This window comes from Vigna angularis, chromosome 2, assembly GCF_016808095.1.
Source record: "Vigna angularis cultivar LongXiaoDou No.4 chromosome 2, ASM1680809v1, whole genome shotgun sequence".
Lineage (NCBI taxonomy): Eukaryota > Viridiplantae > Streptophyta > Magnoliopsida > Fabales > Fabaceae > Vigna > Vigna angularis.
The window spans coordinates 48,618,042-48,687,449 of record NC_068971.1 but is presented as its reverse complement, the minus strand read 5'-3'; the positions used below and the strand labels follow the sequence as shown (position 1 = coordinate 48,687,449).

The 69,408-nt window shown below is 30.9% G+C and overlaps 7 protein-coding genes across 7 annotated transcripts; 3 read left to right on the top strand and 4 right to left on the bottom strand.

Annotated features, from left to right (window-relative positions):
• Positions 1-4,855: 4,855 nt before the first annotated feature.
• Positions 4,856-10,064, bottom strand: LOC108327998 (probable WRKY transcription factor 47). The gene is made up of 6 exons (XM_017561764.2): positions 9,691-10,064; positions 9,522-9,593; positions 9,259-9,399; positions 7,985-8,359; positions 5,843-5,956; positions 4,856-5,718 (listed from the first exon to the last, which is right to left on the bottom strand). The coding sequence occupies exons 1-6, from the start codon at positions 9,934-9,936 to the stop codon at positions 5,131-5,133; spliced, it is 1,536 nt and encodes a 511-aa protein (XP_017417253.1). The 5' UTR covers positions 9,937-10,064; the 3' UTR covers positions 4,856-5,130.
• A 12,272-nt stretch (positions 10,065-22,336) lies between these two features.
• On the top strand, positions 22,337-23,481 carry LOC108328424 (chitinase 10). Its single transcript, XM_017562290.2, has 2 exons — positions 22,337-22,870; positions 22,955-23,481. Exons 1-2 carry the CDS (start codon positions 22,398-22,400, stop codon positions 23,319-23,321), a joined length of 840 nt encoding a protein of 279 aa, XP_017417779.1. The 5' UTR covers positions 22,337-22,397; the 3' UTR covers positions 23,322-23,481.
• A 1,088-nt stretch (positions 23,482-24,569) lies between these two features.
• On the top strand, positions 24,570-26,336 carry LOC108327621 (cytochrome P450 705A5-like). The gene is made up of 4 exons (XM_052872658.1): positions 24,570-24,812; positions 24,904-25,118; positions 25,159-25,346; positions 26,188-26,336. Exons 1-4 carry the CDS (start codon positions 24,570-24,572, stop codon positions 26,334-26,336), a joined length of 795 nt encoding a protein of 264 aa, XP_052728618.1.
• Positions 26,337-32,155: 5,819 nt separating this feature from the next.
• On the bottom strand, positions 32,156-33,438 carry LOC108328634 (auxin-responsive protein IAA20). The gene is made up of 4 exons (XM_017562525.2): positions 33,150-33,438; positions 32,855-33,057; positions 32,595-32,694; positions 32,156-32,499 (listed from the first exon to the last, which is right to left on the bottom strand). Exons 1-4 carry the CDS (start codon positions 33,311-33,313, stop codon positions 32,439-32,441), a joined length of 528 nt encoding a protein of 175 aa, XP_017418014.1. The 5' UTR covers positions 33,314-33,438; the 3' UTR covers positions 32,156-32,438.
• Positions 33,439-45,230: 11,792 nt separating this feature from the next.
• On the top strand, positions 45,231-48,111 carry LOC108327124 (transcription factor PHYTOCHROME INTERACTING FACTOR-LIKE 15). The gene is made up of 6 exons (XM_017560861.2): positions 45,231-45,693; positions 45,794-46,655; positions 46,751-46,846; positions 47,003-47,068; positions 47,351-47,416; positions 47,527-48,111. Exons 1-6 carry the CDS (start codon positions 45,635-45,637, stop codon positions 47,956-47,958), a joined length of 1,581 nt encoding a protein of 526 aa, XP_017416350.1. The 5' UTR covers positions 45,231-45,634; the 3' UTR covers positions 47,959-48,111.
• A 3,853-nt stretch (positions 48,112-51,964) lies between these two features.
• Positions 51,965-55,667, bottom strand: LOC108326790 (uncharacterized). Its single transcript, XM_017560352.2, has 8 exons — positions 55,287-55,667; positions 55,145-55,204; positions 54,871-55,035; positions 54,070-54,252; positions 53,674-53,804; positions 52,866-53,034; positions 52,627-52,756; positions 51,965-52,427 (listed from the first exon to the last, which is right to left on the bottom strand). Exons 1-8 carry the CDS (start codon positions 55,494-55,496, stop codon positions 52,156-52,158), a joined length of 1,320 nt encoding a protein of 439 aa, XP_017415841.1. The 5' UTR covers positions 55,497-55,667; the 3' UTR covers positions 51,965-52,155.
• Positions 55,668-65,441: 9,774 nt separating this feature from the next.
• LOC128195378 (uncharacterized) lies at positions 65,442-68,422 on the bottom strand. The gene is made up of 5 exons (XM_052872657.1): positions 68,177-68,422; positions 67,420-67,698; positions 66,053-66,157; positions 65,876-65,966; positions 65,442-65,788 (listed from the first exon to the last, which is right to left on the bottom strand). The coding sequence occupies exons 1-5, from the start codon at positions 68,420-68,422 to the stop codon at positions 65,442-65,444; spliced, it is 1,068 nt and encodes a 355-aa protein (XP_052728617.1).
• Positions 68,423-69,408: the final 986 nt, after the last annotated feature.

Below are 69,408 nucleotides of genomic sequence, written 5' to 3'. Positions count from 1 at the left end.
ATCACATATTTCTTCAAAATCATCATATATCATTCCACCGTGTACATCCATCATAGATAAACTAGTCACACAATATGATTTCTCTTACAACATGAACAATAAAATATACCATAATATAAAAAAATGATAGAAAAAAATATCTCTAATTGACACAATATATTGTCAATATCTTCTTGAACTTTATATAACTTTTGACTATTATTAAATATGAGTCTTATTAAATTATGACAAACCATATGACTATGCTCATCAAACATTTTAGATACTAAATCTTTAGTGAGTGAGTAAGCTATAACGATTTCAGTCCTTGTATGTTTTATTTAAATTAGTTTATCCCGAACTCTTAGCAAACAAAAACGTAATGTTAGTGAATTTTAACTTAGTTGTACTTTTATTGTTGTTGAAAGTAATTAATTACTATTCGTTGTAATGAGAATAAGAGTTTGGGTATATCAAAATTCTTAGACTTTTATAAGTGGGTATGTATTCTGTTGTCTTATTTAATTACCATATCATGCATTTATTAACTTTCAATAGTATTGCTCAAGTTATAATTGAAATATTGTTTGAAATTAAATTTGTCTCCTTTAGTTATTTGGTATCTCTTACGTTATTATCTTTATATGGGACCGTATATAGTTATCTTGTGACAACCTTAGAATACTGTAAAAGTCATCTCTTAGTCTCATATAAGTAATCAACATTTGTGTTAAGAAACATATATTGTCAACATATAATATCATTAATATAGTTACATCTTCTTCAACCAAATTGGCTCATCCTAATGAGATCTTTATTTAATTAGAATTTGGGGTTCGAGGATAAGAGTGAAGAAAAAGTATATTTTTTTTTTGTTAGAAATCATAAAAATGTCTCAATCAATCATTAATTCTTTTAACCGTGTTAGTTTTATTTATTTAAATGTTGGTTTGAATTTAAATCCTTCTTCATTAATAAGTCTTTGTATTAATGAAGTCAATATATTTTTTTTTTAACATATTAGCTATGAATATTAGTATATGAGAAATGTCTTTTATTTTTAACCAATTTCCTTGTTATTTTCTTCAAACTTAAATAAATATTAGTGCATTTTTTCATTTGGCACATCTGAAAACAAGGACAAAGAAAAAGAACAATTTGATTGACGTGACACGGTTAAAAAAATTTACTTCCAAACATTTACCTTCAAATTCTCTCAAATCCCCTCAATCACCTCTCTCCCAAATCCATTTAAGTGAACAAAGCGTAAGGAAGATGTGTTGTCTTGACATCGTTCATAAAAAATAATTTTTTAATAAAACAAGATATATATTACATTATTCATTTGTTGTCAAAATATTAGATATTAAATTCAAAAAATCAAATTAATATCCTTGAAATAATTATTTAGTAATTTAATATGTCTTTAATTATTTCACGCGTTACTCGTGGGGTACATGGCAGCTAAAAAAGTGGCCACCAAATCCTTTTCTTTTTGGCTCTTTCTCATTCACGCTGCCTCTATCCTTCAACACACCTATTAATAGAAATTATTTACTTTGCTTCTATGTATATAATTTTTCTTGCTCCAAATTCCAAACACTTTTCTTTGTTCCTCATTTTAAAAAATAGAACTATAATCTCAATGGGCCTCGACTCTTTCCAGTTTTCGGGCTAGAGCTATTTACTTTCAGTTCTGACTATTTACACTCCCCTTTTCCTTCTTACACTCCCCATGTTTCCTTCTTACGCTACTCATCGCATACTACACTAACCCCTTTACTCTCTCTCAATTTTGTGACATGTTTCTGGTATCATAAAGATTCAATTAAAGTATTTTGTTTGTCGTCAATTAAATTAAATCATCTTCAATCATTTAATTTTACTACTTATTTTTCTCAAGCATTTGATTTGAAATACCTCTTTGGAAAATAAAAATAAAAATAGAGATAAATGGTAAGAGTCTTTTGTTCCATCTAATTGGTCTCTAAGGCTCAAATGCTGTCGTACCTCTTATTCTGTATCTCTTGAAGAACAACAAATATTGAAAAAGAAAAGAAAAGAAATAATGTATTGGGTCCCGTAATTTGTAGAATCAGTACAAACCAGCATATTATTTTGTTCTTGTACTTGCTTCTTTTTGTGTTCAAAATAACTTATTTTTTCATATACGTTTTTATAATGTTGTTTCATTCAGACATTTATAAAAGAATGTTTGACGATGAAAAAATGTTTTGCTAAAATTTTCTATAGTGATTAATTATATAAAAATGGGTAACCATTGTATACAGTAGTGGCTTTTGACCAATCACATGAAAGATCAAAATAATATACTCAAATTTAAATATAATTTTAATGTTTAACTTTTATATAAACTTACTAAAATTCATTTTCTATCAATTCTAAAGTAGCGTGACTGAACTTTTACTTTTCTTATACATATATTACTTACCTTATACGTAAATAAATAATATGAACAACTATATTCACACTAGCTTTCAGACTTTATTTCCAAAGAAAAAACTTTAAAAACAGTATATCCGACAAGATAGAAAGGTGAGACTACCCTTAAAGGCTCCATCTTTTATTTTACATAAATTAATGAAAAGACAAAAACTCTCATATTAGAAGATAAATAAATAAAATAAGTGCATATTAATGTGAAATAATTAATGTTTCTTTTGATAAGATTGAAAAAATCTTAGGTTAACATTCAAACATTGATAAAATTTGGACTTGACTTTTGATTGTAAATAAGAAGTGACAATCCACTCCAATAAAAAAGTAAACCAGTCAAAAAAAGTAGGACGCATCAAAGGTTGACTCAATTTTGTTTAGATAGATTAAAATCAACTGAAAACATTTTATGATTAATACATGCATCCATCCTAAAAATATATGTATATTAGATCAGTTCTTAAACCGTTCTTAAGCAAATATTATAAATATTAGATAGATTTTGTAATAATTTATTTAATATTTAAAAAAACATTTTCAAAATAGTGATAATTACTAACAATTTTTAAATTTTTATTGTCCTTGTCTTTGATCTTAAATTTCAAATACACTTTATATTTGTCAAAAGAAAGAATGTGCAAAGAATAATAAAGTCATTTTGGGAAAGCAATTATGCACATTTGTCAAGAAAGAAAAAAAAAATCACAGATTGAAAGCGGAAGAGATAAAAGAGGTTTTTGGTTGTGATTGTTTAGAAAAAGTGAAGTTAGATATGATATCTTCATCCATGCAACTTGGTAACCAGTGGGTGGAGGAATTTGAACAATAGAAGAAGAAGAGATAAAAACGGTGATAAAACATGATGATTAAGAAAAGCTTCTTATCCAAAACCCTTATAACGAGACAGTGATGACGAAAACTACGATTTTCAAGAAGGAAGGAAAAAGAAAAAACAAGGTCGTGAAAGAGAAAAAGAACAATGAAAAATATGAATAAAGAAAAACACGAAATTTTCATGAAATGATATTAGATCGGTTATAACCAATCTAATACACTTTCTTTATCTATAAAACTATCACAATATTTTGTATTTTATTGGTTTCGCTACAATCAATTTAATATTATGGTCTAATTGATCTATTTTACGTTAATGACATATATAAACTAAAACTAAATAATAAAAGTAAATTAAATAGAAAGAACAAAATATTTATAATGAGTCAAACTAAAATACGTTATTCTATAAAAAGAACAAATTATCTCAAATATTTTTAAACCATGAAATATTGATATTATGATGTTATCCTCGCCAAGCTTAATCATCACTTTACTTATTCGCTTAAAGATAAAGAGGATATGTACCTTTTTATTTATTTTTTCCATGAATGTTGAACATTTTATAAGGATATTTCGATCTCAACAAATAGAAGTAGGTCATACGAAAAATTCAATGGTCAATATTCCAAGTAAGACCAATTTAACTATTTGCATAAAGTGAGCGTGACAAATTTTAATATCGTTCCAAAATATGATTTAATATTTGATATTTTTCGTTGGCCTTTTTTATTTTTGACAATGAATTTCAATGAAAGATACTTTAAGAGAATAAATGTAAATTAAGTAAGTTAGTTAAATTCTTTTAAATGGCACAGAAATTAGTTAAATTTATTTATTCTTTAATCTGACTGTGAAGAGTAAGGATGAATAAAAACAATAATTTGAAACTAAAACGAGTGTTTTGGAATAAGAATGAGATGGTAATGGCAGCAGCATTTACGAGTATGGTGGGAAAGGTAGCTAGGATATCTAATTGCTGTCTCCAGATCCAATATCTCTGATTTCTATACATATTTTTAATACTTGTACGTGCCATGCTACTCATAGCTGTTTCTTCCCATTTGCCTTTCTCGTTGACTATTGTAACAAAGTTTTGTAATGTTATCAGACCCACGCATGAATGCAGGATATATGCTTTCGGGATCTTCAACATGTTCACACTTCTATCAATTAATGGACGTGCATGTTTCCTATGTTTCCAGAGCCACACAATAATAATAATAAAAAATGTATGGTAGTTTTATCAAATTATTATCAACTCTAAATAAAGACACATAAAAGAAAAAGGCATTAAAACATGTTTTAAAAGAAGTACATTGAATGAATAGTCTTGAATTAAACACATTAACTTAATAGTCTATGCACTTTACTTAAACATATTCTTCTAAAACAAGTGTGTTTTGAAGTAAACTAATTTTAAGAAATCACTTTAAAAAACTAAGAACAAAAGGATTTCGTATATGTGAAAACTAATTTAAAAAATCACACAGAAGTAAAATTAAAAATGTCAGGTTTATCAAATAAATCATATCCGGAAAATTAATAATTTCCACCTCTTGCATGGTATCGAAAAGATCAACTCCTGTAAGTCCAAGTGAGGTTCAAACTATTTGTTGATAGAGTCATGCTTTTAGAACCAGAAGTGACTGTTGAACTCTTTCTCGTATAAAATAAATAAAAACAACCACGTGCTAATCTTCTCTTTTTTTCTGTATATACATATACTCTATTCAAATCGCAAAGAAAATTTATTTGGTTTATGTAATTTTTTTTTTCCTTCTTCTAAGAAATACTTAAAAGAAAAGTTCATCTAAATAAAGAAAATATATAGTTTTTCAAAACTAAGAGACGAGGAAGCTAGTTGGTGGAGAAAGTAGTGCATGACTGAGGAAGCTGCGGTGACCCAATGGCACCAGTAGTTCCGTTGTTGTTACTAGGTATTCCAATGATTGAGGAGATTGCTGCTGCCAAAGCTGAAGTGAAGTTTGGATCGGAAGCAATGGCTGCACTAACCGTTTCGACCATAGATGAAGTTTGTCGAGCATGAAGTAGGGGCGATGCTGCAGGTGGAAGCTTCTGTGAGAAGAACAAGGGGTGGCCTAGAAGTTGGTGACCACCGGAAGCATGCAGTGGGAGAGGGAACGTAGTAGCATGGGGTGGTACGCGGTGGAGGTGCATGGCGTTGGGGTTTTGGGTCAAGTCGAGAGTAATGGTCGGGAATGGTGCTGAAGCGGATAGGGTTGCCATTGAAGCGTAGGGAAGTGAAGAGTAATATCCTGCAGAGTTTGTGAGTGCTTCTTTGCTGGCTGTTGAACCTGACAAGAGCATGGCGGCGGCTGCTGATGTGGTACTTGCCATGGCAGTGGCAGCTGGTGGCAGAGGGTGATTGTGATTGCCTTCGTAGGTTGTTATCAACACGGTCTTGTCTTCTACGCATCTCTGCACCTGGGCAATACATAAATATATGATAAATATTTTCAACAGTAGAGAATAACATGCTTGATATGAAAGAGAGAAAAATCAATAAAACTAAGAAAAAAGAAATTTTGAGGAAGATGCAATGATTTACCTGTTTGCGCACTGGGCATCCTACAGCCATAGTACAGCGATAGTAAGCACGAGGGCAAGGGTTACCCTTTGCCATTTTCTGTCCATATTTCCTCCACTGACAACCATCACTGATCTGAAAATGCAACATTAATTTCTATGTTTAGTGAAACTAAGTAAATTATGCTATACTGTTCAAATATAAATCTACATTCAGTGAAGTCAAATTTAAACAAATTTCAATTTTATTTAATGTGAATATGTTGCAAATACTTTTACAATGAAATATGAATAACATCTTCAATAAGTATAATTAATTTAAGAAAGATTTAGAAATATTTGAAGGTGGAGGAATATGTTCAATGCCTTCAAATCATTAATGAGAAATTTTAAATTTCATTACTTAATAAATGAATTGTTAATATATACAACTTTTATAATATATGCTAATAATAATTGTGATGTTGTGCATACTACTTTATAACCAATTTACCTTTTATAATTAATATACTTTACGAATTCTATTAATGATAAAGCTTAATTACTCACTTCAATCTCTTGATGGAAAAGTTTTAATTACATTATAATATTTTAAAATGTTACTCAATTAAATATTTTTATATAAATGAATACTAGTGACGGTAATAACATATCACATGTCAATTTCGCATTCTTTTTTTATTTTATTAAATTTTAGTTACCACACATGGCATGTTACATGATAATGTCACGTATCAATGTCAGTGTTATTATTCTAATTTTGATTTAGTCCTATCTTTTATTCAATTTAATATAATTCTTTTTTCAAAATTGGATAACATTGTTCTCTTCAAATTGACACTAAATTTATTTATATAAATATTATATTGATATTGTTATTAAAAATATTTTTTAACATATCACATTATTATATATGTTCAATTCAATGTTTTTTTTATAAGATCAAAACTATCTAAGTATAAATATTTTTACAAAAAGTAATAAGTATTTAAAATAAATATATTATTAATCATGTTTTTTTATAAGAATAAATTAACTAGTATCATTTATTCAAATAACAAAATTTTCAGGGTTTTCATCCAAATTTATTATTCGTATAAATATTATTAATATTTATATTAAAATTTAATGATAAAATTTATTATTAACAAAATATGAGTCAATATATGTTAAAAAGTCATTTTTTTTATTAAAAAAAGTATTATTATAACATTTATACAAATAATAAATATGGTCTTAATTTGGAGAGAGATAATATTGTTTTATTTTGAAAAAAAAAATTAAAACTAAATTGAATTAAATAGACCTATACAAAAACTAAATTAAAATAAAAATAATAAGATGATATTGTCCTATCACATTGTATTCACGTGTCACATCAAAGACTTGACACATGATAATATAAATTTTTATAAAAAATAATTAAAAGAAGTTTATAAAGAAATCACACATTAATATATAACATGACATTAAGTTTTGAAATATTTTTTCAAAAATTAAAATTATAATTACTTAATCTGCACCGCTCTTAGGCCTTGTTTACTTGAATGGATTTGGGACAGAGTGATTGAGGGGATTTGAAAGGATTTGAAGGTAATTTTTTTTGTTTTTTATTTGAGTGAATTTGGAGGTAAGTGAGAATGAATTTGGAACTAAAGTTTAGTGTAGGATTTGATTGACGTGAGAGATTAAAAAAATTTATTCTCATTTACCTCCAAATTCACTCAAATAAACAACAACAAAATCTACCTTCAAATCCTTTCAAATCCCCTCAATCACTCTCTCCCAAATCCATTCAAGTGAACAAAACCTTAATATATTTAAGAAGTCATTTGGCATCAAATGGTTTGAAAATACATATTATCTTATACTCCTATTAAAAAAAAAGACAATAATATGTTGATAACCCTATTTCAATTAATAAATATGTAACAACTTTATTAATTTATCAATTATTTATTCATATTAGTGTATTGTTATGTTATTATATTAAGTAGTTCTTTTGATGGACAACATATTATTTTTCCATAGTAAAAAAACAAGTGTTATTAAGTTAGTTTTAGTGGCATAAGGGATCTAAGTGCAATGGTCCCTTAATCTATAATGATTCTTAAAAAGACTAACTAAAAATTAAGTAGACAAAAAAAATTGGTAAACTAATTACCAGTGGAGCTTCTGATCTAGCTCGTACGGAAACCCTGGCTTTCCTGAGAGGAATCTGATCTGCAGAAACTTGTTCTGCAGTTTTGGGTTGTTCTTCTAACTTGGATGAGCCCCAGCTCTGTGAGGAGGACCGGTCAAGAACATCTTCTGCAGCATCGGGACAAGCCTGTTTTCCAAGGTTCAGTTTAATGAATTGAGGAGCCTCATCATCATCTGTCTTTGACAATACCTCAACGTTGTTTGAGCGACAAACCGATACCTCACCATCAGTCTTTTCATCACAAACCGATGCTTCATTTACCACCTCTAACTTCCTGCATACTCCAGCTGGGTCCACATTTTTTTGTTCCGACACCATCCCATTTGCCTCCGTATTCTGTTTCACGATGAATTTTAACTGTTGGTGTACAAATCCGTGTGTGTATGAATTTTGACAGTTATGTGTTAGTACTTTTGATTTTAACTGTCGGTGCAAGTACGTGTCACCACGTGTGTGTGTAGTGTGTGTAGTGTGTGTGAATTTCTTCAGTTATCGCTGGAGTGCATTATGTGCTGTGTTATCTGCAGCTAGATAAGACTTTTCCTTCATATGCGAGGGTCAAGTCAATTTTATCTGGAAGTACTTGTTGGTATTAATTGTCGTTTAGTTGAAATGGGAATTTCATATATAGTCTGAGCTCTGAACTGTGAAGGTCCTCTCACAGGGGCAAACAAATAATGAGATTTGTTAAGGGTTATATTCATGCCATTAATTAAATAGATATAAAAAGTATAAAGTATTTTAGAATAAATAAATTAATAAGAAAAAAAGATAAATGTTTAACATATTTGAAATAAATAATAACATTTAATTAAATATCATAAATACCTGGTAGCTGTCTGGAAAAACCCAAATAGTAATTAAACTGATATATCATAATTGTTTGAACGAATGGATATTTTTATATACGCCTAGTAGAAAGAGTTTGAAAAACGACAGTGAATGAAAATAACACGCTTTTCAAATTTAAGTGATGCACGCTACCCTGTTCCTTCACTGACTAAAGAACAGAGAAAAAAATAGCACACAGACACAACGAACAAACCATTTCGTTAGGGTTGAAATTTTAAAAAAAAAAAAACTAAAATTTAATCATCGGGCAACCCGTAAAAAAGGTGATCTGATGTAAGATGAGAATACCCTTTTCAATTTAGTTCTTGGTTTCGAAAGATAAAAGATGAATCAATCTAAGGTAGAAAATTTAAATGCAGAAAATTTATGAATAATAAATCCACCTGAGGAAGCTTTTGTTTCTGCAGAGTGATGAATAACTGAGCTTGTAGTTGGGTGTAGCTTCTAGTAATCTGGTCCAGCACCGTTCTCAACTTACGATTCTCTTCCTGTAGTCTCCGCAATTGACTTTCAATGGAACTCAGCTGAGAACAAAACAAATATTATTTCAAACAAAAAAATAAAAAAATAAAAACAAAAACCAACACATGATAAATAATCACACAGTTTGATTTATGGTTTGCATCCCTAAGGGTATCATACAAACCTCAGCTTCATGATTTTCACCATTTTCTTCTTTTGTGAGTCCAGTACTTGCACAAGTTAAATTCAGTCCGGTCTGAATATACAAACATGAAAAGAAGTTAATGGAAAAGTGAGTCGCATTAAGTACACAGTGATGCAGAATTGAAGAAATCCATGTAGGGAAAGCTCACGTTTACAGGGTGATGAGAGACGTGTGGTGGTGATCCTTGTCGATGAGTGTCATCTTGAAGTCCAACATGGTTGATATGATTGGTGTTGTTGGCTTTATGAGTAGCCGGAGATGAAGGTGATGATGAGAAGAAGTCCATTTCTTTGATGGGAGGATCGGTGTTGCGGGTTGTGTGATCGAAAGGGGGATTGAGGAAGTCGCCGCCGGAGCTTAAAAAGGTCAATTCACGGTGGTGTCGGTTCTCCATGTGTTTAATTAGTGAAATGCAGAGAGAGAGAGAAAGAAGAAAAGTTAGCGTTGGCAGTGAGATCAATGAAGGAAATGAGATTAAATGTGGCAATGCACCCCCTCCCTCCCTCCTTGGACCTTGAGGTAGGGGTCCCACAATAAATTTAATATGGAAAAAAGGTAATGTTGTAATGTAAGCAAGAGGTCTACCAAAAAGGTTCTAAGGGATTCACAACTCAGACGAGGGACCAGCCGTTTTTTCGCCACAATTGACGTCACCATAATTAACCCTCCTAGGGTAGGACCATAGGGGGTTTACTTATTAGCCAGGGTTTTCATATTAGTAAGTAACCACAGTAAAAAGATGTTCTATTTCTTCTTTCAACTTTATAACTACTGTTACACAAGAGAATTCAACCATGTTACTTCATTCTCTAGAGTTGTCAACTTCGAATTTGAATCTCATCAAACAAGCCATTTCAATCCTTAATTAAAAAATTAACTTCATAATCATATACGTATATGTAAACTAAATTATATTTAATATTGTTAAAAGTTAACGGTGGTAAAATATGGGAGCTAAGACGTAGAGGGTGTGGCAATGAAAAATGGAAAAGAAAAGAGATATTTTATAGGGATTTGAGAACGGCGTTAAGAATAACGGCGGTTAGGGTTGGGGGAATGGATCCACGTGGGGTAGTCCCATAAGGTCAACCCAGTTGACGGCACGGCTCTTTCTATCGTCGACGGTAGTTGGAATGAGTGGGACCCACAGGATTGGAAAACCTAATCCCACTGACTTTGAAGGCAACCACGACGTCATTGGGATCAACCATCTATCTCAATCGAGGTTTATTGAAAGACCCAACCTTTGTATTCCTTCCTATTTTTTTAGGACAACCTTCTATTTTCCTTTTATTTTTATCTATTCTTAATTACGATTACAATTTTATATTTGTCATTTGCATAATAAAGGTTTCTAGTAAAAGGTTCACACAATATATTGAGATAAACTTATAACAACATTAACAGGATGTAAGTTTGAAAGTCACAAAACCTTAAACTAAATTTGTTGCTAGTAATGTATGGAAGGTTAGAAATGACATTCAACTCGGTTAAATAAATTAATATATTGTTAAAATAAATACTTTAGTAATACGTATTTTCATAAAAAAAGGGTTAAATATGTTTTTAGTCCTTAAACTATTGGCCGTTTCTGGTTTTCGTCTCTTTTTCAAAGTAAGGTACAATTTGGTCCTCATTCTTTTCGAAACTTTGGTTTTAGTCCTCAAAAACTAACACCGTTAAAAATGTGCTGACGTGGCTAACGGGAGACTGACACACGACTTTTTTTTCAATGTTTCTCACCTTTTCTCCCCTTCTCTCTCTTGGATCCATCTTCCACCCAGAATATTGTATGGTTTCGGATTGGTTTTCTTTGGACTTCAGTTTTTAAAATACCAAAACATATTTCAGAAAATGACATTAGTATAATAAAAATATATATTTCATAATAAAAGAATATATATTTGTTTAGTTTAATAAAATCTTAAAAATATTGTTAAATCAAATATTGTAATTTTTTTAATTTTAAACTAACATAAACAAATGGCTTTGGCCAATATATATTTTAATTTAAGTAGTAATATATATATATATATATATATATATATGAATAAAGTTATAAAAATACTTATATTTATTTACTGCAAGAAAAAATTAATTAAAAGTTATAAAAAAAATTATCAAAACATTTTACCTTTGCCACTGTAAGCTACAAAGGTGTTATTACAAAGGTGTTATTACCACCATATTACCTTTGCCACTGGATATGTTGTGAAGTTGAGCTTAAAGGTGTTATTACCACCATACATGTTAAGCTTTCATTGCCTACTATCTCTGTGCCCTTTGGTGCTAAACGTGAATTTTGTTGTTTCTTCAGTGATCTGCAACTATTCTAACCGAAGCAACTGTTTTCAGGTGATTCAAATTCAATTGCTGAAAAGCCAAAGAAGAATGATGACAACAAGAAGCTTTTGCCACCACTTGTGCCTATGCCACCACTGGAAAATGTGGGCGGATATTGTGTAATTAAGGAAAGGAAGAGACGAGGGAGAGAGAGGAAGAAAAACTGATAAACTCTGACAAAAAAAAAATTGTGTCAGTCTCCCGTTAGCCACGTCAGCACATTTTTAACGGTGTTAGTTTTTGAGGACTAAAACCAAAGTTTCGAAAAGAATGAGGACCAAATTGTACCTTACTTTGAAAGAGGGACGAAAACCAGAAACGGCTAATAGTTTAGGGACTAAAAACATATTTAACCCTAAAAAAAATGCACAAATAACAAATCTACTTTTTCGGTAAAAAAAGTATTCTCCAAAGAAGTTATTAGATTCTTTTATAGAAAATTAAAAATGGTAACAAGATATGGCGTATTTTCATTTCTGAAAATGAAAAAAAAATTAATATAAGAGAGTGGAACAATAAACGATCGTGTAAAATATATTTTGACAGTTGTTTTTATATAAAGTAACTAAATTTTAACAAAAAAATATATTAAAAGTGTAGTACACTCCTATTTGAAAAAGAAAAGTGAAAGATATATTTTAAGGTATCTGGAATAAATACTCAAGGGAAAAGTGTTCAATTATGCGCCAAAAACAGATTAATAAACAATAATATTTTTTAACTAATTAAATAATCCTAAAAAATTTCATAAAACAGTATGTGAAAACATACTTGATCTTCCAACTGTAAAGTATTTTATGTTTTTATTTTAATTTTTTCTTTTGATGAGAATAAAGAGAAAGAATTTGAAATAAAACTTACTGTTTATAAAAGAGAATTATAATTTTTTTTATATAGCTTATGTTACTTACTTAATTAATTTTTAATATTAATATTTTCTGATATATACGCTTTTAATCTTAAATTAATTAAATGACTTTAATATTTAATTAATAAAATATAATAATTTTAACACATTTAATTTTATATATATATATATATATATATATATATATACCAAAATTGCTACAAGGAAATATTTTTTCTTTTGTAACAAGTCAATTTAAATTTGAATAAAGTTTCTATATCTGTTCTCAAAGTATTGTATAATTTCGTAAATTTACAAATTATATATGTAGTAATTTTTTTCAAAATTAAAACGGTAAAACCTTGCACTTAGCATGATTAATTTACCTTGTAATTTTTATTATCTTTATCCTTATTTCCTTTGTGAATTTGATGAGAAAAATATAAAGTTATTTAAATTTGACTCATTAACAAAATTTAAAGTTATTTAACAAAATGAAAAAGTAAATGGGTCATACAATTTTTTGTTCGACGTGTTGGAATTTAGTTTGAAGCAAGTTACGGGGAAGAAGACTCAATAAAATAAATCATTTTCGTGTGACAATATAGTTTTCCAAGCAACTTTTAATTCCTAAGTTTTTGTAAAATTGTATTGCGACCTATTTTCAAGAACTGTGTAGTTATGTTTATTCAGCTTCTATTTTATTCTCCCATTCTCAACATGCTTGCAAAGTTGCCGCTATAAACTTCTCAAAAGGTTGGTATCTTTTTTATTCCTCCGAAATTAAAAACTCCATTAATGTATCATAAGTTTAATTCTTGTGAATTTACATATATAAATTATATTTTACTGGTTAAAAAAATTAATATATATTCTTACTGCCTATATGATCATATTTTATAATATGGCAGATATTATTATTCAGAAATGGATCTTGATCCTGTTTTTGACTATTTTTTTTACACCCATATAATTTAAAAAGTAAAAAGTAGAACTTTCTTATTGGTTCTCTCATTTGAAGTCAGTCACGTCTTACACACAATCGATCTTAATGTAAAACCATTTATTGATCTTAATGCATATATTATATTTCATTCCATATAAGACAATTAATGTTTTGTTGGATTGATATAACCAGCATGCGTGCTACTGGAAGGGGATCACATAAAAAATAAATTGTGAGTTTAATTGGTCAATGACTTAATGGTTCTGAAATCTGGATTTGATATGAAAATCCATGTAGTTTTTCTTCTCCTCGTGGAGTAGTAAATAATCATATAGAAAACTCAAGTATGTTCAAAGATAGCAGAGAATGACCAATAATATATAAGAAATTAATGCCATATTTCTCTTTCCATGTGAATAAGATGTGTGCAAGCTTTAGGAATATCTTCAAGTCAATGCCAAGTTACACAAATTTCTTTTAAATTCCTCTCTCTCTTGTACATCACTTTGACAAACTTGCCTATCCAAATACTTTAAATTTACAACTCATTTTCATTGATCACGTCGTGCTTACCAACTAGCACCATATTCATTAATGTTTCTGAGCATTTAGCGTCACCTACAAGGTCGAACAGTGCCCTTTTTAATGTTTCTTCTCAAAGATTACTCCCTTTATTCCAAACTTCATAATTTCCATTTCTTTTACATATATTAATTTTTTAAAATTAACTTCAAAATATATATAAGGAAAAAGAGAGTCAATTAGTTACTGTCAAAATCGAGTATGCTCGAGAAGAAAAAGTAAAATTAAGATGCTTTTATTGATTCATCTTCTTTTTCTTCCGTCCTTTTTCTTTTTTTTTATTTTCTAAATTCAAAAAATTCAACACATTATAAACAAAAGGGATAATTCATCTTCAGTCCAACTATAATCAAAACTCTACTTTTATCCAACATAGAACCAGATTGAGGATTTTAATAAGAATGTATCAGGGACGGTAGTGGATGATTCTTCTTCCCAAGCAGCAGAGCTCTTGCAATAGTAATGTCTTTGTCATAGTGGTTGGTCAATCCAAAGATCACAGTTGTTTCACAATCACACAATCTGTGGTGGAGGTGAGACGACTCTTTGTCGCGATAGGTTGTCTCTTCTAGAGTCATGATGAGTCTGGATTTTCTCTAACATTGATGATTTTGAGTCGATATGGCTTCCATTGTGACTCGTAGGTAGTTTGCGGTTTTACACACATTCAATTGGTAATTTGTGATGCATTTGTGGTTCGTAATATATGATTGCTTATATAGAAGAGAGATGAAAAATTCATTGATAAATAAAATTTTAAACATTCATCTATAAAATTTTCAATAATTATAATTTTTCGATGACTTTTTTTTATTACTAAAACTCTGTCTATAATTTTAAGAATTTTTATAATGTTTAAAATGAAAATCATTAATTAATTATCTTAAAACAAGAAAATAACACAATTACCTTGAATATGTATATTAAAAACATTTCATGCATTGATCATTTCTTTCTTACAAAAGATTATCTTTCTTAATTATTTGACAGACCAGGCATTAAAAATTGATAACAAATTAAAAGTTTGATTGTTATTTTTTTGCTAGGAAGTTTGTGTATTCCCTCTTTTCTTGTCTCTTCCCAATTTATTATGATAAGGGATTGAGTGTGATGTTACAAGAAGCGTGGGAAACTCAGACCATACAACATGATAGTACTAATTGGGTCTACCAACGTGAGTAGAAACAAAAGTAAGCCATTCCAACATCCAAGGATGGAGATAAAATTATTATCCAAAAAGCAAAGGAAATGTAGTTAAATGCACCAGTACCAATTACATGATGGGTTGTTTCAGACTCTTTTCTAACATGAACAAATCGTTATATGGCTAAATAGTGGCTGGGTCAGAACGTTGGAAATGCATTGTGCATATCAATTTTTTTTAGTGATGCGTTTTTACATTTTTTTAATTAACAAAAAATTACATTTTATTTTCATATGGTGAAAATTAGTATGAAACATAATTAGATTTGTGAAAAAAATTCAAAATAATTAAAACCAATTCATAATAACTTTGAACCAAACCACATTAAATTCATTTCAAATTACTGATTTCCTATATATCTATTTTTTTAGATTATAATTCCAATTTATTTAATTAGATATATGAATTCAATATTTATTTCATGTACTTTTAGTTGAAGCATTTGTTTAACTGGGTTTTCATTAATCTACCTTTTTTTCGTACTAAAATAAATAATTTTTTTATATTTATTTGATGTGTTTCTTTTATAAGGGTTTATTAGTCTATGATATAATATATGACATTAAAGTGAAAAAAAAGCAAGTTCTTTATTCATCTCTCTCATACAGAAAAGCATACTAACAAATAATAATTGAAACCAAAACCATAAGGTAAGTGTCTATTTGTCCTTATTACCTAAACTCTCATTCCAAATTATCCGAAAAAAACACCCTCATTCGCGCATATCCATTCCCTTAACAGTTTATCCTTTAAAAAGAAAAATGTCTTTAAATCACTTGTTCTTAATTTAAGTAATATATAAAATAGATTTAAAGTAATTTAAGTCACTAAGTCTCATAACCCTTCAAATATATATAACTATAAAAAGTAATTTAATAGTATATTTGAAATTTTTAGTCCTTAATACCTTTAATACATAATAATTTTATATAAGACCTAGCCAATGTTGAACTAAGCATCCAACAACAATAATATATACATGGTTTCAAGTGACTCAACTTTAGTCGAAGTATAATAAAATTAAAACATGATTAAGTTAGTCTTAATTGAGATCTAATTAACTTGGTCTTGATTAAAAACATTGTAAGCCCATCCTTAAAAAGCTATTATCAATTTAACCTGGGTGCATCATTGACTCAATCTTAGTTGACACTTTTCTTACTTGGCCACAACCAAGGCATCTTCACTTTTAACTTTATTTAAAATATTAACTCATCTAATATAAAAACTAAGATAACAAACTGGTAGGGAATAGACCAAAATACTCCTTGAAATCATGCAATTGTCCATTCTTTTTTCTTTTTGGCAATTTTACATTTCTTTGGTTAATTACCATTGTACCCGTAAGTTTGTTTTGGTTGGAATATCTCGTTTATGCCCTTATTCCTTTTCTCAAACAAGGAATTAGATACGCTACCTTTTTTTATTTACTTTTTCCATTTTTATTATAAAAATTTCTAAAATTATTAGCGAAAATAAATTCATAAGTAAATTTTAATTATTAATGAATTTTATCGAAAATTTTTAAAATTTTAATCACCGACAATTTTAATATAATATGTAATTTAAAAATTTAATGGTAAATTTTAATCACATAATCATATTATTTTACTACACATCACTAATTAATTATAGTGTTAAATTAATTAATTTAAAACAAACAAATTCATAACCAAATATTATTTCTTAATTATATTATTATTATTATTTGTACTATGTTATTTTTTATATCAGTATTATTATTTTAATCTATTATTATTATTAGTTTTACATTTAATAAATTGATATTAAAATAATTTATTTAATTTTATTTATTTGTTATATAAAAAAGAAAAATACTCATAATTAATTAGTTATTTTTTCTCATATTATCCAACTTTTTATCAAAATTCTATATTTATAACTATATATAATTATAACACTCAATTATAATCATATAAATAATTATTTATTTAAATATAAGAATAATTAAATTAATTTTTGAATACAAGTTAAAAAACGGGTCTCATAGATCTTAGTTAATTTTTATGTGGCCTTAATTAAGACAAGCTTAGCTAACCTGAATCGAAACATCTTTTTATTTTTTTTATTTGAATTTTGTTGAAATATCTTTTTTTTCCTGTAAGTTGAGACATTTGCCAGTGAGTGATCATTGACTTGATCTCATTTGATTAGAACACATTCCATTCATATTTAATTAGAGTATCTTTTACACAACTTGGACTAAAATATATCTTCACTAAATTCCAAAGAATTCTTCATTTTGATATCCAATCTTCATCTAAGTCTAGTTCAACATTTCTTTGACTCAAATTTTTAAAACCTGTTTATAATTTAAATCTGTTTTTAAAATTATATATAGCTTTAAAGGAAATTTAAAATAAAACTCTAAAACACTATAAGTTGGTTTTGTATTAGTTTGAAATAAGCAGCAGTAGTTATTATATAAGAGATAAATGAATATGATTTTATAAGGCAGTCCATTCAATTGCATTTAGAATGCACATGGATTAATTTTGGAGTTATGATAAAGTGGAAAATGGTGGAGTGGTGAGGAATATTGAAGAGGGTGTTTTCTTGAGAAATTTAATGTCTTGGAATCAAATGTAGACAAATTGGAAAGACCTGCATTCCGTGAAACGTTGCAGTTGCTGCACGACTAGGGCTTTCAAAACCTCTATCTTGAAACTGATGCTCAAACATTAAATGCCACTTTCAGACCACAAATTTTTTTCCAAATTAGTCATACTTTTTAAGAATCTATTTTCATTTAAACTCTTTCTTCTGCTCTCAATTTCTTAAATAAAAGGACTTTATTTATAATTTCTATTCTTTTATTTATTATAATTTATGTTTAATTGTTTGTCTTTAAATTTAGTGGTTAATACCAATTTCGTCTTCTTAAAAAAAAACTTAATTTTATTTTTATTTTATATAATTACATCAATCAAATCCATTTCCTTATAATATAAGGATAAATTTTTATTGAATTAAACTTTTTTGACTTCTAATCAATTTTAATTCATAGAAAATATATTAGAAAAGGAGAAAAAAAGTTTTAGAAATTGTAGTCGGGACAGCGTCTGCAAGAACAAATGGGAAGACCTAGTCAAAGTAAACCGACGCGACACTTCAATATACACTGATAAAAACGTGTTTCAGAATTATTTTTTTTCAGTTTATTAAATCATAGCATTCTAATTAATTTTATTATTTTAATGATTTCTACAAATTTCCTTCTTTCTTAATCTTTGAATTTAGTCTTGTTTATTGTTATTTTAATATTTTTATTCATTACTATATTTCGGTTATTCAATATCAGTAGGATTTTGGCCGCACCTTCAATCTTAAAAGAATCAAAGTCCAACCCAAACTTCACGTGTATGTCAGTAGCTGCTACTTCGCTCCTTCTCAATTCACCCTTTCATAATAACAGTAATAATAATAATAATTAAATAATAATTATTATTATTATAGACTAATAGACTCTTAATCTCTTATTATGAGCATTAAGTTTATACTAGCTAGCACCACAAATAATTAAAGCGAGCGTTTTTTCTTGTACATTCAGAATTTTGCTCGTCTAAATTAGTAAGTAATTTTCCTGAGTCTCTGTAAATGTAAATTGACTGAAGTATTTTTAAAATGTTTTAAATAAATAAAAATTAATAAGTTTGATAAGTTTTGTCACTTTTCTGAGGCAAAGATGGATCGATGTATAGAAGATGATGTCAGCACACGCATGGCATACGTGCATCTCTGACCAAGTTAGAATGCGGGAGAGATAAAGGAGAAAAAAACTCAACTAATTCAAAACCATTTTTAACTTCTTTCATAACGAATATTTAGCTTTTATTAAAAAATACTTTTACTTTATTCACTATTTAAAAGTTTTTTTATTGATTATGTTTTTAAATAGCATGATATGATTCTTACCTTGGATTCTATTGATGTAATTCTTTGTGTATGAAAAATAAATAAAAAATTATCAAATTTTAAATATCTCATAAATTTAAATATTCTTAATTAATATTTTATTTAAAAACTTATTTTATTGAATATTTAAAATTTATATATTTTTTCAGCTAGTTCCAAATAACATCATGTTAGCTCTTATCAAGTTTGTATTGTTTTATTTTGAAGATAAATAAAATACGATTGTTTGATTTTGTAGTTTCAACCACAGCATCATAAATTTAGATAACAACAAAAATCAACTTCTATAACACTACTTCATAATAAAAAAAAAGTGACATTGTTACATTTTTTAAAATTAAATGCTAAACTAAAAATTGTTTTTTTTTAAAGTTAAATACTAAAATAAAAGTTAAACAAGTTAAAAACGTGTTTTAATGTTTGCACATATATAACCAAACATTGTTTTTTTTATAAAGATAATTAATTAAGGTTATAGAATTTCATTTTATATTATTGTCAAAGTTTTTATATTCTGTTTGAGATTACAAAATCAAAAAATTGATAATGAAAACTCAATTAAAAATATATAAATATTTTAGATAGTTAATACATCATAATTTTTTTTACAAGGACTTACTTAAAAATAGTCAACTTTATGAAAAAAAATTAAAATTTAACATCAATCTAACATAAAAGACCTAATTGAATCATTTTTAACAACTAAAGCACTAAATTGAACCAGAACCAAATAAAAATTAAGGATCTAATTGATTTATTTATAAGAATTAAAGGAAAAATAATAATTTAAACCTAAAATATAAGTTAAACGAATAATATTTTGTATCTTGCATGGGTCTATATAGCAATTAGGGTGGCGACTTTTGAACCTAAAAAGTCAGGGTTCGTGTTGGACCAACTTATTATAGGGAGGTCAGTCCATCTCAACAATTTCAAAAAACCTAGCAACTCCTTATGTTTCAACTCTCTACTCCATTTTTATTTCATCAAATGTCACTTTTCATTTCTATATATATATTTTTTAACAATTCACTATATACAAGAAAGCCAAATATTATATAAAGAAAACAAATTATAGAATTATTGCTTTGCAATTTTTTTATTAAAGATAATATTAATATTTCATATAAATTAGACTCATATTTTATTAGTGTTGGTGTTGTGTTTTGGAATGCTTTCATTTAAATGGCTGCAAAGGAAATATGAATAATTTCCGGTCAGATAAATGTAAAACATGAACGGCTAGTGGGACACTTTCTACGCTGAATGTCGGCCTCAAAGCCCACATGTGTTTTCAAATTCAATAAATTGGGCCTAAAATACGGAGTGTGGCCCATATTCTAATTCAGGGTAAGTTGGAGAAGTATAATTGGGGATTTAACTTCCAATTTTTCTTCTACACCCCACCCCACCCCAAATTTTACTTGTGATGCCAAATATGTCTCTGATGAATTTAGTATAGAAGGAGTTATATTTACGGATCCTCTTACTCCCATGTCACTTTTACTTTCATATAGAACTCTATCGGTATTTTTTCTCTTTTTCAACTTCAGTTTTATTCTTCTTTAAATCATGTTGCGTTTCTATAGTAATAACTAAAAACAATATTTAACAAATAATTAAATTTGAAGAGAGTGAATAAATAAAACAAGAATACACAAAATAAATGAAATTAAAAAATCTAACAAAACTATAAGCACTTAAAAATAAATTAAAATGATTGCATATATACTATATTTTGGTATTACTTATAACTAAAATGGCTCCTCAATTATTGCATATATAGATGGAGGGAGTCAAAGTCAACCCTGGTTCATTTGGTGGGAAGGGCACTGAGTCATTACCCAAAAAACCCTTTCTTTTAGAAAATGAAGTTTGTGCATATTCTCTTCTCTTGTCTTATTCACCTATTTTTTATGCAAATAAATATATTTAATTTTTTTTGGCAATTGTGGGCAAAGCCTGCAGGCTAATAATAATATCTAAATCCATGTTTTGAATGGCTTATTATGTCAGCACTCATTTCCACCTTAAGAAGTGCTCCCTTAACTGCCTAGAATTTTCTCCCATTTCCCACTCACACCTTTTCAAATAATCACCTTTTTCACTAATATCCTTAATTATACAACTTATATCTTAATAACATAACAATGCTTAAATGGTACAAATTTATTTCTAGAATAGATATATTTCTACAAATATATTTATCACAGTTCTCCATAAACCTAATTCCAAAATATTTAGAAATGATTTTATAAGTTTTCAAACAATTCAGAAACTTGGTGAGTATCTCAGTCAATCCATTGAACTTAATTTATTTTGTCAGCTATATTTCTTAATTAGTAGACATTGAAAACAAATATTTAAGGAGGCCTGTACCTCTAAAAGTGAAGTACAAGGAATTCCATTAAAATAACCTCAGGCCACCTAGTAGAGTTGACCTTTTCCATCTTCTATGTTAAAAATAAAAATAAGTTACACTTGAAAATGGTTGCATGTTAGAAGCAAATTGTTGTACGTAACTTTTTATAGAAAAATGATTTATTTTATACATCTAAACTTTTTTATATTTATTTGATATTACTTTTTTTAAAAATACAAAAATTCATACTTTTATAACCATTTTATCCTTATATTATATTTTAAATAAATATAAAAATTACTCTTTTATACTATTATATTGATGCTTTAAAAACGAAGGAATAATATTTAGTAATCTCTCTCTTAAGCATCCTTCTTACTTTATTCATATTACTTATTAAATTTAACTTTCAAAAGTTCATATAGTTTTATTTTTTTTTTCTAAAGAAAAGTTTTTCTAAACATATTCCAAATTAATTTAGGACAAATAGACCTATAATTATTCCATGTGATTGATATGCAGGGAAATTAGTCCTTTTGCAATCAAAATTTTGTTCTGAAAATTCCCTCCTCACATCTATAAAAAGCCTTGCTCCTTGCTGCTGCATTTCAAGAACTAAACCACACTGTGACCAAATGACATCTTCATTATTTTCCATTCTTCCTTCCACCGTATTATTTTTCTCTTTTGCTATTATCTTCTCTGCACCTTATGGAGCTGAAGCATGGTTGAAGCCCAAAATACCCATCTCTTCTCTCATCACAAAAACTCTTTTTGACTCATTTTTCCTACACAAAGATGACACTGCATGCCCTGCTAAAGACTTCTACAGCTACGACTCCTTCATTCTTGCATCAAAATCCTTCCCTGCATTTGGTACCACTGGTTGTTTAGCCACGCGCAAGCGTGAGATTGCTGCGTTTCTCGCTCAGATTTCCCATGAAACCACCGGTGGGTGGGCCACTGCACCCGATGGCCCATTTGCTTGGGGCTTGTGCTTCAAGGAAGAAATTAGTCCTCAGAGTAACTACTGTGATTCCACTAACTCTCAATGGCCATGCTTCCCTGCCAAAAGTTACAAGGGAAGAGGACCGATTCAACTTTCTTGGTAGAGACTCACTTACACATATTAATGTTTACTTTATGTATAAAGGAAGAAGAAGTTGAGTACTTTTAAACTATATATGTGCAGGAACTACAACTATGGACCAGCAGGGAAGGCGTTGGGATTTGATGGGTTGAAGAATCCGGAGATTGTGGCGAACAATTCCGTGATAGCCTTCAAAACTGGGCTCTGGTTTTGGATGACAGAGCAAAAGCCAAAACCTTCTTGCCACGACGTGATGGTTGGGAAATACGTGCCTACAGAAGCTGACATAGCGGCTAATCGAACAGCTGGTTATGGCTTGCTGACTAACATAATCAACGGTAAACTTGAATGTGGGATTCCTGGTGATGCAAGAGTCAATGATCGGATTGGTTTTTTCCAAAGATATACAAAGCTCTTCAACGTCGACACTGGACCTAACTTGGATTGTGCATATCAGCAACCCTTCTAATTAACTCTCACGTTATCTTTTCTTTTTCTTTTTGTATTGATTCGTTTCTCTTGCAAGAATTTAATAATGTATTGAAAGAAAGCATCTACAACCTCCTTCATGGAATTTTCCTAATGCGCTCTATCACAAGTTGACAAACAAAGTTTTATGTTCTTCTTCATCGTTTAGTGCCACACCGCCGGAGGAAATTTTAATATGTACAAGAGGAGAGAGAGAGTGTACAAAAAATAAATATAAATAATGAAGTAACTAACACAAAGAAACTGGGTTAAAATAAGAAATTGGAAGTGAAGGTGTCATTCTTCTTAATTTATTTTGCCACCACTTACTACTTTCTGTATTTTTTTTAATCTATAGTTTTTAATTTACAAATTTTATGTACATCTATTGTTAAATGTTGACTCTTATTTTCTAACTTCTGGGTGAGTGGGTTGTGACGTTCATGACTTATCTGCTAACTAAAAGAATTAGTAAATATAAGAATTCTCTAGAGTTGTAGAAATCCCAACTTTTCTTTCTCACTTTTATTTGAAGACACCACCATAATTGAGGATCAGCCATTGTGAAAGGATGTTTAGAAGTCAATTATCACCGTACATTTCTCTCATTTATTGTGTATGTTCAATTTATTCATGTGTCTCTTTCACTGGAAGTCTGTTAGTCACTCTTTATTTGTGTTCCTTGTACTTCGTGCGTCTTGACGATCACTCTCCATCCCCGGTTATTATGTTTAACTAAATCTGAATTAGTTAAATACAAATGAAACTATAAGATTAATTGTTGTCATTAAACCATTTTATAAGTTATTATTGAATTTGAGTAACCATATCTAATTTTATTTTAAAGCTTTTCGCTCAAATCAAAGAAAGACGATTGTCTCGGTCTGGGAAAAGTAGCCACACGCTTGCTAAATAACATTGTTTTATATGCTTTGTGATTTTATACTTCTTTTGAATAAAATTTTGTTCCTTTTTATATGTTATTTTAATAATTATAAGGTATTATTTAATTATACTTTTATTTTCTTTTTATTATATATTCAAAATCATTTTAATATCAAGTTTTTACTTTCAATTTACGAGAAATTCCTAAAAGACAAACCTTTCTGTTATGATTGTTTGGAATTGAATAACATGGTTCTATCAAACACTTTGTGTTGTGTTTTGGGACAATTTGTTTGGAGAAATACTAGGATGCAGAGAAGATCAGGCAGCTGGTAAAGGAATCCTTCGAGCTTGCTGCAAAGTTATGATCAGGCAGTTGAGTTTCTGGGTGTATGGGAAAAAGGCTTTGGACGTGAGCACAAGGTACGATGAGTTGTTGGAGAAAGTGCTGAAGGAGCATGAACAAAAAAGATCATCACGTGACAGTGAAGAACATCATAGTCATGCAGAAAACGAAAGGGATTTGATGGACATTCTGCTTGATGTTCACCACGATCCTCATGCAGAGTTCAAGATCACAAGAACTCATGTTAAAGCCTTCTTCTTGGTAACCCTCTTTCAATTTCACATTCAAAATTAAAATCTAAAAACATATTTAACCAAATCTGAAATGAATTTTTCTGTTGTGGGACGAGAAGGACCTCTACATTGCAGGGACAAACACCTCAGCAGAAGGCACGCAATGGGCGATGGCTGAGCTGCTGAACCACCCTGAAGCCTTTGAAATGGTGAGAAAGGAGATAGAGTTGGTGACCGACAATGGAAGGCTAGTTGAGGAGTCAGATGTTGGAAAAATGCCATATTTGCAAGCAGTTGTGAAGGAAACACTGAGACTCCATCCACCAGCACCAGTGTGATTTCTGGGACAATCCGAATGAGTTTCTCCCTGAAAGATTCTTCTTGCAAGAGGAGGATGAGGATTGGAGTGATGGTAAGAGAATGAAGTTCAATTTTGTTTCATTTGGAGGTGGAAGGAGAGGCTGTCCAGGAACAGAACTTGCTTTCATCTTCATAAACACTGCAGTGGCTGCTATGGTGCAGTCCTTTGATTGCAAGATTGGTGATGATGAGGTTGGATGTCGTACAACTAGAAATAAAGGCCAAATTATAATATATAAATAATGTGTAAAACTTACCTTACAAATCGATTTTGTAGGATTGAGTTAGGTTCATAAATCACTTTCTAATATAGTATCAAAGTCATGGATGAAGCCTATCCTAACGATATTTTTTCTATATGTCTATACCCACTTTCTAATAATGGAAAAGGATAAAAGGTTAATATGCAATCTGGCTTGTCTTTGAGCATGGCTCACCCCCTTCTCTGTGTTCCTGTACTACATTTTAATCCATATGATCCATAACTCTGTATAATGAACAAACTCCTTAGACAAACTTCTGTTATGCGGCTATCACTATATTTACTATGCCACGAGGCTAAATTTTCTATGTTATCTTCTTCTGCTAAGTATTAAAAATACATAAATATTGATATATTAGAATTTTTTCAATATATTTTAAAACATTAAAATTAGTGTCCATCTATATATTTTGAAGACACAACAGAAAAACAGTACAGAAAAATTTAACAAAAAAATCCAAATTTCATATAAATTGTTTAAGGGTGAAAGCAGATGTAATAATAAATCATAAAAGTAAGCTATGTACTGTAATTATAAGAATCAAAAAGAATTACACCTTTAAATATAGAAATAAAATTACTAATTAAACTTAAATTCTATTATGAAAAACTCATTTTAGAATACATTCCATTTGTTTCAAAAAGATTGTTTTGAAAATCAACTTCTAAGAATTCTGTTTTCGAAAAACTTATTTTGAAATATTTCGAAAAGTAATTCCGAAATTGGAGGGCTGCAACCTGTGAATATTAAAAGATAATGATTTCAACTTGAAAGTTTCAGCTAAAATCTTAAACACACAGAGGATGGAGCATTCCTCAGTTAAGATTGCAATGTCAGGTTCTGATATGCAGGAATTGGGAAAAATTATAGCAGTGTCTCAAGCTGTAATGAACAAAAAGCCAAAAGATTTCAGAATTGCTCAATTGTAGTTTTTCTTAAGCAGAAAACTGCACTTACCAATGGTGATTCAAATATATATAGATTACCTTAGAGAAAAGAGTATTTAGGCAGTGGACTTTCTTTCTCTCTTCCACAAATGCATAATATTGTGTAATACCTTTCAGAGTTAGCTCATCCTAAGGTTAATAACGTATGACTTACGTAGATACATATCTTTCAAGTCCTTTCAGAGTTAGCTCATCCATAAGATTAATAACCTATGGCTTACGTAGATATCTATCTTTGAAGTCCTTTACAGTAACAGGAAATTTAGCAGAAACCATCAGAATTTGACGGGTTCCAGGAAGAAATTGAATTAGCTGTTCTATTGAAGGTTGGAACTCTGGGAAGAGAAGCTTATCAACCTTAGAAAATTATACAAAATCTCGTTATTGTTTATTTTCTTTTTTGGCTTGACAAACAAACAATACATTATTGGTGCAGAAGTTACAGGTACAAAGAGGAAACAAAGAAACCTAAGAACAAGAAACATGACATATACCATGTCAATCTCTTTGTACATCACCATCCAGTAAACATTCTAATATTTTATTCCAACTAAATTCATCAAGTAAATGAATATCAGAAGAATTAATGTTGAAAGTTCCAGAGAATGAATATGTAAAGGAAAAGGTCATTGGCTCAATACTTAAAACATGAATCAGAGTCACAATAAACACAGCCATTGCTTCTGCTAACACCATCCAATCATTTCTTAACCTTATCTTCAATCCCTTTTGTAATGCTATAAACAGTATAAATTAGCTAATGTATCTCTATCATTTAGTAAATTTCAAGAGATATGTACTACCTCATCCAAACAAGCATAGAGCAATCTTTCAGATATAATAGACATTAAATAACTACAAATAACAAATAAATTAATCATGCATCAACAACGCAGCCAAAGAAATACTATTTTCAAACTTTGGCACCAAAATCTATTTGCGCATGGACAAGACAACAAAAAAATTGGCAGCCATATGTTCAACAATCAATATATACATACAAGGAGAAAATATAGGATATGCAAAAGGACTAGTATACATGATTTATACATTCATCAAATATTTCTTATCCAATAAAAAAAAGTTTGTTTAAAGAAATGTTCAAAACCTATAGTTAAAATTAAGAGAAATTACTCTAAAAATATTCTCAAAGAATTAGGGGCTGACTGTTTAAGCTTTGAAAAATACTATCTCTGGCTTTGGAGGATAGCACTAAAACACTTAGTTTTAGATTGGGATATTCACATTTTTCTAACAACTTGTGAAAAATGTTGGACCTTTCTTGATCAGCAGTGTACCAAATCTGTGCCTTGACAAACTTGTGATCCATGAGTCAGAGTTCGTTTTTCACAAACCGATTCAAAAAGCTGAGACTTTTTACATCTCAGAATGCATATATAATTTTTTACCAATAATCCCGACAAGAGCATGAGCCTTCATTGAAATGATGGAATCTGTATTATCTCTAATAATAATCCCTCTCTCTGTAACTTTTGAAACAAGTTTTATAGCTTCATGACAATCACCACAAACACGAAGGTTTTTAACAACACGAATCACATCTTTGACACTGGTACTGATTAGTGCGAATGCAACTGCTAACTTCTCACTATGACAGCCAAGGAAGTATTCCTTCTCCTCCTCTTCTACATCAAAGAGCACAAACTCAGTGTTGGACTATAGCCAGCTTCTCTCAAGTCCTTAAATAAACTTTCAAGTTTTTCATATATCCTGTGTGTTAAAGGATGGGAAGTGTCCCCTACACGGAATTCGTGAACAACCCAATCAACTTCAACCCAGCTACACCCAGGTAATTTTTGCATCCCTTTCTCACTCAAACTTGACCTGATTTTTTCTGCTTCATCCCATCGACGGCTCGCTGAATATATATTCGATAAGAGAACATAATGTCCTGAATTCCACGGTTCTAACTCAATGAGCTGCATCAACACTTGTTCAGCCAATTGGGTATCCTTGTGTAACCTACATCCTCCCAACAGTGCTCCCCAAACAATAGCATTCGCCTTCATTGGCATACTCTTGATCAGATCCCGTGCCTCAGCCAACATTTTTGCATGAGCGAAAAGATCCACCATGCATCCATAATGCTCTATAGTAGGAGTCACATCAAAAACACAACTCATGTGACTAAAATATCGCCGACCATCATCAACCAAACCAGCATGAGTACACCCACAAAGCAAACCAACAAAAGTGTTCCCATCAGGCTGCATTCCAACCTTTCCCATTTGGCTAAACACCCCAAAGGCAGCCCCAGCATTTTCCCCGCTACTTTTTTAGTTCTTCTACTCTCAATTTTGTGAAGAATGAAGTCCCACATTGGTGGGAACTTCTAAAGTGGTATGGCAAGGTGGTTATAAAAGAAACCCCTTGCCCCCTTTGTAACACATCCCATTCTCTCATTTCTTCTCTCCTTTCTTAAATTCTCATAATTTTGAGAAGTTCCTTAGTGAAAGAGAGAGGTGCTGTAAATTTTTTTCAGTAGTATAAAATTTCCATTTTGTCTATCATCGGTATTTTTCTCTTCTCTATTTTAGTTGTGTGTGCTTGTGCTGTATGACTGATACCCAACAGTGGTATCAGAGCTATTGGTTAGTATTCCGCTGCTATTGTCATTAGAATAGTGTTGGTAAAATTCTGAGTATGCTCTGTGGTTGCGGTTTAATCCGATCTTCCACATCAGAAAAGAGTTATTACTGGAAACATTTGGTAGTGTGAAAGTGCTGTCTGGGAAAGTTCTGGCTAGGAAAGACTTGGTACTTAAGAGTGTCCGTTTGTGACCCACCTCTCTTTCCTGGGAACTTCTTGGTGCTTTACTTCACGGTCTACCTGTACTGTTCCAGTAGACAATACTATTCATAGTGAGAAGTGCATAAGTCGGTTCTTAAAAAACCATGACAACAAAATATGAGTTAGAGAGGTTCAACGGCAACAATTTCGCGTTGTGGAAATTGAAGATGAAGGCAATTTTGAGAAAGGACAATTGCATAGCTGCAATTGAAGGAAAACCCGCAGAAATGACGGAGCAGAAGTGGAAAGAAATTGACAATAATGCCATCGCGAATTTGCACCTATCAATGGCAGATTCAGTGTTATCCAGTGTGGCGGAAAAAGAAACAGCAAGGGAGATTTGGGATGCCCTCATAAAATTATATGAGGTGAAGTCTCTCCATACAAGAATATTCGTGAAGAGGAAACTCTACACTCTCCGGATGAGTGAGTCCACAACGGTGACGGACCACATCAACCATCTGAACACCTTGTTTGCCCAACTATCAGCGGCTGATTTCAACATAGTTGAAAATGAACGCGCGGAGCTTCTACTGCAGAGTTTACCCGACTCGTATGATCAACTCATCATGAATATTACGAATAATAATATTGAAGGTAGTCTACACTTTGAGGATGTTGCCGGAGCAATTCTTGAAGAAGAATCCAGGCGAAGGAACAAAGAAGACATGCTGGAAAGTTCAAAGCAAACACAAGCTTTGGTGATGATGAAAGGAAAATCAACGAAATATGGGTCTAGTGGGAGTCAGTCCCATGATATATCTCAAAGTAAGAAGCATCTCAAATGCTACAATTGTGGTAAGAGGGGGCATGTCAAGAAAGAATGTTGGCATGGGAAGAGTGGAAGAAAGAACTCTGAGGCATCAACCTCACAAGGTTGTATGGCAAATACCTCAGAGGATGAAAATATTCTGTGAGAAAGAAGGGAGGTCTGGTAAGTCATAAAAGCTCAGAAGATCATGGCATATGCTTATGGGAGATACGTTGCAAAAGGCTAATGCAATGGTTACATCGACAAGTCAAGAAGAAGCGGTGTTGACGTGACATCGTACTTGGACAAATGTCAGAGTGAAGTTTGCAAGGCAGAACGTAATCTGTACCCGGGCTTAAACATAGATTGAGGTTTACTAGTTTGACTACCAGAAAAGAAAACACAAGAAGACTTGGTTCATTCTGATGTAAGGGAATCACCGGAGTTATTCCTAGGAGAAGCAAAGTTTATTCCAGGAGTTTGAGTGTATTACATCAAGAGGAAGTCAAATGTGTTGTTACCAGTTCAAGGAAACTAAAGCACAAGCTTGAAACTGGGGGAAAGAATTAAGTGCTTGGATATGCTAACAATGTGAAGGGGTATTGCCTGTGAGTTTCACCGTTCACAAGGTTATTGTTAAGCAAGAATAAAATGATGCTCCAACCAGAAGGCTTTGAAGAACAAGAAAACTTGGTTTGTAGGTTGAACAATGGCTAGGGAGTTTGATATGAAAGACTTGGAACCGACAAACAAGATTTTAGGGATGCAAATTTACCGAGACAGAAAAAGATAGGAAGATTTGGCTTTCTCAGAAGTAAAACTTACTGAAAGTCTTGCGGCGCTTCAACATGCAAGAGTGCAAGTCAATTTTACCCCATCTCCTATCAATTATCCTCAAGTATGAGTCCTAGCAATGAAGCGGAAAGGATGTAGAAGTCTCGAGTACCGTATGCATCAGTGGTGGACAACCTTGTAATTGCTATGATGTGTACAAGACCTAGACATTGCACAAGCAGTGGGAGTGGTTAGTAGGTTCGTAGCAAGTTTTGGTGGAGAGCAGTGAAATATTGATCGGGTGTTGCATTGCGTTTCGGAGATTCGATTCTACTGAAAGTTAACGAGCAACATGAAGGCAAAAAAATGGTGTGAAGATTTGATTAGTTTCATCAAAATCTTCAAGTGGGAGATTGTGAAGAATGAAGTCCCACATTGGTGGGAACTTCTAAAGTGGTATGGCAAGGTGGTTATAAAAGAAACCCCTTGCCCCCTTTGTAACACATCCCATTCTCTCATTTCTTCTCTCCTTTCTTAAATTCTCATAATTTTGAGAAGTTCCTTAGTGAAAGAGAGAGGTGCTGTAAATTTTTTTCAGTAGTATAAAATTTCCATTTTGTCTATCATCGGTATTTTTCTCTTCTCTATTTTAGTTGTGTGTGCTTGTGCTGTATGACTGATACCCAACAAATTTTTCCGTTAACCATTTTTCTTTAAGTTGGGATGCATTGTAAGATGAATGAGTTTACATGAACTTTAGTGCAATAAGAAAAAGAGGGAATAGGAATATTTAGAAAGTGGAATTCTGCCTCATGGAGAATTCGAATTTTGCATAAGGATACCTACGATGAAAAAAATTGAGTAAAGGAGTGCGTAACATGCACATTTGTATTTTGTGTTGGAATATAATGAATATTCTCTTATCCTTGGTATTTTTCCTTCGTGTACAGTGATGATATTTCTAAAAGAGCTGAGAGTGTTGTCATTTGCTGAGTTAATATCTTGTAAAAATCTAAATCGAGACAACATTCATTTTGTAGTGTCTGTACTCACTAGGAGAATTTTGCTTACATTTCCAATAGTGTTTTTAGCTTTAAGGTCATTACAATTTTTATGCTCAGCATTTCATATTTTGTACCAGTAAAAAATTATGTTACAACTCATACTGCGTGCGTAAGAGGTGTTAGTATTCTATAATGAAACTATGTTACTTTTGGAATCCCATTCCCTCCTGCGTGAATCCTTTCCCATAACCAGAAAATTTTCTACACTTTTTTTTTCTTTTGTTTAGTTAAATCTGCTGTACAAAGTGTTGATAATAGTAAGTGTTCAATGCATTTGCAATCTCAAACTACTTTTCAGATCTGCCCGCAATGTAACATTACTCTGTTTGCAGTCAAAAACCAGAAAGACTCTGGCATAGAGCATAGTTTCATTTACCCAACATATTAATATTACTATTTTTCTTTCATTTGGCGTCTGTCTTGAAAATTGAGGGAAAATGCTAATGGTGAATTAGAAATTGAGTTGTAGAAAGGAAACAAAAGTAGTAGCCCGGAAGGGATTAGAATGTACAACACTATTCTTTTCCATTATCTTCCAAGAAAGAGCAGAGTGAGCTATGCATATACATCTATCTGTGCATGCTTCGCTAATTAAAGTAAGATTTTCTAAAGTTTCTGATCAGCCACCACAGTAAGTCTCACTCTAGAGGACAAAATTGGAAATCTCCGCTAGTGTCTGCACACTTAACACCCGAATGTGTCTACCCTTGTGATCTTCAATCTCTTTACTGTGGATAAGAACATCCTACACCATCGAAACAACAAGCACATCAATACACAGAATGGAACACATAGTGATGCATTTGTTTCTCAGAGACAAAAAGGAATCTATCAACTTACTCCCAAGGAACATCTCCAACCATGACCAAATCCCCTTCTTCATCTTCGTATGTTAGTACATGGCATCTCTCGGGTTGCACTCCATTCATCTCTGTCCCCCCTGTTAACACTCGACAATATTTCACTGTTATTTCATACACTCTTTTCAACACATTCTTATAATCTATAAGTTAAAGAGGAACATTTATAATTTCATAATCTATAACAAATTATGAACTAAAAGTAAAACAAATTGAATAGATTAAGGGCAGCAGACTCACAAAGAATGGTAGTGTCGAACATGTGTTCAAGACTCTTCACTAACTCATAATAGCTTCCATGAGCAAGTATATTGAGTTTCCTTCCTATTGGAATGCCTTCCATGTAGACCTTCACAAAGAAGCTGCTATAGTCGTTGCAATCATTAGCTTCAGCCGCTTGCGAAATGTTCACAAGAGGGTGCTGTGGTTGTTGCCAATGCCCCCTACATCATCAAATCAACACACGAAATAATTAGTCTTCAACTAATGAAAGTTTCAGGATTTCAGCATACATAAATAGTACCATAACACAAACCTTGAAATAGAAGAACCACCATGGTGAGCGGCGGAAATGCTGAGTCCAAGACTAAGATCAGTGGGAAGCTCTTGTGTGAGAGAGGATGCAGTGGAAATGAGAAGGTGGTGGTGGTTGCTGCTACTGCTGATGGAAGAGGAAGAAGAATTAGAGTGTTTTCCCATTGTGGTATTAAGGAAGTAGCAAGACTATGATGATGATGACATACCAAGCCGCCACCTTAACGGCTTAAATAAACGAAGAAGAAAGAGAGGATGGTCCTATTCGTAGAATCAAGACTTCCTCTGCAGCAGAGCCACTTCCCACCCCACTTTTTCTTTTTTCCATGTAATTGCTTGCTAGACCTCAAATGTTGTCATGGTAGCCGACAGCTACACGTGTCAATAACAAAACTCCAACTTGGCATCTTCCATTGAGGTGTGTTTATTCCCTTCAATTTTTCACTATATATTTAGCTTCAACCCTCTACAGTCATAACCTCAATTAGTAGTAGAAACTTTAACAGACATTGGAGTTCTTAACAATTTAAAAATATTAATGAGAAGGTTAAAAATGAATTTAATGATTGATTAGTAGTGATTTAAATTAAAATTGTGATAGGGAGGGAAGGATATGGTAATGGTGAGTGTTATGTTAGAGGGAGTGAATTGATGGGGTTGGACAAGAGAACATCGATATCTGAAACCTTGTACATACATGTAATATCCGGTAATCAATGTTCAATGGATATAATCATCGTGTTGCGCATGAGTGACCTTGATTGGAGAGACAAAATATATAAAGGCATTGGAAGTGGTGATGCTACATAAACTGCTGTGTGTTCAGAAACATATTGATGTAGGTTCCTTGAAAGGTTCTGTGAACAGCAGAAAAACCATCAACAACACCACAACATACTTATGAAGAGAAGTTGTGCGCATTTATTACCCCTAACTTACTACCAGACAACCTTCCTCTCTTTTCTTTTTCAACCATTCAACTACACAACAAACAACCTTATTGCTACTATCATTTTCTTTCATGCAAAAAAGTTTTATCATCTTTCTAAATAATTCAAAATATTTACCCTTTCTCTGTCTTCAAACCTAGACTATGTATTATTTCTGAGACAACAGTTATTTACACCAATATTATAATAATTAACTTCCCCCTATATATGTTAGATCTCTTTTTTTAAATTTACATGTCTATTTTCACAACTCTTTTTAAATTATTCATTCTACTAACTATTTCATATTATAATATTGATTTACTTCACAATATTTTATAGCCAGTAAATAATATACAAGATAAAATTAAAGAGGTAAATTCTTTATGAAAATTGAAATTTTTTTTGGCATAATTATTTAATTGGATAGAAACCAATAATTATATAAGAATGATATGATGGGTACTAGTAATTTAACCATAATATTGAAAGAGTAATACAAAATACTCTTTCCGTTTTAGTTTTAAAAATATTTAAATTGAATAATGCTTTCAGCTTGTAATAAAATACTGTTTATTTTATTCTTAATTTGGTTTCAAATAAATTTTAACTTGCAGTAGATATATATATATATATATATTTATATATATATAACATATTTATTAAAATGGTAAACTTTTTTTAGTGCAATTATTTCAACAAATAATAAATTCTGATGTTATTAGCTAAATTAACTAGTTTATATTATAATTTATAAAATATACAAAATAGACATGAACATTTATGTAGACCTTTTGAATTTGAAAGCATGTATTAATCAATGCAAACATAAATATCAAATAAAAATATGTTAAAAATAATCTTAATTTATAAAAATACTAATATAATTTTTTTAATCTTTTCCTGAATAAGCTTATAAAGAAACTCATCGAAGAAAGTTATAACTATACTTGTTTTTCTTCTCTCATTCTTTTATATCTAATAAAATTTATTATTAAGGTCGTCATTGAATGATTATTTGATCAGTTTCTTATTTTATTTTCTTAACTAACACAAGACATATATAAAATAGCAAAGTAGTTTTTTTTGCCTCTGAAAGTTTTCAAAAGTAACATGTAAAAAACAATTGCTTTTATATTCAAATTTATGTTCTAATATTATGTCAGTCTAAATGAATTAAACTGGAGCTATTAAGAAACACTTTTAACTTGAATATTGCCTGTAAAAAATGTAATTTAGCCATGGTTATGAACTCTTAAAATTGGTGTTCCAAATAAGGTTTATATTCAGCAAATTGAATTATCACCTGAACTATTTATACTCCTAATTATTAGATCTTTGTTGACAGTTTATGACATTGAGCATGACCCTGAAATTACAATTTTTCTTTGTTTCTTCGTTGATATTTATTGTGTTTTTAAAAGAAATTGTATCAGTGCGGTAGACATGACTATAAATTGAAGGAAGGAAGCAATGAAGAAGAGAGGGAGCACAGTGACATTGGGAAAAAAGATGTTATCAATGAGAGGGAGCAAACCATAACAAAAAAGAATCAGAATGGTGGAACATTGTGACAAGTGTGAATCTCCTAATCACTTTTTAAAACGCTCAAATCATAATGCACTCCGGTATCGGGGACACAAAATCAACCTTATTTTTCTTTTGTTTAACCAAACCACCTACTGTTTCATATTATTCTTAGTTTCACCTCCATTCAACACCTCGCTCCCACGTGTCCAATGTAGTTTTTCTTTTCCCTTTCACATGGTGTTGGTTCATAGTTTTTAATGTTTCTTGACAAAGATAAAGAGGGAACAGCAATTAAGAACCAAAAGTTAAAGAGGGAACAACAGCTTGTATGCTTCTATCTAAAGAAACGGCCAATGCTAGCTAATAAATATTCAAACAGAAAACCAGAAAAACCTATTATTCAGAATCTCTTTAACACATTTATTAAAATGAAAAGAATAGGTTTAACACAAGTAAAAAGAATGAGGAGGAAAAGGTAAAATGTTCCCCGCCACCCCAACCGTAACTCTTAAGGTTGCTTTCATTAGCCATCAATCTGTCATTTGGTCTCCAACACTGTATTTGTGTTCAACCTTAGAAAAAAAAAAAAGCAGAGTGTAACCTACATTCCCCTTTTGTTCAATAGAGTTAGTAAATGTCTCACTAACACATTGGCAAGATCTTTTTGTATTGAACCGCTGTTTTTCTTTTTAATTTCTTTATATGTCTTTCTCTTTTTTTAAATCACCCTTTAATCTATACAAATTGAGTTCTATTTTGTGATAATTCCGTAGAAAATTAAAAAAAAATCTGTGCACATTTAAATTTATAATTTTTTTCTTATTTTTTAAGCTTTTTATAGAAAAGTTATAAACAAACTCTACAAATATTTGAAAATGTAATATGTATAAAGAAATGTGAAACTTATAGGGGTAATGTTCTCGTACCAATCAATAAAAATACTGTAATATGTATAAAAATAAATTGATACGTTATAATTTAACCAATAATCAACTAGTAAAAAAATTCGATCATCTTAACTACAAGATATTGTTAGACTAAAACCATTCAAGTTCTTATTCTCACTTACTTTTTACTGCACAAATTATATGCATTGGTTACAAAGTAATAATTACAACAATGTGATTGGCCTTAGATCATATTTTTGTAAATTTTAATCACTTCTTGTCAGGTCATATGTTTGACAATTTTTAATTCTTTCAATTTGATTGAAATAATTTGTGGGAAAAAGATTCCAAAATTCAATGATTTTAAACTCTTAAGCTTTTTTTTTATGTTTATAATGATTTAATATAGTATTGGGTTTGAGTTATCTTATATGTTATTTTTCATTTTCTTTATATAGTAAAAAGTTTAATAATTGGTACTTTGCAATAAGAATTCACATGTCCCACCTTTCTGTCTTTTATTCTGAAGGAGGTGTACTAAGAAATGAAAATTAAATTATGCAATCATAGAAAAAAAATGGTATATCTGTCCATATTCTAATGTTGATTTATGATTAGTGATTTTACTTCTTCTAATGAATGGAAAGATTGTTTTTTCAAAACTTTTATATGTTATAGGAGATTAACAGTTTCATGCTTAGATAAAACCCTATAAAAGTAAATTAACTAAAAATAGGATATATAATTGGGTTAAATATTTTTTAATTTCTAAAATATTTTTATTTTTTATTCTTAATAAATTTGTGAACCGTTTTGTTTCTTAAGTTTTTTCATTTGACTTCAAACTAATATGTGAAACTTTATTTTAGAAAATATATAAAAGAAAATTTTAAACAAATTTAAGGACCAATTAAAAGGTAAAAAATTGAGAGACATCAGAAAACAAAATATACTTTCAGGGACAAACATTTTATTAGATGAAAAAAAAAGTTAAATACATATTAGAAACCAATATCATATTCAAGTTTACATTTTGTTTATATTTTGTTAAAATATCAATTGTATTAGTTTTGTAGCTTGTCACTAAACTACATAATTTCGACGAAATCATCATTCTATTTTTTAATCAAATGTTTCATCCTTCATTTTACTACTACAAAAAATAGATCAATTTGGTCATATGGTTTATGTTTAACTACAAATAAATCAAACATTAAAAAACACATCACATATTTTTTTAAACAAAAAAAACTTTATTATGTCTTATTTTTAGTCATACTTATAAAGTTTGCTTGTTTATGATTACAACATTTACGTCAAATTACAAATGAATCAACATAAATTTATGTAAAATCATAAATGATCTATCATATATGAACTTTTAAAATGATAATGTGTAATTTTTTCTACCACTTTCTCTTTTAAAAAATTTAAATATGCGACTTTTTTCTTCTCCAATGATAATGAGTCTTAAGGTTCCATTAGTAACTAAAATAATTTATTTTTTAATCTTTTATGTGTAATTTCTCGTGATTATGTTTAATTACATTTATGTTATATATGAAGATGAGCGGATACATTAAAATCACAATTACTTTTAGGAAATTATATAATTAATGTCTCTTTTTATTGTTAATTTCTCATGTCGGTTGTAACCGTGTTTGTGGTGATTACTTCAAATGCATTAGAGTTTTTGTAAGTAAGTATATAATTGATGTATGTGTTCTATATCTTGTTTCTTGAATCTTACAGAAATGCATAAATATATATATTATAATTATTTCTTTCTCTATTATTGTGATTTGTATTTAATATAAGTAGAACAAAGTAATTACAATTATTATATTTTTTGTATTTCAAGTTTAACTTTTAAGTCAAAACCATTTTAAAATAAAACACGAAAAATTTTCATTGAGTATTTTAAATAATAGTATTTTAAATATTTATTTATAGCACTCTGACTTAAAACACATGTGTTCAATTTTTTTACGATAAAAAAAATTAATAAAATTATAAATATAATTATAAAAATAAATTCAAATAATTTTTATAATATTATTATTTTTTAGATAATTCTTTATTATAATAGTTATTTAAATTTAAAAAAGTAATTAAATTTTAGAAAAAAAACAAATGAAATTAAAAAAAATAGTTAAATTAAAAAAGTGGTGAATAAGAGAAAAATTAGTAAAATAATTATTTTAATTTTAAAAGATACTTAAAGATAAAATTGAAAGAAAAAAGAGTTTAACCTAAAAAAGAGATAGACAACCAATTATGTATGAAGTCCTCTGTGGATGCTGATCTTAATATGTTTTTAGGATAAAGTTTTACTGATACTGTTATGAAGCTTAATTGTCGTGTAAGATGCTTCAAAACTTGTAAACTATCATAAGATGTTAATATATATATATATATATATATATATATATATATATATATATATATATATATATATATTAATATTGATGGTGTAGTAAGAAATGAAAATAAAGACTTCATATTTTGGGCATAATGTCCTGAACAAAGATGACCCATTAAGTGGAGGGAATTCTTCCTGCACCTCCAAATTTTCTTCCTGCACGCCCAAAATTATAAAATTCCCACTTTTTTCTTATGATTTTTTTTTTTTTAAAATTTCATCTTTTTTCTTATTCTTCTTTTTACACTGCACCCATATCCTGGTACCAGAGGTGAGGGCCAGTGAATGAGGGAAAAGGAAAAGTAGGGTTAGCTTTTTACTTTCACTGAGGGAAAAACTTGGCACTTTGAAGTTCTTTGGGGTGCAAGAAAAAAAAGCTAAGAAAACATATATATATATATATATATATATATATATATATATATATATATATATATATATATATATATATATATATATATATATATATATATATATATATATATTAAAGGCAGACTTTACATGATAGTATTTCCTGATGTTAGATTATTGATCCATTTAATTATATAATTTATTAGGGCCCAGCACTTTTGATACCTAATCAATTTTATACCTACTTTATATTTATTATTTTACTTACAATCTCATTTTTTATTTCATTACAAATATAAAAAATTACTTTTTCACTGAGAAAATTATCTTAAAGTAATTTGTCAAAGTGAGACATTTGATATAAAAAAGGATTTCTTAATCTGTTAATCGAGAATGCTATTAAAATAAAACGAGTTTAAATCTAATTTATTTTTATGTATAGTGAAATTAAATATTAATGAATAATTTAATAAGATTAAATAATAAATGACAGTCTATCAGTCTGGTTGAAATAAATATCATAAAATATAAATTTAAATTCAAAACATCTTTATTAAAATAGTTAATAAAGATTATTTATCTAAAATATACGAGATATCCAATAAATAAAATGAGAAAGTAATTAATGACATACTAGTCTAATACAATACATATTATGAACAGTAGAAGTCATTCTACATTCTTTGTGAACTTAGAAAATTGATTAGAGACTTTGAAAATTTGATGAGATGATGAATGTAAAATTTGAGAAATGAGTCCTTTGAAAGTTTATACTAAGGTTTGAGTGTCCTTGCTGACATAGATTATGATGTACGCTGGAAACTTGGCTCATGCTTTTTAATTATTTTCCAACCTCTTGAATGGAATCCTATCTCAACTTTGATAACTACTTCATCAAACGTAGATACTAACAGAAAGGTGGAGAAAGAAAAGAATGATAGAAGTTTCTTTCACCTTAAACTTACTCTAATAGACTAACTCTTTTATACATTTCCTACTTCTACTTATAGAAACCTAACCATTTAACAGATTTACTAGCAAGATTTGCTTTCAACTAGCAAGGCCCACCTAATGATATTTATATATCTGAATGTAAACATTATTCCCAGTTTTAACTGTTTCTGCTCAACAAAACCATTTATCATCTTCACCACTGAGCTGTTTGGAACAACTTTGGACCACAATATTATTTCAAATTCCGTATTTCATCATTATAGTAGTTTTATGATAGAGGCTTCTTTTAGTTTCACTTTTTTTTTTCTTTTTATATTTGACTGGATAGACTTCCAGGTGTAAAGACTCTTTTCAAGTCAATAGAAAAAAAATAAGTGAACATATGAAAGTATAATAATTATGAGATCATCTAATAACATGTATTTATATATTTTATAGGTTTATGATTAACATGTTAATGAATTCTGTTACTATTAACTGATTATGTTTATATCATAAATAATATCATTTTTATAAATAATACATTTTCCTGATTCATATAAATTTCATACTTAAATTTTATGTTCATTGGACTATTTTAAGTCTATTAATTATAATAATATGAATTTCGATAAGTACAATTTCCTATTGTAAACTAAATCAAACGTTTTCGCTTTTGAGGTTAATTTTTTATGCAGTTTTATTTAAACTAGGTATCGATTCTGCCTTTTATTATTAGTTTTTTTTTTCTTTTTCCATAAAAGCTTCTTGTTTAATGGCAGATAGTGAGCTCCCTAAAGCAATTATGGTATTTGAGAAATAAAAAACCTTTTGAGTAGTTCCTAATTGTCCTTTTTTATATGTAGATGATTTGCTAAAGCTGCTAATAAAAATATTTGGCTTCAAGGACTGTTAATATACTGCAATATAGAAAATTTTTACAAATAAATAAAGAATGAGTTGAGCTGAATGTGAATAGGTGTTGATGGTCTCATACAACAAAGTGAAATATGAAATGTGATGGATCAATTGATGAATTAGAAAAGAAATGATGGGCTTGCTTGAATGTTACTTGACAAAGGTATCATTACCTTTTGCCTGGGCCCAAATATTTAGAAACAACAGAAACATATTTGAAGTTTAGCCTCAGTGGGTTGGATGAATGCTATGCTACAGAATAATCACAAAGATAATGAACACCCACCAATACTTCAAGGCTCATATGAACGGAGTAAGGACACCAAAAATTTAAGAAAATAATGCACCTAAGATTATCTATTTTTATCTTGTGAAAAAGGACATTTTAATGTTCGAATTAACTTAAAGGAAAGTGAGATAATAAATGGACAACAAATAAACTGAAATTTATAATTCAAATTCTCACATATTTATATTTTCCCTTATTCTATGTACATTCTTACTTTAGCCACTAATGGATTATCAGTGAGTTATTTCCATTATTTTTGCTGTTTGTCACTTAATAACATTACATGCTCGGTTTTCTCTAAAAATAACAGTTCTAAATGTAACTGCTAAAATTTAAGAAATGTTAGGATTTGGACTGTTTGCACTGCTTACATGTCTACCCATTTATTTTATTTCTTTGATTTGATTTTTTTTTTAAAATTTAGATAGGTTGTTATGTATGTGTAAAACTTAATCAAATTATATTTTAATAAATGTTTATAAAATAGAAATTTAATAAACACAACTATTAAAATTTACATTGTTATAAATTAGATAATGAATACAAAGTTTAATACAATTTGAAATTGTTTAGAAGTTTATCATATCAATTTATTTTAATGGATAATACGATATTTTAAAGCTTTAAATTTTCATTAATAAATAGCATATTTATAAAAATTTAAATATATATGAAATTTGATAGTTGACCTGAAGCTAATATACCAAATTTCAAATGCCTAATTAATTAAATTTAAATCGTATAGAAAAACCTATGAATGTATAATTTAACTAAGTTTTACACTTATAAATGAATCTGTATACTGTATTATATATAACTGATAATATATGGAAGTATTGATTAGAGCTAAAAAGAATCAAACATAATTATAAAAATATTTAGAAATAAGTAAGATTATATCGAAATCTTAAAAACTCAAAAAAAGTAAATTACTTAACCAATCTAGTTCTAATCAATTAAAACCTTACAAATTCATTATAAATAACATTGTTCAAAATATATATATATATATATATATATATATATATATATATATATTATCATCTAACACATATATCAGATTTGAATATGAGAATATATTTTTTTCAAACATACTCTTTTCTCAATATTATTGATATTTTAGACCTAATACATTTCAAATTACTTGAAAGTAAAATATGAACAAGATTAAAAAATATGAATAGAATTCTTATAAATATTTTGATTATGTAAGAATATATATATATATGGGTTTGTTAACGTGTGTACGCATCTTTTTCAGTTGATACATTTTAGTAATGTGTACCGGATTTTAGTGGACAAAAATACTCTTATATATCATGGATTCTAAGTTTTAAGGTTGGGTATTTTAATAATTTTCATTCTCAAAATTAAAAAAATTAAAAAAAAAACCCAAACACTTACTCACCTCCCTCATTCCTCTCAATCCTCTCTCTTTCATCTCTCTCACTCCAACCTTTTCTCTGTCATCCCTACTTTATCCCCAATTAAAAAAATCATAAACATTTGTCGTTAAACAATTTGCCTTTGTAAAGAGTTGAGTCATTGACATATTCACCTTCAGACAAAGGTTCATTCAAGATCTCTTCAATCTCACCATCTTCACTAACCTCTCTAATTTCATCATTAGCATATGTTGAATCATCATCTCTAAAAAAACTCTTCAGGCCAATTACCAGATGTCATTATGCTTGTGAAAATTAGATAAAATTATATATGACAAAAATTATAAAATGAAAACTCATTATAAAATCATTTTTTTTAAGAAATTGTTAAAAAACGAGTGTTTCTGATTTTTTCCAGGCCAATTACCAATTCCTTTGATGTCATTATGCTTGTGAAAATTAGATAAAATTAGATAAGACAAAAATTATAAAATGAAAACTCATTATAAAATCATTTTTTGTAAGAAATTATTTAACAACGAGTATTTTTTATTTTTTCCAGGTCAATTACCAATTCCTTCATGCTTGTGAAAATTAGATAAAATTAGATAAAACAAAAATTATAAAATGAAAACTTATTATAAAATTATTTTTTGTAAGATTGTTTAACAGCCAATGTTTCTGATTTTTTTCAGTTGGGCTACCATAAGATGACAGAGAAAATGTTGGAGTGAGAGAGATGAAAGGGAAAGGGTTGAGAGAAATGAGGGAGGTGAGTAAGGGTTTGATGTTTTTTTTTTAGTTTTGAGAATGAAAATTATTAAAATACCCTTAATCTTAAAACTTAGAATTCATAATATACAAGGTATTTTTGTCTACTAAAATCCGGTATATTTTGCTAAAATGTACTAACTGAACGTTAGCAAACCATATATATATATATATATATATATATATATATATATATATATATTTGTTTAAAAATAAGTTAAACCAGGTTATATAAAAGATAAACCTTTCAAAATATCCTACACAACATAATATATCCAAAGGCAAAAGTTAAATGATGTAAATTACATCCAAACAACTATGATAGAGAGATACGACAGACATATTATTATTATTATTGAAACCTTATTATAGTAAAAAATAATATTTTAGAATTTTTTTTTCCGAAAATGAGTTTAGTATAAACTAAATCAAATTCCTGGAAAAAATTGGACAGCGGTGGACAATAATAGATATAATGGTCATCTTGAATATTTTGTTTGCAACTGAGCAAAACAATGGCATAGTTATTATATATATATATATATATATATATATGCATAAATAATTTATGTTTTTATATTTAAATTTTTTATTTTGGTTCATTAGAAATTATGAAAAGTGAAAGTAGAGGCATATGATTAGATAGTATTTATCTATTAGAATAAATTTTGATTTAAAAATTTGATTGGTGAAGGTGTGCAATAATTTGAAGAAAAATTGGAGAAGCGTGTTGTGGAAATATGATATGTGCGAGGACAAGTGTATTATGTTATCCTCACGCCCGTAGAGTGTTATGGTGTCGGGAACTGTGACTGTTGTTTGGGGGTGTGTGGTGTGGTGGCTGTGTATGTTAAAATTCCAAGTATCGATATTGATGAACGCGAAAAGTACCGACAAGAGTACACGGTGGCACGTGAATTGAATGTGAGTTTCACGTGAAAGTGGGAGACCCACTCGCAGATTTTCTCAATACCTATTGAAAGATGAGACATGATGCATGAGGGAGGGTGTGCCTATGTGTGAACCCACTGGTCCCTCCACTTACATCCTCATGGTTCAGCCTCTTCCAACATCACAACCTTAGATTCCTTTTCTTCTTATTATCATCTACACGTCTCCCTCACTATCTCTCCTTTGATTTTCCTAAATAAAATCCCCAACTAACCATGTCGGGAACCTCTGCATCTTATCCTTAATCCCATTACATCTATTACTCTTTCATCTCTTTCCTTAATTATTAAGAAATAATAATAACCTCAGTTAAAAAAAAACAACATTCTTTAACCAGATTCTCTTCATCTCATGTAAATTCTTCAAATCCTTTTGATATGAAGAATTTGAGACAAGAACGAAAAAGCAAAAACAGAAACATCTGGTTTCATCGGCCGAGAATATATTCAAGATAACTTGTCTGTGCATGCGTGATTCAGTTTGTTTAAAAAAGAAACAAAACAAACAATATAAAGATAGAAATAATGTATATGTTTATTTAAATATCTCCTTTTGATTTGGGAACATGGTGTGTCCTTATGTTTGATATATCACATATCATTAGGAAAATGTGGAATAAAAATGTGGGGAGTTAGGAAAGGAGGAGAGATGACGCTGGTCCAATTCGCTTGTTTGATACCTAACCAGTTTCATAAGATGACAAAACAGAACTGCATGAAATTTGTGGTCACCTTTGAGAGAATCCACCCACTTTTTTATTTTTTATTTCGCTGAGTACTAGGAATTAAACTGGGAAATGACTTGTATGCCATTCCAATCAATACCACATTGAGTAGTACGTAGTATTTATTACCAATTCCCTCCTAGCAGAGCCATACATTACATTCATTCCCTCACATCCCAACATTTTCCACCGTACAACAAACCACTGCAATCCATTATTTCAGCACTACTTCTCATCAACACCTATAGAGTTCGTCCTTGCACACCGCCAATTCCTCGTCACAACTTAATTTCAATTTGTTGCCTTCGTCAACTCATGTGCAACCCAGAAACAACATAGCATCAAATTCAAGCAAGGAATCTCAATTTTTTATCCCAGTTAATTTCATTCAATCAAATGATTCAGGATATGCCTGACTCCACCCGCTCCGCTATGACAAGAAGCTCCTACTCCTTGTAAGTGTTAATTAATCTGGATATCATATGGCTCATATCATAATATCCTTTCTATTTATTCCTCGTTTAGTTTTAATCAAAGTGAGTGATTTTGTTTCAGTTACGACAATGATTTCCTTGAGCTGGTGTGGGAAAATGGTGAGGTTGTTGCACGAGGAGGTTCATCAAATAAATCACCCAGCATAAAAAGAACAAGGTTGAACCCTTTATACTCACTTGAAGATCACCTTTCCCCTCTAAAGGAATCTGACATGAGCTCTTCGTATCAAAGCAATGCTCAAGATTCCTGTCATTCCAGCCAAAACAAGAATTCCTGCAAGCTTAACGAGGAATTTGAAAACTTATTAAGACCGGCAAAGGACTCTAAGCCCGTTACCCCAGGACATGGTCTCTTACAACAGTGTTCACCTTCAACTCCTCTCAAGAAACAAAGAACTGATTCAACTCAGACACCACCACCACCACCACCGAACACACGGCACATGGGGTTTGATCAAACAACAGCTAAAGTGAACTTCTCCAATTTTTCGATACCTGCAGTCTTTCTCAAATCCAGTACTTGTCATGGAAGCAGTACAACTCAGCAGACAAAACATTATTCATATCCAGCGAGAATGGAGGAGATTGAAGCGCGTAAGGTTGAGAAATCAACTAAGGAATCACAAGGGTTTCAAAAGCAAACATCCTTAACCGTTGAAAGAAGTGCAAAACCACCCCCACCCCTTGATGAGCACTCTGAAGCTATTGGTCTGGGAATTCACAGACACCAAGGTCAACTGCGTTATGACCAAACCTCAGCCTCAGAAGCACTTAGAGCGAAGGAAAAAGCTTATAATAATAATAACACTGTCTGTAAAGAACCGTTCCTAGCTTCTTCTGTGTGCTCTCTTGGAGCTTCAAACGACCCAAACGTTGGTATCAGGAAAAATGAGGACACCGATGACTCAACATATTTAAGTGATGTAAGTGGAAACCTGGGCTATGTTTTTACCTTCTTTATCCCTTCGTGTTAGTTACCGTCAGTCTCATGGAACATGGATCAATTTGTTTGATGCAGAATGACGAAGAGCCTGAAAATAGGGTAAAGCAAGATAGGGAGGGAAACAGACTCAAGAGAAGCAGAAACACTGAGGTTCATAACTTATCTGAAAAGGTGAGGAAAAAGTTTAGCATATGGTAAAGTAGATCCCATGAAATAAAATACACCTTAAAATATATATGTTCACAAAAAATAAATAAATAACAGATCAAGAGCTTGTATATCTATAAATTAATTCCATGTATCTGACCGCTGTGGATATTTTTGCAGAAGCGTAGAGAAAAAATCAACAAGAAGATGCGTACATTGAAAGAGCTCATACCAAATTGCAATAAGGTACGTCTGAGTGAGTACGAGTGCATTCAAGACAAGAAACTACTGTACATAGTTCATAATCATTTTGATCTTTACTAATTTAATTTTATATGATATATAGTTCTATATCATTAATTGTTTTTCATAAATTAAGAAATTAAACTACATATATCACAGATTTACTAGGACATAATACATACCTGGTAATCTCAGACTTAACTTTCTCATCAAGTGTGCTAATCTTTACAAGCAAGAACTTCTCGCCCTTGTTTTCTCTAAGTTTTGCCTTGTACATCTCTCTAGGTGGACAAAGCATCAATGCTTGACGATGCCATCGAGTATCTGAAGACTCTAAAGCTTCAGTTACAGGTAAAATTTGAAGTCTATTTGTGTTGTATTGGAGACTTGGCCTTGATTTACAGATATAGGAATTTGAAGGAAAGTATAAAGCTTAGAGTTATGTATGTGAAATGATGCAGATAATGTCAATGGGAAGTGGATTATGGCCACTTATGATGCTACCTGCTGCGGCAGCGCCTCACATGAATGGACCACATTTATCACAGTTGGTGGGAGCTGGAATGGGATTCAGGCCACCAGAGCTTCCTGTTCCACCACTATCAGCTATCACAGACTCCAGACTTCATCAGATGTTTGGTTTCCCCAACCAAATACCAACCATGCCAATGCCTCACGCACCTTTCTTCCCCGTCATCGGAAATTCTCCCACACAACCACACTTGGCCGCCACCACCGCACCTACACAACATCTTGCTAAATCTGCTGCATCTCTTCAGGTCTCACTCCCCACCAACTTGGTCCCTCTGGAAAATGCAACAAATCAACTGCAGAATCCAGTGTCCTTTCATCCCCACGGCATCAGTACTCCTTTCATTTTTCCACAAAAGTAGAGGTAAATGTACAGGGAGGGAAGTAGAGAGTGATGAAATTAAGAAATTAGATTAGAGAAGTTCATAGGAGGCCGGTGTAGAATTTCGTTTACCGTTTTTAAAAATACACTGTACATTTTTCTCATCCCAGAATATCAGTTGCAGAATCTGACATTTCACAGTTTCGTGCGTGCTTTCAGCCTTGTACTTTACTGGTGTTTTTTCCCGTGCAATACACGAGATTAAACACATATAGTTCAAGTATCTTTTTTGGAAGCCCGGGAAAATGATAAAAAAGAAACATTAATGTCAAAGAAATAAAAAAAAATGTAACATATTTCTTGAACAATTCAGTATAAAGAATAGAACAATGGAGACAGAAAGTAGTAAAACGTGTTTTGCATACCTTGTTTTGTAAGGAGATGGTATCATGTACCAAACTTCCCTGTGATTTGTCCGGCGATCATATCTTCTGGATTCTCTATAACTTAAGTTAGCAAATTGAAACATAGAGTGTGTCAATAACAATTAGGATGACAAAAACGGATTGGGTTCGACAGATCGATCGTCAACTGGTGAGAAGATAGGGGGATCAGATCAGGATATTGAACCTGTCAACCTGTATCAATCCGGTCGCTACTTCTGTGATGGCTTTTTCTGTGGGTGCTTCTTTTTCTTCAACACCATCGATGTCAAGATTATCCTCCTTTATCTCTAGTTGAAGTTCCATGCAATATTCATTCAATTCCTCGTTATTAATTTTGTAAGTAGCAATTATGATTTGGTCCTCTTCTTCATTCATGTCATCGTTATCAGATCCTTCACTGGAGGATTTAGATCCGTCGTCCTCATCACTATAGTAAACTCGGAGATTATTAACTCTTCAGTCACTTCATAACTTGTATCTGATGATTGATCGGCTTCAGCCAAGTTTTCTGATTTAGAACTTGACAATGCCACAACATTCTCACGTTTGGGCCAGGTTATCAGGGATCGAGTTCTTTGTTTGCTATTCATCACAACCTTTAGGTATAAAGAAAGACAATTATTATGAGTAATTCGTATGAAATATGAATGGTTCAAATACGGTTCCCTCTTATACAACAGTAATTAAGTAATTAAGTTGCTCTAATGTGAGGTTTTATTTTCTTACTGAAAATGCATGATTCAGCCATTAATATTAACAGCCTACACAATAACATATTTGTCAAAACCATGTAATGTTGAAAAAACTAATTTGAACACTCGTAATGAAATCCTAAACAGAAGAAGCTGACAATGTAGGCACCATGTCATGACTATTTATAATGGAATATCATTAGTTTGTTTGCTTCAGCTTTTTATTTGGCTATCTTTTTTAGAGTTTCGAAAGACAAAAATGATTAGTTTTCTTAAGAAAATAGACGGGACAAACGAGCTGGTCTATTAGTTCGTCACGAGATAGGATGGATTATATTTTCTGAAAATAGACTGATCCGTCCTGATACATTTTCAATGAGTCCAAAATAGATAAGGTTCAAATGGCTTAACACCTGTCTTACAACTCTTACCAATAATAAGCGTGATATTCAATTTTTGCAAATTTTTGGTTCTTTGTGTTATGCTACAACTTTAATTGTATAACAAACTACTAAACTGTAACCTAATAACAAAATGATATCAATCCTTTATATCTAATAACAGTCTTGTTCATGACTAGTTAATGTCGAATTTTCTGGTATTTTTATAAAAACCTCACAATACATTTGGAGTTAATTTATTTTGTTCAACAAATTTCTTTTTATATTTTTAAATTTTTTATATATGTTTAAAAAAGCATCAACTTTATTTTTCAAAAGTTTCTCCTCACTTTTATATATATACACACACACTTATGTAGCGTATTCATGATACTTTTTTTGTTTATTTGTTTTTGGTTTATTATGTGTACCGTATGATCATCAGATCAATCACAAACTAGATAGTCAACCGTTAGTCAAATATCTCAAGGAATTCTTTTGCGATCAGACGACCATAAAATCGGACCGAACAGACAACTGACATAATATTAGTGTTAATGCCGAACAACTTAAGATAAAATGTGATTACCACTAATTGGATCATAATTAGATCATTACAAATGAAATGTCTACTTCATAATCTTTAAATATAGACTTGAAATAATGAGATAAGTGTAGCATTTGGTGCACCAATAACATCTCAACTGTCAAAAGTTGAATTGATTTTGATATCGGAGGAGTACATTTTGCATGTGTTTTTCAAATAATAATGGACAAACAGTCACAACACCCTTGGAGGAAAAAACAATAAATGAACCATTTTTTAGATCTTAAATGTTGATATGGACCTTATATCTCCAAATATTATGTAATGCTAACCATGACATGATTTATAACTTGCATGCTTTTATAATTTTGAATTGAAAAAAAGAGAAAGAAAACTAATGAACTTGGTATTAGGAGATGAAGTTGAGTTCGTAAGTTATTGCTTCATTAGACTAAAATTCTTTATTAAGTTTTTGAGGAATAAAATTTTAATCACCAAAATTGTGTGTTTGATATAGATAGTCATTTTTCACATCATCCAAAAGCCAGTGGATCATGTTAGAAAACAAAGTACAGGTGTAGATACAAATAATTACCGAATTATTTTAGTTTAGATACAAAGAAATAGCGATTTGTTTCTGTCTAGATACAAAAAATTCCTTCCACAACTTGCTCCCATTAACGAGCATAAAATCTAGAGAACACTCAAATGAATGCATAGAGTAAGTTATAAAAGACTTCTTTTGCTTTGTCAATTCAATGGTGTGTGTTTGTCTAAGAGAAAATATTAAAGATAGGATAATTTTGCTGTTAATTTCATTTATTTTTAAAGGATAGGGCAATTTTCTAATAAGTTAAGAAAACTTTCACATTGGATTGTGTTTTTAGACTGTGACTGTCTAAATAAAAATTAGGGTTACATATTATTTTAATTCTTAAATTTTGATATAAAATTATAATTCCTTATTGTTCCAAATTTTAATACAATTTGATCCTGAAATTTTAAAAATAAATAAATATAATATTTATAATCCAATTACATTAGTCATTGGCTTAAAATGATTAAAATGTATCAAAATTTTAGAAATGAACAAATTATAATTGCATATCCAAATTTAAAAATTAAAAACATCCCTAAAAATTTTATCACAAAATGATCTTTTGATCGAATATATATGTAAAAAAAACTATACAACTTATGTTTGTATTGTCATTGAAAAGTGAGGTAATTATAAGGATAATCTTACCGTTGGTAGAAGATAAAAAAAAATGAATGATGACCTAAACACATTTAATTTATTATAGTATTTGTAGGAACCATCATCAATATTTGTTTTTCAATTTTGAATCCCTTAAATGAACTAGTTTCACTCAAAACTAAAAATTGTTACATTTCAAACATTGGTGATTTTGGAATGAGTTGTGCGTATACAAAGACAATGATATTTTAACATCAAGTTTTTTTACACATTTAATACTATCCTTCACTACTGTTCACTTATTCTTTTTCTTTACAAATACAAAACTTTACTTTAAAACACAGTTAGCTCCTTAACCACCCGATGCATATTGTCAACTATTAATTAATTCATCACTATCTAATAAATGAGCATCATGATTTGACATGTAGCGAGATGGGCTGAGAACAAGAAAGTAGACTAACTTTTAACTCAAGTTAGGTACAGTTCAGCAGTCGCCTCATCTCATTACGTTGTTGGTCCTAGCATCAACTAATATACTCAAATAAATAATTATCCACCTAAGAAGAAGAAAAAAAGATGATAAATTTTAAAGAGAAATCAAACCTAGTAGGAAGAGCAAACCCATGCCATGCATTGACAACTTGTCAATGAAGAGAAATCAACCTGGTCTTAAAATAGTGTAAAATGTGGTTTACCCGAAACGCTAACATTCCCAATCGTTGGTATCATAACTCCAAACAGCAAACTCTACATGCCAGGTTTTGGTCATACCAATAATACTGAAATTTTAAAGCATATCTCTGTTAAGAAAAATGAAGTGAATTGCGACAAATTACTTGTATTTAAAAATACAAATGACTGGAGACTTATCCTTAACAATAACTGTACACCTGAAATGGACACCGCTATCACCCATGCATATATAGTTATGCATATATAATAAAGCATAACTATAATTTTCATTTTCAAACTCACACAGCTTCCATTTCTAACTTTTTTGTTATTTTGTCTCCATCTGACACCGCCAGAGTGATTCCAGGCTTCTCAGCTGGATGGTCAGAAAGCTTGAGATTTGAGAAAGCATCGCTAATCAAATCAGCAGCTTCTGACCCTGTTCTTCCTTCTGTGTTAATTGTCTTCTCCGGGGTAGGAACTTGAGCTTCTTTCCCAACAGTCAACTCCAACTTCTTGAATTCTTCTTCAATATCTTCATCCTCAATATCCACGTATGACGGCGTTTGTTCTGCAGTCACCAAAAAGTAAAATATTGGTCACAAAAAGAAATCAAACACTTAATTATTGACATCAAACACAAGACACTACCACCATCCTGAAATCCCCTCAAGTTCAATATCTCACAAACCAATGAAACCATTTCATTTCAAAATAAACTGCAAAAGCACGGTTCAAATGCATGCCACAATAGACATGACAAAATATACCTAGTATCTTTTCAATTTCCTTGTGTGAATCAATGCTCTCTTGGATATCTCTTAAACAAAGATCAACATCTTCCACGCTGATCTTATTTTCTTTAATAGCCCGAGCTCCAATCTGAATAGCTTCAGCAACCTGCTAACAAACAACCGAGCATCAGTTGTAACAAAGACAATATGCAGCTAAAAAGATTCTTCAGATTATGACGATACTGATCAACTTTATATAATGCTTAAAATCGTGCCTTCTTTGTTGACTCAGCATCAGCGATAACACCAAGTACTTCCTCTACTCTGCTCAAAAGTGATGAACATTTTTCTCTACTATGGGTGACTAATTTCAGCTCCCTTGCATAGCTAAGGGCCAACTTTTTGTTCCCAGATTGTAGAGAAGCCAATGCTGATTTTCTCAACCTAATAAAATGAATCTGTGAGGAATCTAAACCTTTTGGAGCAAACATCCCTACCAGATGCAGCATATCTGTTAAAAGGAACGGATGATAGTATATGATGTGAAAATCACTGCAACTTTTGATTTTTGACTTCTGAAGGCCACACTTCTCTTGGAACATAAATTTGTAGAAATATAACCAATCAAATTACATTGCAGTCAAACTATTGTCCGTTAATCCATGTTTTAAGAGTGGACGACCCGCAAATTATCACAAGAGGTCCAAAACCAAGGTGAAAAGGTCTTGACAATGGTCACACAACAGAAACCACAAAGTAAGATATCACATGAATGAGGATATCATGCACATCAACAATGCTATTTTGTCAATGTGTTTGGATATAAGCTTATTTGCGTAAGAACGACTTATAACCAGAATGTCACTGAGAGGTTTAAGAAAAACGAAAAGAAATTTTTCTAAAAGAATATAAAAACCAAACATAGTGTAAGATAGTATAATATTTTACTTTGGAACAAGAAAGGGAGACAGCATACGAAGGAAGATTTTGTTTTATTTTTTCTTGGAAATTTTTTTACTGTTTCTATTCAGAAGTTCGTTCAGGATACATATACAAGTATAAAGTTTTATAAAATAAACTCACAATTCATAACGCCTGTCGGTCACATCCAGTTGCTGCTGAAGCTTCTCAGTCGTCCAGATCAGGTGCAGCACATCATAGTCTAAATTGGTGATGCTAGATAATGCTCCAGCTGAAAGAGAAACTTTCACTCCCTGAAAATAAAGAAATTAAAAAAAAAACACTAGAAATAAGACAAGTACGTAATCATTACAGATAATTCCTGCCTGCCACAACAGAATATTCTTGACCAGTATCAATAACAATCAGATTTTTTCTGAGGTCTATTTATTTACCAGAAATGTCAAAGGATATACAGGTCCCATCTAAGACTTACATGTAAAGAAAAAATCTTCCCTGATACAGAGTATCAAATGATAGCATTTCTTTTTTTATGATTGGAATAATAACTTCAGTTACCTCAACAAAATCTTTCTTGTTCACTGACAGATACTGTGCTGTTCTGCACCCAGACAGATACCTCAATATTACAGATGCCTCCTCCTGCCCTCCACATATGTCCTGAAATTTCTTCATTGTAACGACACAAGACGGATTCCAGTGACTCTCAGATAGATGTTTGACAACTCCAGCAGCCTTATCCTATACATGAAGAAATAAAACTATAGTTGAGTAGTAGTAATCTCAAATCGAGCATAATCATGGTTCTAAGTTGCAGTCTGCAACTAAAATTGCGACCACAATATTGTTGTTATGGTGCATCCCATAATCACATAAATTGCCACAACAAGTCCATAACGTAGCTGCAATAGAGTCTCAACGAAACCTCAACATCGTTTTATTTCATTTTTATCACAAGAAAAAACAAAGATTCTAATTTCAATGACAATATGGAATCAGTATTGTTGTGTTGAAAGCTGACGGAGTACAAGAGACATCTCATGTTAGTTGCAGGAGGGTAGTGTGATGCATAGCTGTAGAATATGTATCAATAATGATCACAGTAAAAATCTTAACCAAAGATGCATAAGATAAATCAAACACTAAGGAAGGCCAGGAATTTACGTAAGAGTTATTATGGAGTGGGAGATGAACAACAATGAGGAAAATTATGCATAGGGAACGCACTTTATTTTTTCTTCCCACTCTTTGCAAAACAAACAAGAAGTCTCTCTACCCTTCCTCATACCAAACTAACAACACAAATGAAAAGAAAGGATTAAAGTTCTTGACATAAAAGGGTGCGTGATAACTGATAACCTTAAGCACAGCCGTTACGATGACACGCTGTTCAGCCATAAAGTCTGGAGTTGCTGGTCTTGTTATCAAGTTACTCACTCTTCTGACTAGTTGGGAGAATCGCCCACTCGATGGATCCGCAAGATCCACAGTTCTTGTTATGTCACCTTCATTATACATTAGAGACTGGCAAATGAAAATATGTAAAGACAAAAACAAACAAAAAATGGTTTTTTTTTATGGATAACAACATGAACTGATCAGAAAGAAAGAGTAATGACTCATCCACACTCACCAATACATTGTCAAGACACAAAGGGGTTAACCCTCCTCGATTAAACCAATCATTCTTAACCTGAAAATAACTAACATAAGGTGAGAGAAAAAAGAAAGAGGGAAACTGAAATTGGAAAAACCCGGTATCACCCCGTACTTACTTGGGAGGGTTGAATGAGGAGGAGGCGAAAATGTGTGGCTATTTTGATGATCAATTGTTTCCAGAATAGGAAAGAGGGTTCCCAATCGCATCTTTGCCCGGAAAAAGCTTTGAATCGAGCAACGGCAATCACGTCGTCGTCCCAATCAGCAACTTCCTTAGCTATGAAATCCCTAACGATCGCACCATTCACATTCGAAATCGAATCCATCTTCCAAATTAAATCACTTCCTTTTCTTGCATGGTCTTCCGTAAACGTAACCCTTTCTTTACAAATGCTCGGAACAAAATCAGTATCTTGCTAGTGTGTTCTTCAAAAAGTCACTATAAAAAATAGTTAATTACTTCCATCTGAAATTTAAAAAATTGGTACTTCAACAAGGGCAATACTCAATTAGTTGTTTATTTTATATGATTGAAATTTCTAATTAAATTGGGCGGGTTTGTACGTGCATGTGGTGTAAGATGCGGATTGAATAGGCTTATTTGTCGAAAATGAATATGGGCCCAAGCCCAAGCCCGCAGTGATTATGAAGGATCTTGATTAATAAGAAACAACGTAGTTGTTACTTAATCAACTAATCATCTAGGGTTTTTTTTATTAGAATTTACGATGAAGATGCATTTATGGAATTAAAAATAAAAAAATTCTAATTTTTTTTATTTTAAAATTATTTTTAGGGTGGTAAGATAATTTTTTCGTAACCTTAAATATTTTCGGGTAATTTTTTTTTTTTTTAAATTCAAATTCAAGTTTCTAAATTAAGTTCGGGTAAGCTTTACCCAAACTTATAAGTTGTAACATAAAGAAGAAAGATCAACGAAAATGAGTAAGTTAGAGCAAATAACATAAAACGTTATAAACAGATAACATTACAAATTGCTAAAAGTAAAACAATCACACTTTTAAATTTTCAATTATTTAGGCCACAATATATTTCTAATATATTTACTTTTTTCATTAACCTTTAAATTTGAGTTAAAGTTTTCTTTTTTTCAAAACATGATTTTCTTTACATAATTTTTTCTATTGATCGAATATGTAAAACTCGTCTCGTTAGGAACGAAAACCGTTAACTCAAATCTGAGAGTTAAGAAAATAAAATGTATCTTTTAAAAAAATATATTTTAGCTTATTATTTATACGACTTATCATAAAACATTTTCGAACAGCCATGTCTTTGTTTAGTACAGGGAAAATAAAACAGTGAATGGAAATAGAAAAAAAAATAAACAGATAAAAAAATATGGTAAATTTTGATGTTTTCGATTTGAGAAAATTTAAAAAGTAATATATATATATATATATATATATATATATATATATATATACTTGTGTCGACTTTTACGGTTTGTTCATCCGAGTATTCAATAAATTTAGTAAATAAAAGCTAATAGAGGAGGGAATAAAGAAAGAAGGGACAAAACTTTGGAGAACTTTAGTCCTGTGATTTGACAAGAAAATGAGAACACATAACTTTGCATGAGAAACCATAATGAAGAGGCCCAGAAAAAAAAAAGTTGAAAAAGGGACTACCAAAGCATAACAATCATTTATATTTTGGAGTATGCTAATTATTATTTTTTTCAATTAAACGTGATTGATATCCATCATCGAATGATTGAGATATATTTTAGTGAGTTGTAAATATATATATATATATATATATATGAGGTAGAAAAATAAAAAAAATTATAGTTGCGTACGTCATATACTTTTTTATCTGCATTGTTTGTTCTAGTGACGCACATTATGTAGTAAATGATTAGTTGATGAGACTAAAACTTGAGCATGGGAATTTAATCTTACATGTTCAAAGTTGAAATCAGTGAAAATGATGTAATCTTTATGAGAGTTGACCATCACTTCCCACTAACGCATCCATTGGTTATTCATAAGAGTTAAAAGATGCTCCATAATCCATTTCTCCTTCGACTGAAAGTCATATTGTAATGATGAGCACTTGCCATTTTCCCTCTTGCTTTCTCTTTTCTCTTCTCTTCTTCATTTTCCCATCAAACGTGACTTGATCGTACATACTCATCAAAAGTGATGTGCCTTTCTCCCCTTAAAAAGTAGACCATTCTCCCTCACTTCTAACATATCTCACTGTTGTAAATCCAAATTGGGAAAATAAATTTTTGACAAGATTGTAAGAATAGCACCGTTAATTATGACAATTAATTAATCCATTTAAGATTTCATGCATCCAATGTGACCAAGGATTTCTTTGTTTCTCTTTTTCTTAATTGTCATTAATCAGACACATGCATGTGCGAAATTAATTACCTTCCGGGACAAAACTTCAAAACATTTAATTATTATAAATTTAATTTGAATCTTAAAGGAACTGGGTGTCGTTGAATAGACCAGTGTATGTGGTGGAAGTTATTAGCATGCAAGAACATGGGATGTTTCCTAAAATAAATTGTGGGATTTGAGAGAATTAGATGTTGATCTGTTGGACGTTAACATCAAGGAGTGGATTGTGGATAAGGTTGTGAAATTTAGCAAAGTATTATAAGACAGCTTAGCACGATGTCTAATCCCATTATCTCGTTATCCGAAGCTGATGGTTGATGTTTGTTGTGTTGCGTGTTTATATTCAAGGACAGCTTCATCATGGTAACTTGTTCATTACAATCTACAACGTTAACCACTTTCTAACTTCCCCCTACTAATATAACCCATCCCATCACCACACCTTTTCTTTCGTCGCCCCAATCATTAAAGTAAATGCTAATTACTAATTAAGGAACAAACAAATCAAACTCTATATATTCTGGGTTTTATTCATTGCACTCCATGTGACTGCACATCTCATCACAACTTTAATAATTCAGGAATATCAACCAAAAATCATTATTTAATCATAGTAAAAATCATATATTTTTTTATAATGTTTAACAACGGATTGCAAGCAAATCATTGGAATGCGAACAAATAAAAAGATTATGAGTAGCTAGATTTCTTTTTTTTTTCTTTGCCTTTTCGCAATGTGTGCGTTTGTTTGGACAATATATAGCAAACATTTGATTCTTGATAGATAGGGTGCAACTCAACATGCTGGAACTGCTGTGTTAATTGCTTGCCTGCAAGGAGCCAAACGCTACCCAATTTTAATGATTGATATTAAGATTAGCTTCCTCCCATGTCAAACTTCATTTAGCAAAGGAACGTTTATTTACGATCAAGAAAAATCCAGACCAAACAAAACAGTTAAAACAGATATAAAAGTTAATCTTAAACTTATGAGAAAAAATTCAAATGAAATTCTGACATACGAGTGTAATAATTTTATAAAAACTGAAATAAAAAGCAACTAAATTCATATGGATTCATTTTTGTAATAGATTAGGATATACTGATTTCATATCCAAATGGTAGCTATTTGGTGTAGGTATAAAGAGAACTCCTAGTGTTTTTCACTCAATCTAGGAAAAAAGTTTCGAAAAGAACTTCTAGCATTTTCTGGTCAGTCTAGGGAACCATTCTAAAGAGAATTCTTAAAGTCCGCTGCTCGGTGATTCCAAAGTGAACTCATGTGAACTTTCTCGACTTGGGAAATGATTCTAAAGTGAACTCTTAAAGTCTGCCGCTCAGTGCAAAGAGAAATGAAGACTTAAAGTGTATAGAAAATAGACTTCCTAAATATCTCTTTTAAACTCATAATAATCCTTGTACATCTCTTTCAATAAAGAGCTTGTTTGATTCCCTTACGCTTTACAAATATATGGTATTAATAATTGATTGTTGGGTTTGATTGCTTAAAAGTATACTGCATTAATGATTAATCAATGAGTTTGACTGTCTCAAGCCCTATAAATATCGATTGATGTCCAGGTAAATACACATTGATCTATTCTAACAAGATAGAGACATGGATTGCGTTATTGCGTTCTTGGTGATTATTTTGGAAAAAGTGTGTATAATTATGTGCTTAAAAGCATTGGGTCCTGCATGAGCTAAGTTATGTCCTATTTCTGTCATTCTTCATCCATCTAAATAAACTCCAATAATTCAATGTTTTGTTTCAATTTCTTCTGTTTATGTTTGTGTGGCTTAGCTCAGTGCTGCTGCCCCTTATCCTCTTTTCAACTTTCATCAAGAAGATAAAAATTATTGCTAATTAAGACTAATTTACAACAAACACATTTTTAATAAAGTTTCACATTCGTCATTCTCACTCATTCTTCGTTTTCCACCTCAAACGTGTATAAACATAGCACATGCATATGAAGATAGAACTATCTTGAAGAAGACGGTGAATGATTTTATTTGCATAGCAGCATTGGTAAATAATACAGTAGTTGGAGATTGCTTTAGGCATCATGAACATGATGAACTTTAAAGGAAATAAATATAAAGCCTAAGTAAGAAGCTGTCTCTCTTTAATTAAATCAGCAAACTATTGTTGAATTGACAGGCGGTAGTTACCAGTTATTTGGGGATTGAGTTTCCCAACAGTTATTTATGTGAAAGTGGTGTTGCCCTTTTTGGCATTATATTGCCTCTGGCTGAAGGGTGATCATTTGGGTATCCCAATTATTTAAGGGAGATGACCCTAATTATATGGAGCAAGACAGGGACCATATTTGGCACAACACACGATTTTCATCATGAGGAACCATAGTTCTAGATTCAATGTCTACCTTCGAATAGGCATTTTCTTTGGGGCTTCTGTTGTTCGTCAGAGAAAGAGAACAGAATAATATAATAGAAAGGGAAATGACCTTTTAAGTTGTTTGCCATAAAAAACGAGAGAAAAGAAAGATATCAAGTATGTAAAAAGTGAAAGGAAAGAAAGATAATGTGTATGAAATGGCTTAAATCTTGTAAGCGAAAAAAAAACGCAAAAAAATAATTTGATCAGTTTTGTAATTTCATTGGTAGAAAAGGGACCTGTTTTCCATCCTATTTGGAAAGAAAGACTCAATGTTTTTGTTTTAGTATATTTAGTATTTTCATATTAGTTAGGAGTTGAAATAAAAATTAATTTAATTATATTATTCAAAATGTTTTTAAAGGATAAAATTAAAGTTTCGAATTCTAAAATACACCATATTTTAAATGTGATAATTAATTTTAATGGTATTATTTTAATGGATTTAAGGTTGGAATAGCTTTCCAGTTGTGTTTAGAAGAAAAAGAGTTAAAATAAAAAACTAAAAAAAAAAATGTGAATGGTTTGATAGATGTTATAAATATTTTTTAATAAAAATAATTAAATATTTTTTAAAATCAGTTATTAAATATTAAATTATATTTATCATTATATATTATTTATTTAATTATTATTATTATATTATAAAATTGAAATAAATATTTTATTTTGGTTATATCAAATTTTGAACGTTTGTTCATTTTATTTTATAACTAGTCCACACAAGATTTCTAAGGTAATCATCAATTGTATTTGTGAGATAATGATTTATTAACTAAATATGGTGACATTTATGGGCCATATATGTCATGGCTATTTAATCTTCCTCTCCTCTCGCCAATCCTTGCAACGTGCACAAACCTAGCCACTTTAAGAAAGAGCCCTAAAGCTCATTTTGCTTTTTAAACTAATAAAGTTAGTAATAAGATATTCAAATTAGTTGTCAGTTGTGTCATAGACATAATACCATTAATAGACACTTTAAGAGTTATTCGCATTTGTCAAAGGTTTATTTATATTAAAAATACAATGTGTAATCTATACACTTATTTTAGTTTTCTTTTAGGGGAAATTAAATATATAGCGAATTTTTTTGTTTACCAAAGTGAAGGTTTTTTCTTTTTTTTTCTATGTTTGCCTGAGTTTTGTAATAAGGGCCAACTTATTGGTCACATTATCTTGCAAAATGTAGAGGGGTGGTTAAAGAACGAAACATAAATTAAGTTTTAAATATAAATTTTGAGGAACTGAAATTGTATTTTAGAAAAATGAATGTTAATTTGATTACAAAAATTTGTGAACTAAAACTATATTTTATTAAGTTTCAAAGATTAAAAGTACAATCAACTCTTCAATATATAATACTTTTACAAACACACATATTAAATAAGATTTTTAAATAAAAGTAAATATAATTATATTATGATATAATGCTATTCTTAATATATTTATATAATATTAATATTTAACAAAACAGAGATAATATATTATTTAATTATTATTTAATTCATAAATAAGATTCATATTACTTGTTAGTTCAGTTAGCACTAAAAATTGATTTCAAATTAATTATGGTTATTTATATGGTGTGTGTAAAAGTGTTAGATACTACATTATTGAGAAATTAAATTTTTAAGAGATACGATGTTCTCAGACACCCTTTATAAAAAATATATATGTTATTTAACCAGAAATTTAAAATCTTAGACCACCTAAACTTTGAAAATTGGATTTTAACTAAGGGGTCCACCCACTCGTACCCTCCCCTCCTAGGTCATCCGGACTCGACAAGTTCCTCAAAATAATCCTTCTTATTCTCAATAACTACCTCTATATCTACCATTATACCATGGGATGAGGTTACATTTGATGATATTGAAACCCGACTAGCAGCACTATTATAACTATCAGACTCTTCCGTAAAGCTATAACTCATGTTTGAACCAATACAAGACATACCTTGAGACTTAGAGGTACTCAACTTCTCACAATACTCGACTTCTTAAAAGATGTATTATCCTTTCACAGATAGTAGCCTCAAACCAACCTTCTAAAACTTGATGGTGAATTTGGTCAAATAAGACCTCTATTTATATGAATCTTGGTGACAGTTCACCTTCCACCTTACTGGGTCAAGCGAATTAGGTTAAATGCCCCAAAGAAGTTGTGACTCTTCCTTTTCCAAGCAACATTTTGTTTCGTGTGCGACATGTTAGTCATGTCCCTACACACCTTCCTCACCACCTCAGACCTAAAATTGAATTGTTACAACATCTTTGTCGTTATGATTCTCGAGACTAAGGGGCTACTATACCTATAAGATTACAACTAAAGATACAATTTTTCCTTGCAAAACTCCACAAGATGATTACCGATAACCGACTACCAACAATCGATATTATATTTGACAAGTCAGTTGAAGGCCGACTCTGCTTCACTAAAGTTCTTCACATGTCTTCAAGTCATGAAAAAACTAGAGGATTGATGTACTCTACATGGCCAAGTACCCTTCGACCACATCAACTGATTTGGTCCTAGGACAACATAATAAATAACACATCCTAAGTACCTACACTGAAACACACTCATTGACTATCATTAAGCGGTCTGGCTGAGTACATGTTGGCCTATCAAAGCTAATGGTGTGCCGCTTACTCTAAAACTTAGTAAAACATGATTAAGTATTGACTCAATCAAGGTAAATGGATCACTAGACACACGCCCAGACCTATAAGGACCCACAAATATTAAATTACATAATAAATATAACAGTAATCGAAGTAACTTGTTTATGTTCTGCATTAATTACACTTTAACTTTCCCTTAACGTTTAAGGCTGAGTTGAATGTAAAAATATTTTTAACCAATAAATAAATATATATATATATATATATATATATATATATATATATATATATATATATTTTTTTTTTTATGGTAGACATGTGTTAAATTTCTTCATATAAAAAAACAAGTTATTAATTTTCTAGCCACTAAATTAAGATAACGACTTGAATGTAAAACTTAAAAGAACATAAGTATTGGAATGATTTTTTTTTTCAATAAGATATTTTTAAAAGAATACACGTGTCACTTCTATATATTTACTTCTAAAAATCATTAATAAATTATCAAAACTAAAATATAAATAAAAAATATCATTAAAAACCATAAGCAAAATCTATAAACTTTTTATGTTAAAAAAATTATTTCAACCCTAAAATAATGTTAACACTTAATTATTTTCAAATGCAAACCTCAAGCACATAAAATGAAAATATTAAGGAAATATGACAAAGAAAATATAAGACAATACAAAAGTATTTATAATTTATATATATTTTCCAAACTCATTAACATAGTGATGCAAAATATTAATTTATGTAATATCATTTACATTGTCAATATTTCGATATTTAAACATAAAACATTAAATGCTTAAAACATGATAAAGGGGTGTAAAAGTCAAACGTGTCTACTATTCCACAGAAATTGACAAATTAGGCCTGATAATGGGTGCACTATGAACTCAATACCTACAAGGCACGTTAAAGTATTTCTATTCATAAGTCAATTCTACTCTTTATGATTTCAAAACACAACTTAATTTTAGAGTAATCTTTTTCTATCCTTTTATTATTTTTTAAAATATTGTAAAATAAACAGTAAAAACGCATTGCTCTATTTAACTAAGATATATTTCAGAAAATATTTTTTCAATAAGAAATGAGAAATATCACTATTATCATCTCTAAAAAAATATTAACAAATGTCTCTTTTTATGTACAATTTTATTTATCTCATTTCCCCTGTCGGTAGCCTTGCTACCATTCTGTACTTTGAATGGTTGTTAAATTTTCTGTTCAAAACAAACACGTATTATTAATTAATATTATATTTATTTGATAATTAATTTTATGAATTCTAAAAGGAAAGGACACTGAGTTAAAAAAAAGTACACCAGAAAATCTACAATTATTGTATAATAATAAATTATTATTCTTTTTATTTCAATTAAGTATCTCTCGAAATATGAAAAAAAAATAACTTAATAAAATAACTTACGAAAAATAAAAACACCGACACAAAATATTAAATTAAAAAAAAAATAATTGATTTTTACACGTAGTTGATCTTGTTCCTAACCATGTGGATTGTCCAAATACAAAAACTAAAGATCTGGTTTGAAATTGAAGGATATTTTAGAAAGCAGTCATACTCCATCCATTGATGGATGTAATAAAGAGGCTATATATATATACATATATATATATATATATATGTATATATGTATATATATATATATATATGTATATATATATATATATGTATGTATATAATTGAATCTGCAATTGATGAAAGATTCCAATAGTGACATAATGTGTGGAGGTACAATGATAAAGGAATGGTTCAATAATCGGAGTGAGAAAGTTTGGGACAATTTAGGGCCCAGGAAGAAGAACACCTACCATCAATCCTTATCATCTATAATGGAGATGCAAGGACATGTTTAGAGCCATGTCATAAATTCAACCACTCATTTTCTTTATCAGTTTTTCTATGAATCATGTGGGTTTTTTTTCTTTTTTCTGTTTTTGTGGCTGCTATACCCATTTTAATTACAATATCTTCACGGGAACATAATTTATTGGACTTCAACTTTTAAATATTTCAACTTACAGTATCAGGTTTATTATCATTTTTCATTTTTATTCTAACTACTGTAATCAAATTTCTCATTATAATATCCCACTATTCATTTTAATTGTTATATTTATATACTGTCTATTTTTAATAATTAATAAAATATTTAATCTTCAAACAAAAATACTAATAATTAATAAACTATACCTAGCTAAATTTTCCATGAAATGAAAATAGAATATAGTTTTCATGTCCTTTTTTCCTTTAGTACCAACTCATTTATAACAGCTAATTTTATGACACACACTACAAAAAAGTAGGGTATTACCGAAGGCCAGAAGCCCTCGGAAAATGCCAAAGGCCGTCGATAATGGGTGTTTACCGAAGGCTTATCGACGGCCAAAAATCCTTCGGTAAACCTCTTGTCGCTAAAAATTACCGAGGGCTTCTGCCCTTCGGTAATTACCGAAGGCTTTACCGAAGGGCAGAAGCCTTCGGTAATTACCGAAGGGCGAAAGCCTTCGGTAATTACCGAAGGGCGAAAGCCTTCGGTAATTACCGAAGGGCGAAAGCCTTCGGTACGGTGCAGAGAAATATCTGTTTTAATTGTTTTGCTGTTCTACCACACATACCTGCATATCATATTCACAACACACAGACCTGTATAACAGTTTCAATTTACAAACAAACAGACCTGCATATATATATTGTCCATCCCAAAATTTTATATTCATTGATGGAAAAGCATAAAGTACTATAACATTATTATCATAATGTACTAACATCAATTATATTCTAACAATATCATAATAACATTTAAATGTACTATGATCAATAACAAAATGAAACTAAAAATCTACACAGTCTTCAGAAAGATGTTCATCCTCCTGGTCATCTGTAGATGGCTGGACTGGTGTGGGCTGGACTGGTGTGGGCTGATGAGGGACGGCGGGTGACGGGGAGGGTCGTGGCTGGGTCGGAGGGACAATGGAAGGAGTGTCTGAAGTTTGAGGCAGCGCTCTCATGACCAGGGCCTTGAAGCTTGAGAACTCATCTCTCAAGTCACTGTATTCTTCTCTCAATGCACGGTTTTCGTGGTCACGTTGGTCCAGTAGCTGTGTCAAGCGCTGGATGGCCTCGTCAGCAGAAGAGGTGGAAGAAGAAGGTTGATGCTTCAGTGTACCTCCTTTCGATGCTGTATAGTTTGCAGCAAGTTGTCCTGCACCGTAGACTCGTCCCTTTTTCTTCCCACCAACGACATCGACCCAGCATTGTGTCCTACGGATGTCGTCATCTGTATTACTCGTATCATCCGGTGTAGGAGCTGACCCATGTTCGGATCTAACCTGTGAAAGTCTCGTAGAAAAATCTTCCTGTTCAAACAATAAAAGCAATGTCAGAGAATGATACAATAACATAATCATGTGGATTACTAATACTAGGAGTGCTATTTGCTTACATGAGTCTTGCGAGACCTTTCATCAACGAATTCATTAGTGCCCTTCCGAACATGGGTCTGTGCAAAGACCTCGTCAACATGGACCGCTCGTCCAAGAGCTTGTGCCTGTAACATAATTTAGACTTAACATGGAATCCAATAATGTGGAAACCAAAGGAGATAAACCCAGCTTTTTCCAATCCAAATTCCAAATTTAACTGTGACTAAAAACCAAACAGCAACTAAAATGTACACTGCAGCAGCAAAATGAGTAGAAAAATGATGGTTTCAGTGGTAAAAATGAGTGGCAGTGGTTTTAGGGATCAAATGACACCTAAAGGAAGTTTATATCATCATATTGAACATGTAGAAGCAGTGAAACAAGCAAGAAAAAATGTACTGCAGAATTTCAGTTGTGCACTTGCTAAAAGTGACCAAAATTTGGTGATGTAGCAAGTATATTTCGGTTTGGCTCAAAATTGACCATATGAACAATAGAAAACAACTTTCAATTCACCAAAAATGACTCCATAAGCAATGAAACACAACCATAACAGTCAAGCTCTCAATATGAGGTGTGCACTTGCAAATTTAAGGCAAAAGTGATGGTTCAAAAGGTGATTTGGTACATTGGCTGGAGAAAGACCAAATGAACAGTGCTAACAACTTTAAACCATCAAATTGAAAATGTTTAAGCACTAAGACAGTCAAGGGACACAATGCAGCAGAAAATCACAAGTTCACTTCCACATTTAGGCAAAATTTGGTGGTTTAATGGGTCATTCTGCATAAACACGTTTGGAAACATTATTTGATGGTTGGGGCAACTTTTATCATCAATTTCAACATGTTTAGACACTAAGACAGCAAAGAATCACACTGCACTACAAAATCACTACTTCACTTCCAAAATAAGGCAAAATTGATGGTTTAGGAAGTGATTTTGCATATGAGCTCAAATTTGACCAAATGAACAGTGCATACATGTTTCAAATGGTAAAATACACTTGCACAAATGTGTAAAATGCACTGAAATGGACAGATTCAACAAAACACCCCTGCTGTAGCCAATTATGCAGCACTTTTTACTAAAAAAATTGCACTAGAATTCAAGGAAACACTGCAATCATGTTTATCATCATCAAATAAATTTGTTCAAAGTTGTAGATGCAAAAAAAATCTGAACAAAACAGATTGCACCTGTCAAACCAGAGAAGTATTTTTATGCAGATTTTTAAATAAGTTTATGATGAACTCAACCACTCATTTTGCAATTAAGTGATTAATATGAGTTGCTACACCTTTAGCAATGCTTATCAACATCAAACATACTTGCACGATGCTTAAGAGACAAGAAAATCTGGACAGAAACAGCTTGAAGAGATTACCATACGAATGGCATGCTCGTGAATCGTGATCGACCCACCAGTATGCAAGGCACCACCCCTTTCAGACGATCTGTTCTTCTGGGCTGTAGCAGACTTCTTACGAAACTCTACTGTGTTCCAATGTGCAAGCAAAGAGTTCCAAATAATTTCGCCCATCCAGTCAGGGCGCTCCCCTGCAATCCTGGCATCCCTAAACATCTCTGAGAGCCGATGAGATGCTTTCATGTGAAAATTTCTATGAATTTGACTTTCATGCTCAGCTTTCCACTGCACCTTCTTCTGTAATGATGAACAAAACAAAAATTGATTAAGACATGGTAAGATATGAATGATAATTAATTTAAAGTGTTCTTGACCTTAAAACGCTCCCAGAATGGCTTTCTGTCGTCTATAGGTATGGCTCCCCAAGTAGGCCATGGAGTCAAATACTGTTGCTTAATTGAACGTGTTATGGCCTGGGAAGCAACTCTGGAGGGAATAAACCTTCATATAAATAAATAAAAGTCATTTCAGTAAAGAAAGTTTAAAACATCAATCAAAGTTAAAACTGGGATTAAAGTATTTACCCTTTTCCATATGGCTCAATCCATGGTCGATCATGGAAAGGCGGGTCAACATCTTCAGCATCACCAGCTGAAGGCGGTGTAGAAGATGAGGAAGCTATAGAAGTAGGGTCAGGGGGAGGAGTGGGGGTAATAACCTCAGGGGGAGGAGTGGGGGTAATAATGACAGGGGGAGGAGTGGGAATAATAATCACAGGGGGAGGCAGAGGCTCTTCTGCATGGGTAGGAGCAGGAGGGTGTACAACAGGGGTAGGAGGAGGAGGATGTACTGCAGGGGTAGGAGAAGGAGGGTGTACTGCAGGAGTAGAGGGAGGTTGTACTGTAGGGGTAGGTAGTGTACTAGGCACCCTAAGTACATACTTTGGGGCCTTCCGTTGCCTTTTTTTAGGCCTGGCTACCCCTTTTCCTTTATCAGGTTTATCTGAACCTTGTCCTGTCATTGCTGCATTTGAAATGTTTACACATAAAGTGAAACAATAGAAAAGAATAAGAAAGGATCACTATAAATTAAAGTGAATTTAAAATTACTACATGCATGACAATAACGAAGGATGACTACAAATGAAATATTGTAACCATTCATGTCTCTATTGAAATGATAGTTCAATTTGCTACAATATTTAAGATAGTCGAAATTCAATCATCGTCATCATGATCTTCATCTTCATCTTCATCTTCTTCATCATCATCTTCATCTTCTTCATCATCTTCATCATCATCATCATCTTCTTCTTCTTCTTCTTCTTCTTGCTTCTTGTTCGTCATGTCGATGAAGAGCATTGTTGACCATCTCTTGCATATAGGCAAATTGATCTATCTCAGATGTATGTACAACAGTATTCGAACCTGATGCAAGCCGATTTTGAACTCTATTGGAGGTCGAAGGATTTTCTTCACCATGAAATGTCCAAACCGTGTAATTAGGCATGAACCCTTTTTGGTATAGGTGAACTTTAATCTCTTCATCTTTCAAAATCCTTGTACATTCGCACTTCATGCATGGGCATCGAATCCCTCCATCAATGGCATAATAATGACTGCGTCGAGCCGTCTCCACAAACTCTTGAACTCCGATGACAAAAGATTCCTTCAAACCTCTCCGTCCGCTATAACAACGGTCGTACATCCATGCACGATGGTTGAGAAAATAGGCCATGTTCTGTGACAAGCCAAAAAAAAAAAATCATTGTCAAAACAGCAACACTCCATGCGACATAAGTAATAAACCTATTACTATTCAAGTCGAACATGGAAGGCAATTTGAACACTTCGGTTACTTTAGGTGAATTCCCAATTTCTCACCTATTAGTACACTTTTTTAGGTTTTACTTTAGAATAGTTTAAGACTAATTCTACTTAGTGTAGTTTAGTGTAGTTAGTGGAGTTTAGCCTAACTCATTCTTCAAAGTTTGTTTATGCTATTTTA

What these genes read in the sequence shown, in the direction of transcription:
- LOC108328634 (XM_017562525.2), bottom strand. Translation starts at nt 33,313, where the DNA reads ATGGGAAAACACTCTAATTCTTCTTCCTCTTCCATCAGCAGTAGCAGC. An exon ending in GGTGGTTCTTCTATTTCAAG is followed by an intron (nt 33,058 to 33,149) that starts GTTTGTGTTATG and finishes TTGATGATGTAG; the next exon opens with GGGGCATTGGCAACAACCAC. An exon ending in GTTGGAGATGTTCCTTGGGA is followed by an intron (nt 32,500 to 32,594) that starts GTAAGTTGATAG and finishes TCGATGGTGTAG; the next exon opens with GATGTTCTTATCCACAGTAA.
- LOC108328424 (XM_017562290.2), top strand. Translation starts at nt 22,398, where the DNA reads ATGACATCTTCATTATTTTCCATTCTTCCTTCCACCGTATTATTTTTC. An exon ending in GGACCGATTCAACTTTCTTG is followed by an intron (nt 22,871 to 22,954) that starts GTAGAGACTCAC and finishes ATATATGTGCAG; the next exon opens with GAACTACAACTATGGACCAG.
- LOC108327124 (XM_017560861.2), top strand. Translation starts at nt 45,635, where the DNA reads ATGATTCAGGATATGCCTGACTCCACCCGCTCCGCTATGACAAGAAGC. An exon ending in ACAAGAAGCTCCTACTCCTT is followed by an intron (nt 45,694 to 45,793) that starts GTAAGTGTTAAT and finishes ATTTTGTTTCAG; the next exon opens with TTACGACAATGATTTCCTTG. An exon ending in TCATACCAAATTGCAATAAG is followed by an intron (nt 47,069 to 47,350) that starts GTACGTCTGAGT and finishes ACATCTCTCTAG; the next exon opens with GTGGACAAAGCATCAATGCT.
- LOC108327998 (XM_017561764.2), bottom strand. Translation starts at nt 9,936, where the DNA reads ATGGAGAACCGACACCACCGTGAATTGACCTTTTTAAGCTCCGGCGGC. An exon ending in TCTCTCATCACCCTGTAAAC is followed by an intron (nt 9,594 to 9,690) that starts GTGAGCTTTCCC and finishes TTGTATATTCAG; the next exon opens with ACCGGACTGAATTTAACTTG. An exon ending in GATGCCCAGTGCGCAAACAG is followed by an intron (nt 5,719 to 5,842) that starts GTAAATCATTGC and finishes TGTATTGCCCAG; the next exon opens with GTGCAGAGATGCGTAGAAGA.
- LOC108326790 (XM_017560352.2), bottom strand. Translation starts at nt 55,496, where the DNA reads ATGGATTCGATTTCGAATGTGAATGGTGCGATCGTTAGGGATTTCATA. An exon ending in TGTGTCTTGACAATGTATTG is followed by an intron (nt 55,036 to 55,144) that starts GTGAGTGTGGAT and finishes TTCATTTGCCAG; the next exon opens with TCTCTAATGTATAATGAAGG. An exon ending in GGAAATTGAAAAGATACTAG is followed by an intron (nt 52,428 to 52,626) that starts GTATATTTTGTC and finishes TGGTGACTGCAG; the next exon opens with AACAAACGCCGTCATACGTG.
- LOC128195378 (XM_052872657.1), bottom strand. Translation starts at nt 68,422, where the DNA reads ATGACAGGACAAGGTTCAGATAAACCTGATAAAGGAAAAGGGGTAGCC. An exon ending in ACGAGCATGCCATTCGTATG is followed by an intron (nt 66,158 to 67,419) that starts GTAATCTCTTCA and finishes ATTATGTTACAG; the next exon opens with GCACAAGCTCTTGGACGAGC. An exon ending in TAATACAGATGACGACATCC is followed by an intron (nt 65,789 to 65,875) that starts GTAGGACACAAT and finishes CAAACTATACAG; the next exon opens with CATCGAAAGGAGGTACACTG.
- LOC108327621 (XM_052872658.1), top strand. Translation starts at nt 24,570, where the DNA reads ATGATCAGGCAGTTGAGTTTCTGGGTGTATGGGAAAAAGGCTTTGGAC. An exon ending in CTCCATCCACCAGCACCAGT is followed by an intron (nt 25,119 to 25,158) that starts GTGATTTCTGGG and finishes TCTCCCTGAAAG; the next exon opens with ATTCTTCTTGCAAGAGGAGG. An exon ending in TGATGATGAGGTTGGATGTC is followed by an intron (nt 25,347 to 26,187) that starts GTACAACTAGAA and finishes TGAAAGTTTCAG; the next exon opens with CTAAAATCTTAAACACACAG.